The sequence below is a fragment of the Humulus lupulus genome, chromosome 6 (genome assembly GCF_963169125.1).
Source record: "Humulus lupulus chromosome 6, drHumLupu1.1, whole genome shotgun sequence".
NCBI lineage: Eukaryota > Viridiplantae > Streptophyta > Magnoliopsida > Rosales > Cannabaceae > Humulus > Humulus lupulus.
The window spans coordinates 200,110,929-200,183,017 of record NC_084798.1 but is presented as its reverse complement, the minus strand read 5'-3'; the positions used below and the strand labels follow the sequence as shown (position 1 = coordinate 200,183,017).

Here is a 72,089-nt window from a genome sequence, read left to right as displayed (position 1 = left end):
CGGTCCAGCATTAATACCCCATATGAGACATTCAATGCCGATGTTGATTAGATCTAATCTTTTATCGGCTCTGCGTTCATGACACTTATGCCGATTCTGACTCTTAGGTTAGTAACACGTGATTAGTGTCGATTTTGACTAGTTAGTTAGTGCCACACACAAGTAAGCAATGCTACCAAGCATATATCATATGTCAAATATCCTAATACAGGGCATTCAACATGCTTACCTAACAATTGCTAGCATAATTAGGATCATGCATAAACACAGAGACTCAAGCTCTGATCAATCTCATATTCAATATTCATGGCATGCCCTAATCACATGTTTCTCGTGCATCACATGCACCATATTTAAACATCCAACATGTATCAAGAATAACCATGCATGTCACATATGGGGTGCATGTTTTCTTACCTTTGGTCCACGCACAGGTTACCAATAAACGAGCCACAAGCACGACCCTGATTCCAAGCCCCTAGTGATAACCTAGTCACAACCATAAACGGTGATCCAATGAGTTCAAGTTCTAAAACCAATCCCGGAACCAAGACCTAGCCTCCGGGACATCGAATCCCACTAAATCGGGTAGTAGGAACGATCCCGAGGCCTAAGGATTGAGTTCCCCTGAACAAAACATCAATTTGGCCATAAATGGCACCAAGCGTCGCGGCCCCCTATCCAAGCGCCACGGCCCCCAGCCCTTTGAAAATTCTCCACCTGCTTCTTTGAGCCTGGGCCACAGCTCCCAAGAACAGGGCCGCGACCCAACCTCGAACCAGCCATTTTTCCCCGATTTCTCCAATTTAAAACCCTCTGAAAACCTATCCAAACATCTACAAACTCAAATATCAAAGTTCCCAAACATCCCCATGATCCAAAACCCATAAAACCCAAGTCTCAAATCTAACAAAAACTCATCAAAACACAAAGTCCAATTCAAGCTTAAATTTTTTTTAAAACTTAGAACTTAAAACTTGGATTATCTTCGATTGAGTTGTTTCCCAACTAAATCTGCTGGCTAATAAGCTTCTAATCTTTCCTAGGATCGCTATGCCTCGATCCTCGCTTGAATCTGAGTCTTAGAACTCAAGTTTCCTTCGAAAATGCGACCGAGAGACGAAAATGGAACTTAGAGGGAGAGAGAACTTCCTGAATGTTCTTTTTATTCCTTTAAAAGTTACTTCAATCTTAAGTAGCCTCAAACAAATCCTAACGCTTGGGGTCCCATAAACGTTCCCGGAGACAAAATAGTCAAAACCTCCAAAATTTCCCCCTGATCTTACTAACTCCCAATTTATCATCAAATTCTTATTCATATTACTCGATAACCTGATAATGCACTAAATACCCCTTGACTCACTCCGAGTCAAGAAAAAATCCCGTTGTGACTTTCCCACTAGCTTACCTCCTAGGATCGTCTCGTGCTGAGTAACCCTGGCATAACCAAATAATAATAAAGCAACACACACATATCACATATATGCCAAATATGCCCGAAATGACCAAAATATGAAAATCCTCCAATTAATCAGAAATGGGTTCACATGCATATTTAATACATCTAAACATGCATATAATCATTTAATAACATAATAAATCAATTATGGCCCTCTTAGCCTCCTAATCAAGGTCCTAAACCTTATTAGGAAATTTGGGGCATTATAGGATCTTCGCATACCTTTGGCATTGTTTGCACTTGTGATAACTCTACAAAATAGAGTTATTTTACCATTTTTTATGTGCTAATTGTTGCTTAATTCTTGAGTTTTTAATTGATTTATTAAGTTTTAAAGTAATTTTGAATTTAGTAGGTTTATTTTAATTTTATAGATTTTTTTTGTATTTTTATAGTTATATTATTGTAAAATTTTATAGTTTAATTATTTAAATTTAATATTATTAAGTTAGAAGTAAAAATATGCAATTTTGAACTTAAATGTTAAATATAAATTAAGTTATAATTAATATTTTCAAAGAATTAACTTGATTTATTTTATAGTGAAAATATTTTATTATGATTTATTTTATGTTTATTTTGTTAGGATATTTATTGTATTTTTGTGCTTGAAAGACAAGGATAGAAGGCTAAAAAATAGAAGGAAAATGACATTTTTGAAGAGGAAATAACAAAAATATTGGCTCTAGGCCCATGATCTATTCAGCCCATGCACTTCGGCCCAGCTCCTTGCAGCCACCTCCTGGGCCAGCCACCCACGGTTTCCTCCGTAGAGGCCTTTTCCAGCACCAAAGTCCACCCAACGCCCCAGCTTCCCATCCAACACTTCCCAGCCAGCTCCAACAGCAGCCCACGCCTCTTGGCTTCTCTCCACCTGCCTTAGCTCCCAAGCCCGTGCCTCCCAAAGTCACCCCAACATCCAGCTGCCTTCAGCCATTGCACCCCACGGTTCCTCCTAGCCCAGCCACCCAACAGCTTCCTTTTCCCCATTTTTCGAGCCCAACAAATACATTTTGTCTACTTGTCCCCTTTGCAAAAAATACAAACTTTTTACCCAACTTTTCTACACATTTTACCCAAAAACATCATCATTACACCCTATAATTTACCCCTGTTTTCCATATTATTATTAATTTAATTAATTTAAATTGATTATTTTAATACACTTTTTTTGGCTATAAATAAAGGAGTTTAGTGTTAATTTTGGGAGAGGTTACCATACCACAAGTTCTACACTTTCAAGACCTCTCAATTCTCTTCATCTTGTTCTTCTTTTTGGTCATTTTTCCTATGAGTTTTTAAGGAAAAATTTGGGGGTTTCTCCTCTAAATTTTCTTATTTATGTTTGTAATTTTTAGTTTGTATTTTCTATTCTAGTTATAAGTTTCTAATCTTTTTAAGATCATTAAGGTGATGATGAAACAATATGTAACTAGATAGTGTTTATTTTGTATGTTGATTTCCCATTTTGTGCAATAAAGTTTATGGATTTTCCTCTTCAAATATTTTCTTTCATCTTAAATATCTTGTATTTTAGATTGTTAGAACATATTTACACTTTGTTCTTCATTAGTGCAAAAACATAATATTCTTTGTGTAAGATGTGTCATTAAATTGTACACATCCAATGCTTAGAACAAAAATATTATGTTTTGCCTTATAAATAATGTTCATTGATTTATTTGTTATTTCATTAGATTGATTTACACTAAATGCTTTGAAATTATAAATTTTAAAAGTGAAGATAGATCCTATATTTTTATAAAAACTTGTGCTTAAATAGAATATCTAATTTGAATAAGTGATGGTTTGATTAATTTCTACTATTACTAAAACTTAGGAATCAATGTACTTTTAAATATTATTGAACTTATATTTTGCGGATTGTATTATCTTAATAATCTTTCTTTTACTATCTTGTTTAAAATTATTAATTTAGTTATATATATATTGTCTTTAATATTTTTATTATTATCTTTTATTTTATTTTTATTGTTACAAATTCTCATCAATCTTTGGAGCTAGGTTAGAATTTATCAATTTTGGTTTAAAATAGTTTTCTTTTTTATTTTAGACAACTCCTATGGGTTCAATCTCGTGCTTACACAAACACTATATTCCATATACGATTTGTGCGCTTGCGATATAAATATTTAAAACATACCCGTTTTGGGTCCATCAACTTGCAGACGTAATCAACACAGTCTTTCTTCATGGTTGGCCACAAATATCCTTGCCTTTGGATTTTCTTGGACGAGCTGAGTCCAGCTGTATGATCTCTGCAAAAACCTTTGTGCACCTCATGCATGATTGCACTCATTTCGGTCCCGGATACGCATCAGAGGTATGGCATGGATAGCCCTCTGCGATAGAGTTTTCCTTCCATCATGACGTATTTGGGGTCCTGGTACTGAAGCTTCCTAGCTGTTGCCCTATCCGTGGGCAACCCCCCGGTTGTTAGGTATTGGATGATGGGTCCCATCCAGGACGTGGAGTAGTCTATAGCGTTGATCGTGGGGGCTTGAATACTTGGTGCAGGGAGATGATTGATCGGGACAAGCCCGAAGAGTTTTGCCTCAGCATCCATGGCCATTTTTGCCAACGTGTCTGCAAACACGTTTTATTCCCTGGGGATCTGGAGGATGGAGTGTTTCTCAAAAGATTGAAGCAGCTCTTGCAATCGTGTCACATAAGCTGCGATCTTTTCCCCTTTTGTTTGGTATTTTCCCCTGAGATTTTTCTGACAACCAATTGGGAGTCGCTATAGACCTCTAGACTTGCAGCCCCTACTTCCTGGGCCAAGCGCAATCCGGCCAACATGGCCTCGTGCTCGGCCTCATTGTTCGATGCCTTGAATTGGAATTGCAAGGCACTTTGTAACTAGTATCCTTGTGGTGACACTAGGATGATCTCGGCTCCTGTTCCGTTTTTGTTCGAGGCTCTGTCTACAAAAACTTTCCACAAGGGTACCATGGGATCGATTTGATCGTCATCTTCAGTGATCCTGGTGCATTCCACGATGAATTCGGTCAGGGCCTACCCCTTGATTGATATTCTGGGGACATACGTAATGTCCAACTAACTGAATTCCATGGCCCACTTCAGGAGCCTCCCCGATGATTCGGGTTTTTGTAACACTTGTCGTAAGGGATGGTTGGTCAACACTCTTATGGCACGGGCTTGAAAGTAAGGCCTAAGCTTCCGAGATGCAATTAGTAAGCAAAACGTCAATTTTTTTATTAGTGGATATCGCGACTCTGCACCTAATAACCTCTTGCTTACGTAATAGACTAGGAGCTAGGCCTTCTCCTCTTCCCGTAATAGCACGACATTGATGGCGTGTTCGATCACAAACAAATAGAGGTACAACGACTCTCCATCCACCGGCTTTGCTAAGATTGGTGCTCGGGCCAGATGCTCTTTAAGTCTTTGGAAAGCCTCTTCGCATTTGGCCGACCATTTAAACCTTTGGCTTTCTCGAAGGACATTGAAGAACGGGATGTATTTGTCCATGGCTTTCAAGACAAAATGGCACAGGGCGGCTATTCGCCCTGTTAAGCTCTGAACGTCTTTGTGCTTCCGTGGCGAGGGCATATTGATCAATGCTTTGATCTTGTCCGGGTTGGCCTCTATTCCTTGGTAGCTTACTATGAAGCCCAGGAACTTCCTGGATGCCACACTAAAGGTACACTTCTTGGGGTTCAAATTTATCCCATACTTTTGAATGATTGCGAATGCTTCTGCCAGATCATCGGCGTGTCCTCCGGAGGTCTTGGACTTGACCAGCATGTTGTCAATATAGACCTCCATATTCCTTCCCAGCTAGGCTTGGAACATTCTGTTGATGAGCCTTTGATACATGGCTGCGGCATTTTTAGGTGATGGACCCAAAACGGGATGTTTTAAAAATTTATACTCGCAAGCGCATGAATCGTATATGGAATATAGTGTTCGTGTAAGCACGAGATCGAACCCAAGGGAGTTTTATAAAATCAAAAAGAAAACTATTTTAAACCAAAATTAATAAATTCTAACCTAGCTCCAAAGATTGATGAGTTTTAATGTTATGAACATAAAACAAAAGATTGAAAATAAAGCTATTTAAGAAAATGAAAATAACTCAATAAGGATTTTAAAATAAGTGGTAAAAGGAAAGATTATTAAGATACTAGAATCCACAAAATGTAAGTTTAATAATATTTATTAGTATATTGATTCCCAAGTTTTAGTGATAGCTAAAATAAATCAAACTATCATTTTCCAAATAGATTTATAATTTTAAGCACAAATTACTTCTAAAAAGATATGATTTTTCTTCACTTTACAAAAATTATAATTTCAAAGTATTTAATGTGAATCAACCTAATGAAAAAAAAAATCAAATAACATTATTTATAAGGAAAAACATAATATTTTTGTTCTAAGCATGGATGTGTACAATTTAATGACACATCTTACACAAAGAATATTATGTTTTTGCAAAATGAAGAACAAAGTGCATATTATCTAACAATAAAAAATATGAGATATTAAAGATGAAAGACATATATGAAGAAGAAAAATCCATATAATTTGTTGCATTACAAGGGAAATCAACATACAACATAAATATTACCTAGTTACAAGTTGCTTCATCATGATCTTAATAATCTTAAAAAGATTAGAAACGCATAACTAGAATAGAAAATACAAACATAAATAGGAAAATTTGGAGGATGAACCCCCAAATTTTCCCTCTAAAATCTCATAGAAAAATGACCAAAAAGAAGAAAAAGATGAAGAGAATTGAGAGGTCTTGAAATGTGGTAAGTGTGTAGTGTAACCTCCTCTAAAATATGCATCCCTAAATGGTCTTCAAAACTCTCTATTTATAGCCAAAATGAGTATATTAAAATAATCAATTTAAATTAATTAAATCGATTAAATTAATTGACTTAATAATAATATGACAAATAAGGGTAAATTATAGGGTGTAATGATGATGTTTTGGGGTAAAATATGTCGAAAAGTTTGGGTAAAAAATTGGTATTTTTGGACAAAGGGGACAAGGGAAAATGTGCTTTTGTTGGGCTCAAAAAGGGGAAAAGTCTGGCTTTGTGGTGGTTGTTGGCAGTGGCCTGGTCTGGAGGAGATGTGCTTGGGCCGAGAGGAAGAGTCAGGCCTGAAGGAGGCTGCTTGTGCTTGGCTGGCTGGCCCGTGGACGTGAGCTGGGCTTCTGTGCTGGGCCGAGCTTCTGGCAAGGAGCTGGATGGGTCTCGTGTGGTGGAGAAAAGGAGGCAGCTGCGTGGGAGATTGGAGGCGTGGCTGGAAGGTGGTGGGCTTACAGGGTCCGGTTGGGAGGCAGGGAAGGTGCAGGTGGCAGCTGGAGGAAATGAAGCCACGGGCCTGGTGGGGGGGTCACGGGTGCTTGGGTGAAGGAGCAGGCGGGCCTCTTGCTGCTGGGAAGTGGGACGGCTGGCTGCTGGCGTGTGAAGTTTGGAGCAGCTGGGGTCAAGCCAGGCGGGCTGGGCTTTGGTGGTGCAGTTTGGGCCTTGACACTTTTAGCTCTTCTCTTTCAATTTTGCCATTTTTTATTTCTTTATTTTCCTTACTTTTCAACCACAAAAATGCAATAAATTCCCTACAAAATAAATTATAAACTAAATTAAAATTAAATATTTTCATTAATAAAATATACCATATAACTTCCATGAAAATTTTAATTAAAACTTAATTTACTTAAACATTTAAACTCAAAATTGCATCTTTTTACTCCTAACTTAACAATATTAATTTTAAATAATTAAACTATAACATTTTACAATAATATAACAATAAAAATACACAAAAATCTATAAAATTAAAATAAACCTAATAAATTCAAAATTACTTAAAAACTTAATAAATCGATTAAAAACCCAAGAATTAAGCAATAATTAGCACATAAAAAGTGGTAAAATAACTCTATTTTGTAGAGTTATCATTAGGCATGACGATGTAGCAGTAAACCCCCTTGTCGGTCTGAAAGCTGGTGTGTTCCTGGTCCGCTACATGCATTGAGATCTGGTTGTAGCCTGAATATGCATCCATGAAGCTCAAGATCTCGTAGCCGGATGTCGCATCTACCATTTGGTCGATCCGGGGTAGAGGGAAACAATATTTGGGGCAAGCCTTGTTGAGGTCTGTGAAGTCGATGCAAGTTCTCCACGTCCCGTTTGGCTTGGGCACCAACACCGGATTGGCTAGCCATACGGGATACAAAGCTTCCCTGATGAAGTTGATCGAGTATAACTTCTCTACTTCTAGTTTGAGGGCCTCTGCCCTCTCCGCCCCCAGAGGTCTCTGTTTCTGCCAGACCGGAGTCGCGCCCTCGTCGATGTTTAAGGCGTGGCAGATGATGTTGCGGTCGACCCCGGTCATATCCGAATGAGACCAGGCCAGGTCGTCCTGGTTCTCTTTCACTCGGGTGATGATGGCGGCCCAGACCTCTGCATTCAGGTTATTCCCGACTTGGATTACCTTGGTCGAGTTGGTGTCGCTGATGCACACCTCTTCAATTTCTTCCATGGGGTCTAGTGCACGGTTCGCCCCTATCCGTGGATCTAGTTCATCCTCTTCCCGGACCATCCTTCATGCCAGGGGAGGAGGCAGGACTGGATCAGTGTTTTCCTCCTCAAAAGGTTCTTCGCGGACCATATAAATAGGTCGGGCATATACGTGGTAACACTTCCGGGCACTCTTCTGGTCTCCCCGGAACGTTCCTACCCCTCCGTTGTCGTAGGGGAACTTTATGCAGAGGTGGCAGATGGAAGTGATAGCACCAAAATTGACTAGTGCGGGCCGACCGAAGATGATGGTGTACGAGTGGGGCAGTCCACCACTATGAACGTACAAAATTTGAACGAGCCATGGATCTCGTTCCCCAGCGTTACGGGTAACTGGATCTTCCCCATTGGGAGTATTGAATCTCCGTTGAACCCGTAGATCTAAGTTGGGCATGAGGCCAGATGTGCCTCAGTCAAGCCAATCGTGATAAAGGCTGGCTTGAGAAAAATGTTGATGAAGCTTTCGTCATCCACCAATATTCAGGACATCATCTTGTTAGCTATTTGGGCACCAAAGGATCATGATGTGGGAAGTGGATGTTCTGGGCATCTTCTTCCGTGAAGGTGATGGGGAGGTTCATCAACTTCGGTTATTGGGCCGACACTTGGACCAAGGCGCATACCTCTTGGTCGCGGTCAAGTTCGCTGAGGTAGCACTTCTGATCATTCTGGGATGGTCCCCCAAGTGCGGCCCACCCGAGATGGTGGCTACATGACCACCTACCTGCGGGGGCGCGGTTCCGGAGGGGTAGGGCATCCCCGGGCTGGGTGCCAGCACAATTGGGGCCCCCTGAGGGCCCTGTGCTCCCGGGCCTGTCGCGTATCCTCCCTGGGGAGGTTGGTACGCTCCAGGTGCACCCGGGATCGCGGGTTGTCCGGGAATTGTTGGCACTCCTGGAACACCCACGGGCATCCTGACCCACTGGTGGAGATTTCCTAGCTTTGATCAAATTCTCGATTTCGTCCTTCAGTTGATGACACTCTTCGGTCGAGTGACCCATATCTTTGTGGTACGCACTACGGACACCTCTTGCTGGTGTCCCTCGAGTTCTTTCACCTTTTGAACATGGGGGTGGGTTTCCGGTAGTGAACTGTCCTTTCCGTGGCTAGGTATATGTTTTCCCTGGTATCCACTAAATTGGTGTACTTTGAATACTAGGGCTCGTAGCCCCTCTTGCCCTTCTTAGAGGGCTTAGATTAGTTTTGTCCTTTCCCTGATCTCTTCCCCCGAGAGGGGTTTACGCTTGCCTTTATCCCCCCCATCTGGGATGGCTGGACCCCACCGGGAGTAGCATTGTACCCGACCAGTGCCATCCCGTACCCAGACAATGGGGTGGACTGGGCCGATACGTACCCAGAATACGTAGGACCATAGACTGTTGGGGCCGCAAAAGTCATTCCGGGAGTACCCGTTGATCCTGGCGCTATCGGGGGTGCTAGATACTGAGGAGCCAGATATTGTATCTTGTACCCCGGAAAGGTTTGGGCACTTGGCTGGGGAGTCGGCTGCCATTCGAAGGCCTAGATTCGGGCCTCCTCCCAGTTGATAAAGCCTTGTGCCTTCCTTATGAATTCTTCGAGGGTAGTCGCCTTATTGCGCTGCATGGCATCCCAGAGGGGGGACCCGGCTCGGATCCCGGACTGTAGGGCCACCAAACGTTGTCCATCATCCACCTTGGTTTTCGTGGCTTCCTCCGTGAAGCGTTGGATGTAGGCCCTCAAAGTCTCCGTGGGGAGTTGCTTAATGTTAGCGAGGGCGCTGATCTGCATATCCATCCTCGTGGCGGCCACAAACTATTTGCGGAACACCGACTGTAGTTCGGACCAGGACTAGATGGATCCTGGCTTGAGCCTCTTCCACCTGCGGGTCCATCTAAAGTAATTGAAAAGCAGAGGCATTTGCCGTTGTCGTATATGTGGGCTACGGTCATTAACCGATTGTAGCGCGGTAGATGGTCTTTGGGATCTGTGTTCCTAGTATAAGCAGGAAAATTCAACATTTTGAACCCTTTGGGGAGCACCACATCTAGGATGTGTTTGGCGCAGGGTTCCTTTTCCTCTTCCTCAGAATCGGAACCTCCTCCCTCCTGCTTACGGACTAGGCAATTTGTGACCTTATTTAATGCGGCTAGTTGTTCCATGAGCTGTCTGGCCATACCATCGTCCAGGGGGACCCTCTCGTTCCTCCTGTCGTTGAGGTTGTTTCTCAAATCTCCCCCTCGGGGGCAGATCTTTTCTTTGTGGGTCCGCTCCTTTCGAGCATTCAGCCCGTCGTGCAAGGCTACTCGGGACGTGTCTTCCCTTGAACTAAGGGCATCTGGCTCGTCAGCATGATGGCGTCCTCAGTGATTTTTATTCATAGAGGCGCTGGGGTGGAAATGTTGTTCCCGTCCAGTCTATCTAGGGACAGCTCGAGGCTTGGTACCCTACGGGCGCATCCCTTGCGGATTGATTTGGTGATCCCATCCTAAGACGGGACGCACCTTCTCTCTTCTAGGGAGCGGCCCTGGGTTGGCCCCTGTTTTCTAAACAAGAGGAGTTTTCCTCCAAGGGTTTGCTTTTCCCTTGAGTTCGGTCGCTTTGGCCTTCCCTTTTTCTTGAGCCGGGTTAGGTGGGCTGTGTTCGGGATGTTGTCCCGGAGGAGGGATCAGCCTCGCGTTTTCAGGCGCGTTGGCCCTAACCTGCGGGGCAGACGGTTGTGTCCCTAGAGGTGGAACAACTGGAGGGTTAGCCGCCAACCCTTGGGCAGCAATGAAAGGTTGCAGGGCCAAGAGGGATTCTTGCATCTGGCGAGTGGCTTCTTTCTGTTCAGCTATCCTGGCCTCTTGTTCCAGGACTTGTTGCCTTAGTTTTGTCACCTTTGGGTCCTCCTGGTCGAGGTCTACTTCTTCTGGGATCGCCGGATCCTCAGCTTCATGATTGTGGTATTCCCCTTCATTTCCCTCCTTTTCCTCGTTGTAATCTTCCTCATAATCTGCCCCGTCTTCATAGTTCTGAGATTCGTCAGGCTGGGGAATTTGATAAGGTGTATCCTCAGGTTGATTTTGAGGGAGAGGATGATTGGGCAGTGGCTCTCCATTGCCTTGTTCTTGGTGAGCAGGGTCGAACGTGGTATGTCTTGTGTTCACCTTTGTTATAGATATCCGATATCTTTTTTCAAAAAGCTTTCCTCAGCTCTCAATGAAAACACCATAATGTTTACCGAGTTTTTCGGAAACTAGAATTATAAGAGATAAGAGAGCTTCAAAAATGAAGAACGTAGATTATCACACAAGAAATTTTACATGGTTGGGGCGTTAAAGAGTCTTGGTTCACGAGTCGATTATATTAGAGCTTTTAGGAGCTTAAGTAATAAGATCTCTCTGAACTTGAGCAGAATGTATGCTTACAAGAGAAGAATCGGATCCCCTTCCCAGTGCACAACTGTTCATATTTATAGGCAGTTGAGTGCGCTGGGTTTGGACCAGACTAATCCGAGCCCAATAAGGGTATAAGCACTATTTTCTCACTGATGGAGGCTTAATACAAAGGATTTTAACAAATAAAATGCACTAATCAGGGCCCACTGGGTCGGCTTGAGCGTAATCATGCTATAAGACTGACAACAATACGCAGCTTCAGTCTAGTTCACGTGGGCTTAAAGGAGATCCGGGGGACAGGATCTGTCAGAGTAGTGGCAGTACAATTTTGAACTGACGGCATACATTCCGTATGTAACCTCTTCTGCAGGTTAGTTATGGGGACAAAACTCCGTGTTTCTCGGGGTGATGTTAGTATCGGGGACAACTTATCACCCCCAACCTGGTCACCTGGTCCAGGTCCATTTACTAACATTCCTCTTCATTTACCAGGATCCTGGTTCGTTTACCAGGATCCGGGTTCATCCATTGTCGTCCCGGTCTATTTTTAGACTTGGAGGAAACGATATCTTCACCACATCTCGGGCGACACCGGACAAAGGGTTCGAGAACATGCAACATGCCAACTTCATGGTCCCGACTTTTATTCTGGGACACCGTTTGGGCTTTACTGATATTTGGGCCGCCAAAGCTCACTCCTTCCTCGTCTATGGGGCATGATTTGGGCCTTAAGTCCCTTCAGGGTGGCCCATGGACTCAATATGCGAAGCCGTGACTGTTGGGATGAAAACGGGGATAACAAAATTAAATAAAAAAAACTTAAATCTAAATTATCAATCTTTTTTTCTTTTTCATCTTTCTTTCTCTTCCCTACCACGATACCCCTTCTTCTCCTCTTCTCTATCTTTTTTCTTTCTTTCTTCAATGGCACAGATTTCCTCCTTCTTCTCGGGTTCACTAGATTTTTGGAAGCATCACTGGAGTTCAAGCATCATCTCTCTTCTCCCTCCTTTTTTTTTCTCTGGTCTTTTTCGGATTGACGAGGTTCATGGCATCTAGAAGCTTCTCATTTTGGGCTTGATCGGGGTTGGAGAAAATGAGCAGGGAAGACGTTCTTGGGAGCTTGTGGATCGATGTCTAGGGTCTGGAATCTGATCTGATTCATCTGATATTGTGGGTGCTTTGCGAGCATGAGATCTTCAATGACAATGGACGACATTCTTGGGAGTTCAGATCTGCTCCATTTGGTATTTATGCTTCAAATCTGACAAGTGCTTTGGGTCAAGCTTTAGATCAATTATTTTTTTATTGTTCAAAATCTGATGAACACTATATTGGACCTTTGGGTCAAAAGAAAACTTTGAAAAAATGCCACTTGGGCCTCAATCAAGAATAAAAAACTAATATGAACAAAAGTGAAGTAAAAGTGTGTTCACCTAAACCTAAAGGAGAAATATATATATATATAGGCCAAAACAAAAGCCTAAACAGTAACAACCCAACAAATAACTAAAATATACAGCTAGAAAGCTAAACTAAAACTCAGCCAAATAAAATGTATTTATGTTACTCCCCCTCAAGATGGGGCAAAGATATTGTGAAGACCCATCTTGGAGACAATAGTATGAAATTGAGTTGTAGGTAGAGCTTTGATGAGAATGTCAGCTAGGTGGTTGTTGGTGGAAACATGTTAAGTCTTGATGATGCCTTGATTTATTTTGTCTCGAACTAAGTGATATTCTATCTCTATGTGCTTTGTGCGTTCATGGAAGACAGGATTGGAAGAGATATGAAGGACTGCTTGTGTAACGACCCAAAATTACTAATAAGGCTTAAGGGCCTTGATTAGTGTGTCGGGAGGGCATAATTGGAGGTTAAGAGAATTAATGGTAAGAAAGCATGAATATGGGTATTGAATAAGCAATGCGGGCCCTATTTGGCTGGTAAGGGCATAATTGTAATTTTGGCCTGTTTGGGCATAAACGTGATTGTGTGTGATAAAATTGTTGAGACCACATTATTATGTTGATAGGTGGATATATATATATTCATATATGTGTGTTTGTAGCTTTCGGCACGAGGCGATCCTAGGGCTTGATAGCGGGAAAAGTCACAACGGGGTTTAACAGTTGACTTTGGATAAGTCAGGGGTGTTTTAGGTATCGGGTAGTTATTTAGACTATCGGGTTATGAAAATAAATATATGGAGATATATTTGAGGTTAGGAAGTCTAGGCGGGAATATTAGGGAATTTTACCGTTTTGCCCTCGAGGACGGTTCCGGCACCCCAACCATCGGGTTTGAATTAAATGATAAGGTTAGACTTAAGAAAACAGTAGAACACAAATAAACCGACCCTCTTTCCTTCTTCTCAGCTCTTTTCTCTCACTCTCTCAAGGAAACTAGGCAAAACCACAAGGAAAGAAAAAAAAAAAGAGAAAATCAAGTGGATTGAGCTGGGAATTGCTGAGAATTCAGTGGGGATTTAGAAGCTCAGTTCAAGGATTATCCAAGAAATCTTTAATCAAAGCCAAGGTGAGAATTAAACTGTGTTTTGAAGTTAGAAACTTTGAGTTTTTGACAGAGTAGTAAGATGATTGTGTTGTTGATGTTTAAGGTTAAGTTGGAGCTGATAAACTTGAGAATTTACTGGGATTCTACTTAGAGAAGGGGTTCAGCTGAAGAGGTAAACTTTAATTCATGATTAGAAGCATAAATTTGAGTTTTGTTTAGTTGGTTTTAGTGTTTTAAGTTCTTGAGTTTCAGAGATTGAAACATGGATTTTATTAAGTTTTAGGTTGGGTTTTTCTGTTAAAGTTATCTTAAAAGTGTTGGGAATGATTGATATTGAAATAGGGAGCTTTGGGATGAATTTGGGTAAGGTTTAGAGGTTGGAAATGGTGGAAATTCTGGGCTCGAAGGGAAAGGCCGCGGCTCTGTTCTAGAGCGCTGCGGCCCTAGGATGAAGATGAGCCAGGAGGGCTCGGCCAGGGGTGAGCGTCGCGGTGCCCAAAGCAAGGGCCGCGGCGCGTGTCTTCTTCCAGGAAGGGCTTAGGTTCTGTTTTGGAGCAGGGCCGCGGCTAGGCTTCAAGGGCCGCAACCCTTAGATGTATACTTGAACATTTGGGGTTTTAAAGCATGGGAATCTAACCTCAAGTGCTCAGGATTGATTTCACCACCGTGTTTGGTGGAACTCGATTTCTGGAAACTAGTTTTGTACCCAAAAACCTATATTTGAATATTAATGGAATCCATTATCTTGGTTGTGACTAGGTGATAAGCTAGGGTTCGGGAAACGGATCGTGCTCGGGGGTTGTCCTTTCTAATTAAAGCACTTGGAATTAAGGTAAGAAAACTGCACCTATGTAGGTGGATAGGATGGGACTATGTGTTCCCTATATTTGAATGTATTGTTATGTGATTGTAATAAACCATGTGAACATGTTGGGACTAAGAGTTCCCTATAATTGTATAAATGTCATGAGGTGGTATTATGCCACGGGGACATGTGATAAACGGCCTAAGGGTGCCGAAATCAATACTTGCGCACATGGCGCGGCTCGGACACTGGTATCTGAGGATAGCTTATTAATCTGAGCTCGGTTAAGTTGGTCGGAGTCAGTGGGTATGTCACTGGGCTGTAAAAAATAAGGAGGTTTATAAGATCTCCATGTTCGAATTATCACTTCATTGGAGTTGTTGTCAATGCCGAAATGGCATTGCTGCCTTGGTGAAGTTTCCGTTGCTTATGGACAAGGATTATGGGCATCAACTCCATCATTTGGTACATGCCTAGACAACGGAGAATTAATGTTAGAAAATAAAGAATTGATGTTATTAATAGATCTATCATTGAGAAAAGGGAAAACTTTCTCATAATATACAAAATCTTTAGATATGAAGATTTTATTAGTGGTTAAGTCCATAACTTTTGTAGGCTTCCATACCTTGAGGATACCCTAGAAAGAGGCAAGTAATTGCTCTTGGAGAGAACTTGTTTCGTGATCTTGGCAAGGTGGAAGCAAAACACAAGCATCAAAAGCATTTTAAATGATCATAAGTAGGAGGTTTAGAATGTAATACCTCATATGGCGTGATATTGTTGAGAGGCTTGGATGGAAGCCGATTGATCAAGTGGGTGGCTGTAAGAACAACATCACCCCATTATACTAAAGAAATACCTGATTGAAACATTAAAGCTCTTGCAACATTGAGTAAATGTTGGTGTTTTCGTTCAACCACTGCATTTTGCTCTGGACAATCAACACAAGATAAGTAGTGAATAGTGCCTTGGGATTTAAAAAATTATCAAAGGCTAATACCTTGGCATTATCAGATCTAACCCCTTTTTATTTTAGTGCCAAATTGTGTGTGAATCATTGATAAAAAATGTGGTATAATTGTTGAAACATCAGATTTCATTTTCAATAGAAAAAGCCAAGTATAACAAGAGTGGTCATCTACAATAGTGAAGAAATATCGATATCCTTTTGTCGTCTCATGCATAAAAGGTCCCCATATATCAATATGTATAAGATCAAAAATAGAATTATAAATATGGCTATTTGAAGGAAAAAATAATTTCTTTGTTTTGCTAAATGACAAATATTACAAGGAATGTCTTGTTTATTCAAAGTTGAAAATGAAAGTAAAAAATCTGCATTAGTAGCAACATGTAAAGAAGGGTGTCCAAGTCTTGAATGCCATATGTCAGTAGAGATAGATGCAATCCTAGGCACGTCCATGACATGTAAATTTCCAATACATTTAGCCCTCCCAATAAGAGTATGGCAATGCTGGTCCTGGATAATGAAATCATTTAATGTAAAAATGACATTATAGGTAGATTTTTGACATAAAGCACTAACAGAGATGAGATTTATGGTGAATGTAGGGATAAATAACACATTGTACAAAATAAGTGTTTTAGATAGCTTGACAGTGCCAATTTTGAGAACAGTTTTAGGCATGGACACAAAATTAGGGAAAATAGTGTTATCAAAATCAGTAAACAAAAGTTTATCTTTGCAAATGTGATGACTAGCACTTGTATCAGTCAACCAAGAGGAGTTATAAGTTGTTATGATTGGTTAAATACAAATGATAAAGTGTTAAAATACAAGCAAGGTATAAATACTTAGTAGAATTCACATAGTGAAGATGTGAATTTGAGTTTCAAATTGTAGGCATTTAGAAAATGCAAATTTGAGTCCAAAGTGACACATAAAAGTATCTAAGGTTCCCAAAAAGTTTGGTGGCATTTGGAGCAATTTTTGGATCTTTGGAAGTGTCCAAAGTCAGAAGGGGTGGCGATACGTCACCACCCAGGAGGCGACATATCGCCTGGAAGCTAGGGTTTCCAGAAACCCTAGCAGGCGATGCATCGCTTGCTGTATAACGTGGATTTACGTAAATGTTCAAAATAATGTGTTTTGCAAGACTAGTTAGACCTAATGACGGTGCCTACTGTATATATGGGTAAAAAAAACAGTGATTTGGAAGACTTGATCACTCTCTATACCCTCATTATCTCTCTAGCTCCAAGAATCTCTAGTTTTCTCTAAGAAAGTGCTTGACTTAGAGAGTTGAAGACTTGTTCAATATCAATCCTCATTTCCTCAAGACAAGGCCTCAAGCATCAATAGTTGCTGGGAAATAGAGTATTAGGACAATATTTCTCAACGTGTATAAGCCTTGGTTTGTGTTTGGTTTGATCAAGGGTTTGCTCTAAGGATTGTTCAAAGTGGTGATTTGCCTAGGGTTTGAAGCTTCATCAAAACTTGAAGAACACCATTGTTTTACTGGGGTTTGCAAGTTCTTTCTCAATCTTTTTTAAGTCTCTGTCAATCCAAATTTTGTGTATATATTTTTTGTGGTGGTGTTTGTTGGTATTAAATGATCAAATCATAGGTACGCAATGAAATATATTGACCCATTTTAATAAATATTAATACCAGCTAGTATCATATACATATATAAATATTAAATCACATACAAATATATAAGTGATTACCTCTTGTAGCCTATCAAGTGTCCTTGAGTCTTTTTGTATAAATCAACGATCTTCTTATCCAGTATTCTGAGATCTCACACCTTGATCTTCCAGACCAATCCTCAAACACACAAGGACATGTGTGGGCATGTAAGATTCAAAATGTTGATTTATGTGACTCCCTAGATGTACTCAACACATGATATCTAGAGAGTTTTGACAAAGAGAAGATTTAGAATAGTTTTTAAGTTTAGAGAAAACTATCGCTTTTTGAGAGAGTCTGATTCTTATTTTGAATATCACGTATATCATATTTATAAATATATTCAATCTAATTTAATAATCTTTATTTAATTCAAATTAAAACTGATTAGATGTTTTCATTTAATTATTTATTTAAATCATATTTAAAAAGAATAATTAAATAACTGATTAAACAAATTTATTTGAAATTCAAAATTCAAATCCCAGGGATAAAAAACCATCATGCTAGGCGCCACATACTATACTTTACAGGGTATGTCGCCAGCCCTATTAGGGTTGCCCTAATTTTCTCATTTGTTTATTTAATCAACTTTTAAGACATGATATTTATTCCAACATAAATATCAGTTAATTCAATATTAACTTTATCTTAAAATATCAGTTTGATAAGATCATTTTCGTATTAATATTTGATAAGTTTTTCCATGCTTAGATGGTGTTATGATAACATTTTTAGTAGTTTTAACTTACTTTCGTGATTCTACAACATATTTTATACATTGCATTTTATGATGATAAATCTGACATTTTGATGGCAAGTGTAGTTTATAAATCATAGGTTGAAAATAGACTCACTGAGATGAGGTTAACATGAAGTTTTAGGAGCATTCCAGACTTTCGGGATTGAAATGTTGAAGTGGCGGCAGCGTACAAGCTATCTAAGGTCAAGAATTGAAGAAATTGAAGATAGGCCGCGACCCATAAAATTCAGGCCACGTCACTTTAATTGGAACTGAAGTTTCAGATTTTTTGTTCCAGATGGGTCGCTGCCTGCTGTGTATAAAAGTGAAGTTGGACCATTGCCCAGTTTTTTCAAGCCGCGGCTTGCGTAGCTAGTTTTGCCTATATTCTGTTTTAGGCCGCGACACGCAGAATTTCAGGCCGCAGCCTGCGATGCTATTTTCAAATTTTTAATTACATTTTAAATATAACTTAAAGGAGACATAAAAGATTATTAGAGTTAATTTGAGATTAAGTTTTTATTATGGTTTTTTAGAGAAAAAAGACTCAGAAAGGACTGGAGAGAATACTACAATACTACAACACTCTTGTTCATCAATCTAGTTTCTTTTCTTCACTTAATCTCTTTAATTTTAATTATAATTATGTTTGTGATTATGATTACTATTATGGAGTAGGTTCTTTTTAGGTTAAGGGTTAATTCAAAACCCAATACATGAATTCTTGATTGTTGATAATGAGTATTATTTTTTAATTTCTCTCAATATTAAATTGTTTCTATTTTTCCAATTGAATGTTATAAATTTTGTGATTTCTTGTTAGGTGGCCAACTAATTAAGGTTTTACATTGGTCAATTGTCATCTTAGAATTACTACTCACCTAATAGTTTAGGATTCTAAGTGCAAGTGATAAATTGCAATTGATAGTGATATCAAAAAATTGTTGATTGTGATGAAAAATAGAACCTAGGTTAAATGAATTATATGCTTCATTAATTTATTGCCTAGATTAATTTGTCTCCATAGGACTTAATGATTTATCTAAGTTAAATATATTGTATGCTTCATCGATTTATTGCTTAGCTAAAATAGTTAATTATTGAGTGCTTCGCCTTGATTACTTGTAATAGGGAGACTGGGATAATTGACTGCGTCAGCGTTATCTGCGGGGTTAATATTTTAATTGAGAAATTTGAATAATACTTATTATTAGTGATTGGGAATGATTGTTGAGGGTGGAGATTAACCTTTAACTGTTTCTTAATATCGTAATATAAATCTTTATTTACTTTCTAGTTTATGTTATTTAATTTTGAGTTCAAAATATAAATCCCCTTTTAAGTCTTAGTGCTAATTATTGAATAATAAAGTGAACAATAGTCCTCGTGGGTTTGATCTGTGCTTGCTATTATACTAAAATAATTGAAAGTATTGAAAGAAAAGTAATTGTTAAATTTGTTGTGGTATACGACACGCATCACATTTATAAATTAAATAAATAAATATCATATTATAAATAAGATATTTATTATTTCTCTCTTTATATTAATCCAAAAAAGATTACTATTAATTTTAACCTATAGTTTTTCAAAATAAAAACTATATAGTTAAATAATTAATTAATTTATAATTAATCAATTACCCATAATTATTTCCTTGCCCTAGAAAATTAATTCCTTTGCAATTTAGTATTTTCTCTTAACAAATATTTCTTTTGACATCTTTACCTTTGACAGTGTAGGATAGAGGTGATCTGGGGACCATGAACCTATAATACGAAGCTCCAATAAACCAAATTATTACTTAAACTCTTTAATCTAATAATTTTATTTATTAATTTCATGATTACTCCATTGTAAATATGGAATTGCACTATAAATATTTATAGAATTATATTCACAGAGTTTTCTCTAATAGTCCATTGATATAATCAATATATGTAGTTATGTCCTCCATTATTGGTTCGTTAATTAGAGCTGGTCAAAATTACCGTTTTACCTTTCTAATTACCTCTTGATCCTTAAGTACCATTAATTCACTAGCGAATAATTAATCTATAATCTAGTTATAGATTTAAGCTCAATAACTATTCAGTTCCAGAATCAACCCTTAAGGGAACCAATATTCGATCCGTTTAGGAAAACATGGATTCCATTATTGTAATTCATATTCCCAGCCATCCATGATATTGAATCTCCAAAACAAAAGTCATTAGTCTCATTATTCTAAGAGACCTTAAAGAGTGAATCAAAAGATCCAATAAACGTGAATTCATGAATACTCAGGATTTAGACTGATGTACAAATGATCATCTATTATGATAAGAATTAAATATTAACGTCAAACGATAAGTTTATAAAGTAATTAATTCTCATCGGTCCTGTCATATATAATCTATTTATATACAACACATTTACTAAGATGTCTATCCACATCAGTAATCTGAATCTAGATTACTTGCATCTCGTATTCTTAGCAAACTGTGCTAGTAACCATTCATTAAAGATTCCTTACTTTAATATGTTACTGACTATTTTATTCATTATGTATGATCTTAATTCTCTCGTACTAATACAAGTTCATATTCTCATGAATGAATTTGGAATTTTCTTAATATTATTATATAATTAATTCAAACAATAATTATAACATTCAAATATAATAAAATTGTAATTTTATTTAAAACCAATAAAATGTCTTTACATGCTTTTAGGGCATTATTCCTAATAGTGTTATCTCACTCTCCCCCAACAGAAGTTATACCAGAAACTTGTGAAGTGGATGCCTCAGAATGTTGAGATTGCATTTTATTTGCAAGATACGTGAGGAGTTGCTGGCACTGTTCAGGGGTGAAGCTTGAAGGGGACAACTCATGGGAGACAACAACAACTACTCCTTATTTCGGTTGAGACTTGGATGGAAAATCTTGTTTGTTGGTAGTCCAAGAAGCATTCGAATCACGAGGCTCTGGCTTTCAACCAGGGGAAACCATGGAGCTCATGGGTATGGTTTTGGAGACCACAATGAGCACATAGTAAGGGCTTTTTCCCAAAAGGTTTATTTGTGTGAACATGGGAAACAATGGGCAACTGAAGAATGGATAGTAGTCTTTGTTTTTCCTCTTGGATAATGAGAGAAAAAACTTTGTTAATGGGAGGAAGGGACTCCATCATCAGAATGTTGGAGTGGATTTGGGCATATAATTCATTTAAACCCATGAGAAAATACAGGACATAATCTTGTTCTTGGTAAGAGGATGATGATTCATTAGTAAGTGGCCTAAACATACTTAGTTCATCACAGAGAGTTTGCAAATCGGTAAAATATGTGGTAATATCAAGATCACCTTACTTGTTGTTAGATATGGATTGCTTTAGTTGATAAATCTAAGGGCCATTGCTCTGGTAGTATTGATCATGAAGGTCCTGCCACATTGCAGAAGCTCGGTCACAGTATAGAATGCTTACAGCTATTGGAGGTGAGACAGAATTAATGATCCAACCCATAACCATTGAGTTGTAGTGAGTCCAAGAGTTTTAATTGGGGTCATTGATGGGTAGAATGGGAATCGTACCAAGGACAAAGCCCATCTTGTTCTTGGCCACAAGAGAAATGATGATGGATCTAACCCAATAACTGTAGTTGCAACTACCTTTGAAAATGCTAGAGACCAAAACCGCACCTGGTTGGTCGACATGGGAAAAAGAATATGGATTCTCATAAATGGGTGGAATCGTCATAGATGGAGCCGTTGGTGGTGGAGCTGTGGGTGGTGGAACCATGGGTGGGCGGAATGGTCTGAGTGGTGCAACCATTATTGAAAGGAGGAGCATCCAACTGAGCATTTGGAATGCCATTTGCAACTGATGTGCCTTCGATTTCAGAGGTTTGCCTTTGAGATCTTGTTCTTGCCATGATAAAAGAGTAACAATCAAGAAAGATAGAGGAAAAAGAACAGCAGGAGAGAAGTCGAGTATCAAGGTTACGTGAGGAAGACAATCAATTTCTGGGTAGGCGAGGCGGGCGATCGGTTTCTGGGTTGCATGGGTGTCGACTGGTTGCAGAAGGATGTGACAATGGAGGCTAGGGTTTTAATGGGGGAATCGGTAAAGAAAGAAAATGAAAAAAAAAAAAACTTAGGGTTTACTTGATTTCTCAGATACCATATTGGACCTTTGGATCAAAAGAAAACTTTGGAAAAAAAAATCACTCGAGCCTCAATCAAGAATCAAAAACTAATCTGAACAAAAGTGAAGTAAAAGTGTGTTCACCTAAACCTATATGAGAAATATATATAGGCCAAAACAAAAGCCCAAACAATAACAACCCAACAACTAACAAACCCAACAAATAACTAAAATATACACATGTAAAACTAAACTAAATCTCTAGTCAAATAAAATGTATTTATGTTACTCCCCTCAAGACGGGGCAAAGATATTTCTGCTGATTTTAATATGTCATATATTCATGGTTTAAAATCGAATTTGTGTTTTGTTATTTGTGGATTTTAGTTTACATATATAATATGTTTATTGAATCAATTTCTTAGAGTTTTTTTTTTCGGTTATAAAATATATCTCTTCTATATAAAAAGTGTGTAGATAACGAAAGTTTTTTGTTTTAACGATTTGTATTGTTAACTTTAACAGAATATTCTAAATATTTATAGGAATATACCAATAAAACTAACTTAAAAATAGATATTTATCAATTATGTGAATATAATTCAAATATTATAATAATATTTAATATAAGACTGTTTATATAATAATTATATTAATATAAATTCAAATTCAAATGTTATAAAATATAATTATTATAATAATATATAACAATACTAGATATTTGATAACTATATTAATATTAATATAAATTTAAATGTTATAAAATATTATTATGATAATAATATATAATTCTATTTTTTACTAATTATATTAATATGAATTCAAATATTATAAAATATTATTATAATAATAATATTTAATACTTATATCAATATAAATTTAAATATTATAAAATATCATTATAATAATATATAATACATAATCTTAATTTTTATTAAAAAAATTATCGTTCATGTTTAAAAAGGTTATCATATTATATATATATTAAAAAAAAATTATAACAGTGTTTTTGTTTAATTTTTCATTTAATATATTTATGTCATTTTTTTATATATAATATTGTTTATTTATGTAAAATTTATATGACAATGATACAAATTTAATAAATAAAATTGATAAATTATATAAATAAAACTAAACAAACATGCATTCTATGTTATTTGTATCTAGTATATATATATATATGATAAGATTAATGAGAAGATCAGCTAGATGAGGAAAAAATAATAGAAGTTATGGTTGAATTTTTTATGTGGTCAATTTTTTTTAAACAAATGGAAAAAAAAGATTGATTATTTTTTTAATATTCTAATAATTTTTTTAAAAGTAATATAATGTGAATCAATCATGTATTGCCACGTAGTTGCTCATTTGACAGTTAACATAAAATTTAACGTTAGGTACTTAAATTGTTAAGAAATGTATTTATGCCGTTATAAAAAGACATAAGTATTAAACTGTTAACTTTAAAAAATTTAGATATTTTCACTGCTAATTATTCTTTTAAAAATAAATTTTTAATTTTAAAAGTTGTACCAAAGAAACCCTAAACAAAAATTTTAAAGTGAAAAAACTTAAAATGATATGCAAATTTTAATTAACAAAGAGTATGCATACAAAAATCGAACTTAGTTCAAATAAATTTTTTGCATAACAATGAAACTAAAACTTGCACCTCATTTCCTTAAAATAAAAAAAAAATAAAAAATTGGCACCTCATGTATTTCAAAATTATTGAAATTTATTTTATATAGACATTTGAACAAATAACAATCATTTTCAATTAAAAACAATATGCACATGATTACAACTTTAAATAATAGGAACTTTATAATTAAAATTAAAAATATTAAGAATATAAGAAAATTTTGTTGTAAATATTTATTTTTCTTCTTATTTTTATGTTTTTAGTCACGTGATCATTAAAGAGTAATAAGGGGTGAAGGACCCGCCAATTTAATTAATAAACTTGTATGTTAAAATAAATAGATATTTAAGTACAATTTTAGAAAAAACAAAAAAATCAAATGCTCTTCGTCCCACTGGTCCATAAATAATAGTTCAATTTTTTTTCAAGTATCTTCTACAAAAATACAAATGAAATAAGAGATCTGAGCTCTTTTTCATAAAGATTTTTTTTACAAAATAGCTGATGTTAATATATATTTTTTCTTGCAAAATAATATTTCTAATAACATTCAACACTTTCTTTATACGGTGTAAAATGCATCGAGAATAGTAATTTATAAAGAATTTTTTAATAACAAATCTATATTCACTAGTTATTTTAGTTGTAAATTATATATTAGATTTTTTTGTCAGAGTAAATTATATATTAGATTAAACTCAAATTAAAAAAAAGTATGAAAAGAGCCTCACTGATGGAGTTCTTTTTTTTTTTATTTCAGACCCCGTAAATAATTTTTAGTGTGATTTTTTTTAATAATTGTTTATATTGTAATTATTTAGAATATCTTGCAAATTTTTAAAAATTTTTAAATAATTTACGATACTAAAAACTAAGTTCAAACATACTATTTTCCACGCGCATAAAAAAATTAGTCATGCGTGCAACAACATATTTTTAAACTAGTTTTCAACACTATAAATTATTTGGAATTTTTTGAAAATTTGCAGGATACTCTAAATAACTACAATATATACAGTCATAAAAAAAATCACGCAAAAAACTCTTCACGGTTAAGAACACAACAGAACCACTTTTTGAAGTCCCTACCATAAAAGTTTCCAAAAATTTATATCAAATTATAAATTTTATTTCAAAACTAATTCACGATTGATAGTGAATAAAATAATTTAAATTTTATAAATGCATGTTTTTATATATATATCCACTTTTTTTTTTCTCGACACACATTTCTAAATTTCTTTTTACATACCTTTTAATTTTCTTTTTTGTAAAGAACTACCCATTAGTGAATAATTTAATTTTTTAATTTATTTCACTTTTTATAATTTTTTATGTAAATGAAATTAAAGCATATTTTGTAATCTCTCAATTAAAATATTGATTTATTAAAAATAAAAAATTAATCATAATTTTTAATTCAAAATAAAAATAAGTATAAATATAAATAATTTGAATTATAATTTATTTAAAATTCCTCATTATAATTGAATTCATTAGTATAATCATAATATTCAATAATTTTTATACTTGTAATTTCTTTTTTATAAAGTTATATTATTTTTTGATATTAAAGGAAGGTATTTATGTCAATTTATTAAAATTATATATGTAGTAACAAGGGGTAATACATTTTATAAATATTATCAATGCATTAATTGATTTAGAGGGATAATATAATCGTTTGAAAACAATTTTAAACAAAACCAATGGTTTATAATGAAAGAGAGAGAAATGAAAATATGCTTGTGGATGTGGTTGAGTTAAACGACAATAACTATAGACAAAAACCAGTGTCGTTTTAAGACAATTATACAATATTATATCCGATACGTACAAATAATCTTTTTGTACTTTTCGGACCATTTTCCAAACCAAATGTTTGACGATTGATATTGACATTGACGAGTAACATGTGACCTTAAAAATATAAATTATTTAAGGAAAAATAAATCCATCTTTTTTTTTTTACTGAACTTAAAAGGATAACTTTCTTTTTTAGAAAAAAAAAATCTCTTATTATTAGAAATAGATGGAATGTGTGTTAAAATGATAACAAAGAAAAACAAAAGGTGACAGTGATAGTTTTACTGTGTCAGTGTGAACAGAAATACCTATAAAAACAATAATAATTTTTTTTTAAATAAAAATATAACTAATATATTTTCATTTATTTACATTCTATTTCCACTAATTAATTAGAAAAAAAAAACAAAGTTGATACACAGCTTAATAGCTTAACAGTGAAAGTCATTACCATTTTAAGAGGAAAGACTATATTTTTCTTATACACAATACATATATAGCTTGTTCTAGCTATAAAAATGTAAATTTATTAACTTTAGTGGTAAGAAAAGTTAAAGCTTAAATTTTTACAAGGTGGGCAAAATAGACAAGACAGTAGTGTCACCCACTAGGCTGAAGTCTGAAACAGAATGGTAAAGCATTGTTTTTGGTTTTAGTGGGTGAAATAGTTTGACTCGTCTTCTTCCATTTTCATTTTCATTTGGGCTTTGTTTTTTATTATATTTTATTGTATTTATTTATTATTATTTTTTATGGTAAAGGAAACGATATAATTCATATAGCTTCCGTTTTTTCTCCTTCTTCTCTCTCCCCCTGTCTGTGTCAAACCCCTCTTCCATAGTTGTGCTCTCTCGTAAATATTGGTGTTAGCTGTGCATCTTTCTCTCTCCTTCTCTCACATCTAGAAGGGATGATTTGACCTGGGTTTCCTCTGTAAGTTGCTCTTTTTCTCTCTCTTAATTCAATTTCACCAAGAAAATTTGGTATAAAAGATACATGGATCAGTTTGTTTATGGCTTTTGAGAAAAGGGTATTTATTTGTTCCAAGTATTGGCTTCAGATTTTGAAAGTGGGTTACTTGATGATTTTTCTGTAGACTTAATGGGCTCTGTGGTTTTCTATTCTTTCCATTTGATTATGTGGTCAACGGTTGGTAATGATATTGGCGCTTGTTGTTTTAGTCTTGGTTTTTGGGTATTTAGAGTATATAGTTTAAACCGAAAGAATCGGTTTTTTTTTTTTTTGGGGGGGGGTATTGAAGATCCAATTTTTGAGGAGGAACTAATAGCAAAATGTTATGGTTTATGAGAATAAGGAGAAACTTGGAAGTTTTGAAGATCCAATGTTTGAAAATGAGTAAATAGATTTTTTTTTTGGCAACCCATTATTAAGCTAATGAACATAATGGGATCAACCCATGTTGCTAATTGGGAAGGCTGCCCATGTTGCTGATTGGGAAGGCTGCCCATGTTGCTAGAGTTGGTTGAGAACTTTAAAGAAATCCTTTTTTTTAACTATCATGCCTTTTTGGGTAACGATGAAATTTGTAATAGATGCTTGTTTGATATTAGTTTAACACAAAAAGTTCATAACAATATGTATAACAGTGTAGACTTTCAATAAGTGGTATGGATTTGACAAGAATTAAACTATTATAATCGTATCAAATTAGATTATATGATTTTGTTTCTGTTAAACTCGAGAGTAATGAAGGCCTATGATCTACAAGGTTTGGTTAGGTGTGCTTCTGAGTTGTTGAGAGCTTCAAAATGGTTTATAGTACTTCGTAGTTGCGAGTGACAACAAGTCTTTTTTAGATGGCATAATTGTACCAAAGCCTAAGTGCCTTATTTAGCTGTTGATATCCGATAATTTTGTGTTGCTTTGGCTTGTTGAAAGTTGAAACTTAAATGTTAAGCGGGGTTTTATCATCAAGATTCATTTTTGAAATTTAGGGAGCAATATTGTACGCAGATTTACTGCTTTAGAACATAGGTTTCACATAAAGGATACAACACAAACCTAGTATTAACATATTAAGTAGAAGGAGAGGGTCATCTTTACGAAGGAAGTTGTGTTTGTGATTAGTCGTATATTTTATCCATCCTCAAAATGAACTCTGTTTTGCAATCCCTGTTTGCATTAGTGTCTCCTAAAACCTGATGGAAATTGTCTTTTGGGTCTATGCCACTTCATGGTTATCTTTGAGTTGTCAGCCTTCTCTGATAAGAAGTTTTTATATGTGAAATCATTGACTTTGACTCAAATAAGCTTTAATTTTGATTACGCATTTCGTGTGATTTTTATAGGTGCTATTTATGTGCTTGAGAGACGGAGATGTTTGATTGTGGTCTGAAGTCGCAATACTTGAGTGGTCAACGTGAGAAGTTTGTAAGGTATTGAATCTAATATTTGATTTTTCCAATGGCTGCACATTTCTGAATGTTTAGTAATTTAAAATGTATTCACACACATGTTTAGGTGCGTTAGACTTGTTTCTTTTAATGTATGAATTTAGTGAAGCATATATAATTTGGCTTTTTTTTGGCAATAGATATAATCATGAGCAGCAGCTGGCTAAAAATTAACATTTGTGTGCATGTGGATGATCATAAAGAATTGTATGGTCAGAATTTTTTCAAAATTTAAGTACTGAAATGAAGAAAAGAAAATGGTGACTTTTGTAACTGTATACAGTTGAGGCATGAGGAGGGCTTTTGGCACAAAGAAGTTTCTTATTTTTAAAACAAAATAATAGATATTTTGAGAATGGAGGGTGCATAACTGCATATATCTCTTTTTTGTTCCAGAATGACTGCTGGTGAGTTTTTTCCTTGCATTTTTGCTCTTTTAAAATTAGTCCCACTGTTAGCAAAAGCTCAAGTTGATCAATATGATAAATTTTCTGTTGGCTAATTGACAATGCATAATTCCAGCAGTTCTCAAGTTTAGGAGATGGTTGGAATATTTTCATGGTTTGGTTTTATAGTACAACTTGTCTATTAAAGTTATAAGAAAGGATTTATGTTTATAATATGGCTTTTAGTACTCGTATCTTTTCCAAATTTACCATAGTAATACATGTTATGTACATAGATACATAGATCATTTACAACTTACAACTTTTCTTACCTACACATCTCTTAATCAGTACCTGGAGAGGCAAAACTTCCTATACTTTGAAAATATGTTGTTATATATGGTATTAACAGTGCAGATTACTTAGCTAGCGGCGAGTTTTTGAAGCTGAGCTAGTACATAAAAGCTATAAAAAGCTTTTATCTTTTGTCGACAGGACATTTTAGTTTTGATGTCATGTCTACTCCTTCCTTTCTTTGAGAAATGGGGTTGAAGTTGGTGTTTTTTTTTAGTGTTTTTTGAGTATTATATGAAAGGGGTCTGATATTCTGTTTCCCTGGACTGTTTGTTTATTTTACAGGTTAGACGACTTGGACTCTAGATTATCATCACCATCTGATACAGGAGGGAGAAAGTGTGGATTTAATATTGACGGAATAGGTGGTTCTCGGCATGCTAGGGATACAACGCCTAGATCATTTAAAGAAGGGATGATAAAGGGTTCTGAAGGACTAAAGTCAATTGGTCGATCACTTCGATTTGGAGTTGCTCGTGCAGTGTTCCCCGAAGATCTTAAAGTATCAGACAAAAAGATATTTGATCCTCAAGACCAATTTCTCTTACTATGGAATAGACTGTTTGTGATATCATGTATTCTGGCAATATTTGTGGATCCTTTGTTCTTTTATCTTCCAGTTATAAATAGTTCATCACATTGTCTTGGTATTGATAGAAGGTTAGCGATCACAGCGACAACATTGCGAACAATCGTTGATGCTTTCTTTCTTATCCACATAGCTCTCCAGTTCCGAACAGCTTATATTGCTCCATCATCTCGGGTATTTGGACGAGGTGAACTTGTGATAGATTCTGCACAAATAGCTAAGCGATACTTACGGGGATATTTCATTGTTGATTTTTTAGCTGTGCTACCCTTACCACAGGTTTGAAGATCACTTCTGTTTTTTTGGGCCCATTTTGCTCTTAGTTGTTGCCTTTTATTGTTCATTTTGCATCTAATTTTGTTATCTATTTTCTGTATATTGCTTCAGAGTTCCTTATGTGTTTGCTATCAGTCTTCATGTCTAAATTTTATTAAGTCATTTCTCTTGTACTCGTGTTTCTGTGTATAAAATAAAAATCTATAGTTCTTGCTAGTTCTAGAGCCAAAGTTCTGTGTAATTTTTGATTGTCAAGCTCTATTACTGGAAAAGAAAACATGAATATTCTAATATAAGAACCAATACGAGTTTTTTTCTCTGAAATAGTATAGTATATGGGCTTCTCTGTTGGCATTTTCAGGGATGAGGCTGCATTTTATTGCCTTTAGTATGGCCTTTTAACAAATTTAGCCCATAATCATTTCCTGCTTGCACTTGAAAAGAAAGAAAAAAACTATGTTTTGCCAATAATTATGAGATCAAGTAGAATCCATATCATCATCATCATCATCATAAATTTTTCCCCCTTTTTAGATATTGTCTCCATCTGTAGATTGTTGTAAAGTTTTAAATTGATCAATTATTTGGAAAAGGGGCATCAAATTTAATTCCGGAGATTTTTTATGAAAGAACCACTGGAGCAGTTAATTTTTTTTTTAGCTAAATGTCATTGTTAATAGTACATGCATCTGAAATATGTAATCAATTACATGCACACATATCGAATTTTATTTGTCTAGTAAAGAAGTTTCTGTCATTTCTGCAGGTATGCTTAGTTCTTATTACTTGAGTTACATTACTTAGCTGTCATCATCTTTGCAAGTACCTATATTTTTCTGTAAAATTATATTTCTTTTAGTACTCATTATTTTCCTAGCTAAATAGTAATCTGGGTATGGAGAAGTTTCTGCATTCAATTGATGTTAAATTTTCTTTCCACCTCTGTCAACCTGACTTCATGGATCCTTCAACTATTATTTTATTGAAACTTTGCATTGTTGATAGTTCTTTAATTGTTAAGATTTTTCTATTATAAAATGACTACGAAGGTGGAGGTCTTGATTTCTGACTCCTTATCTATTTTTAATCTCTGCAGATAGTGGTCTTGAGATATCTTCAGCAGTCTGACGGGTCAGATGTTCTTCCTACAAAACAAGCATTGTTTTTCATTGTCTTACTCCAATATGTTCCCAGATTGCTTCGAGTGTTACCGTTAACTTCAGAATTGAAGCGAACAGCCGGTGTATTTGCTGAAACTGCTTGGGCAGGTGCTGCATACTATCTGCTATTGTACATGCTAGCTAGTCATGTGAGTACCCATTTAGTTTTGTAGCCTCTGCTTTTCTCTCTGAATTTATTTTGATTCTTCAATTCCTTGTTTACTTTTAATCTGATACTTGTGTTTCTTATGTTTTGGGCATGAAAACTATGGTGTTTCCCTTTTTTGGCTCCTATGCTCATGTTACAAGAAATTCAATATTATATGTCAAGTTGTCATGGGATCAGTACATTTCTCACTTAGTATAGATCTCTCACTTTTCATCGTATTCTTTTATTTTTATTGTAAAATATATATATATATTTATATACGATACCACACAAGCCTGTATAGCTATGATACTTGTAAAAGCTATATCGCTGTTGTTGCATCCATGTCAACTGCAGTGTAAATGCTAAAGTCTAAGGATGAAAGCTTTACCTTTCCATACTTTGATTTTTGTCCTTCTAGAGAACTCTCAGTGGCTTCTTTATCCCTTCATTGAAAATACATCACCAAAACCTACACTTTCTATTTTACATACTCATTTTTACATTATATAATACATCAGCTTATTTATTTTTCCTCATCATTTAAATATTTTTTTTATTCATTTCCAATAAAAAGAAATGAGGAAAGGAGGAAGAAGAAATTAATTTAAAAAATTACAATGATGAACAGTGTTCTGTAAATGTAGAGGAAACACTGTCTTGAAGAGAAATCTATTGTACAATAGCTATTTGGAGTGCTCTTAATTTATTCATGTCAGTTTTATCCAATATAATTTTTAACAAGTGTATAGGCCCCCCATTTGATGGAGTGTTTTGAACAAATCTTGCAGATAGTTGGGGCGTTTTGGTATTTTCTTGCCTTAGAACGCAATGATACATGCTGGCAGAGGAGCTGCAAGAAACAGACTAATTGTAATACACATTTCTTATATTGCGGCAATCAAAACTTGCCAGGTTATAACGATTGGCATGGCAATAATCAAAGTGACGTCCTGAGTAATTGCTCAACGAAAGGAGACAATTTTGATTTTGGAATCTATGAAAATGCCTTATCATCTGGTATTGTTTCATCCAAGAAGTTTATTTCTAAATACTGTTACTGTTTATGGTGGGGACTACAAAATTTAAGGTAATCCCTTCTTAATGGTGGTTTGTTTGACTTGAAAGTTATACACCTTACAACATAAAGATTTAGCATGTTTATGTGGTCAAACTTGTGTGTCCATAGTTATAATTATACAAAAAAAATGTTGTACAGCATTAAACTCTTGCTCAGAAGAAATTAATTACATTGAACATATTAGACCTAGTAAATAGAGAGAGAGCCAGTGACAGAAATACTCCCTGTAATGCTGCAAGGAATACTTTCAATGAACATTTTGTAAGATACTACTTCTGTAGGGGACTCTTGCATTTATTTCTTCGGTTTAAGAATTCCATTAAATTTAGAGGAAATGAGTGTAAAATGCTCAACTTCATGGTGTAAGTTGAACAAGTGCATAGCATACATACAATATACATACTGTTTTACACTATCATTATGGATTCAATCCTTCAGTAAATTCTCAATAACTTCGGTTCCCATGGTTACAGTACTCTTGGCCAGGGGCTTCAGACCAGTACCTACCCTGGAGAGGTGATATTTTCCATTGCACTAGCTATATTTGGGCTCATCCTCTTTGCGCTTCTTATTGGCAACATGCAGGTATTTTAGAGCTAATTAGTTATTTTGTTGTCTGGGGAACCGTACAAGTAAAGGTGGAGCCTTTATTATAGTTGGTACTTTTAACAGTTCATTTAGATGGAAACTCCTGCAGCTCAGCTTGAGCTTTGTATCTATTTCTAAGGTTGTGGCCCCGTGATTTAGCCATGGTCATCCTCGTTGATTCTTTTTATGGACATCAAAAGGAATGATGTGAAACTTGTAAATTCTTCCACAAACCGAACCTGGATGTTTAGTCTGACCAATACCAACGTGATAGTGGAATTGGATATACTGACCAAAGTTGAAATTATAACCTGAACCTTGCCTTTTATTTATTTTTTTTCTCATGAAAATTTTGGCTTTCAAGTTTAGCAGTATAACCAATAATAACATTGTTCTTTTACCTTTGATAAATTTAGTAAAGCCAAAGCAAACTTCATCAAAGGGTGCTGACATTCTGGGTATTTTTTATCATGACAGACCTATCTGCAGTCCCTTACCATAAGGCTAGAGGAAATGAGGGTGAAAAGGCGCGATTCAGAACAGTGGATGCATCATCGCTTGCTTCCCCAAGATCTCAGGGAGCGAGTTAGGCGTTACGATCAATACAAGTGGTTGGAAACGCGAGGGGTTGATGAGGAAAGCCTGGTTCAAAGTCTACCTAAGGATCTTAGGCGAGATATCAAGCGACACCTCTGTCTCGCCTTAGTGAGAAGGGTATGATTTTTCAAAATATTTTGTATTTCGCCTAGTACGTTATATCATCTATCCTCTCATTATAGTAATGTGTCGTTCTTATTATTTATAGGTTCCTCTCTTTGAGAACATGGATGAGAGACTTCTTGATGCCATTTGTGAGCGACTGCAACCAACTTTATTTACAGAGAGTACTTACATTGTTCGGGAAGGAGATCCAGTTGATGAAATGCTTTTCATTATTCGCGGACGGCTTGAGAGTGTAACTACAGATGGTGGGAGGAGTGGTTTTTTCAACCGCAGTTTACTTAAAGAAGGCGCTTTCTGTGGTGAGGAGCTTCTAACCTGGGCTCTGGACCCAAAATCCGGCGTTAATCTCCCATCTTCAACTCGGACAGTGAGAGCGTTGACAGAAGTTGAGGCTTTTGCTCTCATGGCCGAGGAGCTGAAATTTGTGGCTAGTCAGTTCCGGCGCCTCCACAGTAGGCAGGTTCAACACACATTCCGTTTCTACTCACAGCAATGGAGGACATGGGCTGCTTGCTTCATCCAAGCAGCTTGGCGCCGGTATTCCAAGAGAAAAGCAATGGAGCTGCTTCGTCGGAAAGAGGAGGAAGAAGAAGCAGGGGCCAGAGCCATTGCCAGTGCAGGCACGTATAGCCTTGGCGCCACCATTTTAGCTTCGAGATTCGCTGCAAATGCTCTTCGAGGAGTTCATCGGAATCGGAATGCAAAGACTGCTAGGGAGCTGGTCAAACTACAGAAGCCTCCAGAGCCGGATTTTACTGCTGATACAGACTGATTTATATAGTGTATAATGACGGCTCATTTATGTATCATTGTTAACTATTTTGCTTAAACAAACAAACGCACAAGAAAGAATGTAATGATAAAGTAATATGGTCTTTTTTTTTTTTGGTTCTTAGATTTTGCTGCAAAACTATATATTATACGTGCACACGTTCCATCACACTCAAGGAATTGATTTGTGAGGTTTGCTAGAAGAAGCAATTTCAAAGATGTATGATTTAGCATTAATGACTAAATACATTTTGAAATAGTTTATTTAGCCCTTCCAACAAATTTTGATGTAGTAAATGTTCTTATTTATCAACATAGTTATCATCATTCCAACACCCTAGTTTATAACGAGTTTCATGTTTACTTTTTATTGGGAAATTAATTACAAGTTTAATATTAAAAATACTAAAATTTCAAAAATAAACTGAAGTTAGCTACTACGTCATTTTAAAGTCATAAAGGATCTGAGGGGCTAAAGTGGTAAATTTCTTCTTTTTTTTTCCTCCCTTGTTAGTGTACGTTAGTGGTTTGTGTATATTGATTATGTTTTTTTAGGTGGTAGAGTGGGCATATATTTGTAGTGAGGCAAAATAGAGAAGAAAACAAAATATGGGTGACAAATGATATTTATAGAGGGATGTTATAGGTAGGAGAAAATCTTAATGAATGGAATAAAGAAAAATTCATGACCGACAACCACAACCACATGCCGCATTTTGAATATTTCATTCACTCAAGTACTGTCCATTCCTAATTTGTTATTATTAATTGTTTTGTATTGAAATTATAGTACCATCCATTACGCCAATTGGTTAACACCATATATCAGGAAATTATGTATTTTTGTCGTATTCAAATTTCCATGCCTAATTTTAGTGTCCACATTAACCAATTAAATTAAAATATACTTTTATTTTATTTTTTACTTTTTACGGGAAGATGCAAAATGATACTTTATATTAATCTACAAGTTACCTTGAAATGATACGAGTTCAAAATCGGCCAAAAAGATATTATTAAACTTTAAATGTAGTATGAGTATATTTACTGTACAAGAAATTAATTGTTTCTTTAAATATATATGTCCACGTATAAATAAACACAAGAAAGTTCATACGCGGATTCAAGCAATACTAACTTACCAGAGGAACAAATGTTCCAACTCGAGTGGGAGCCACACGCTGGGAATGACTTCAATTCAAGCTTATTCATTGAAACAACTATCAAAAAAACAGATTTGGCAGCCAAAGAAACAAAAAAGAATTCCAATTTAATTTTGATTTAGGCATTGTAGATAGTAAGATTGCATACAATTTCTCACAAATGTTTGGTACATAACAGTAATAAGGGGCATAATAAGAACAAATAAACAAGGAAAAATAACGAGCTAGAAACTGACAAAGAGAGCCTGTATTGAGAAAGCTAACAAGAATAACAATATCTATGACCTCAAAAGATTCAAAATTGAACCTAATTCTGGTTGTAGCTCCGGGAGGACATGCCAAATGTACCGTCCCCGACCAACGAATTATCCGCTTACCGTGTAGAAACAAAGTCAAATAATTTGTTGATGATGATGATGATCAGTCGATCTTCACTGATGAATAGATAAGTCTTGTGAACCAGAAACATGCGTAGAAACCGATTGTGCCGGTCAGGACGAAGAAAGCGTATGAGCCAATCAGCATGTACCCGAAATACAAGGCGCCAGACACTGGCTTTGTGATGTCAAGCTTGGTGAAGAAATAGAATGCAGCATAGAGGAAGAGGTAGAGTGCTGAGGAGCCTGAAGTCAAGTAAGACCTCCACCACCAAAGATAGTCTTCACTGCATAGCTGGAAGTAGCAGAGCACGATGGTGATCTCGGCGCAGGTGATGATGAGGATGATGAAGACGATGAATAGAAACCCGAAAATGTAGTAAAACTGGTGAAGCCAAATTGAGGTAAGAATGAAGAAGAGCTCGATGAAGACCGCACCAAATGGGAGTATGCCTCCAATTAGGATAGAGAAGGCCGAGTTCATGTACCAAGCTTGTTCTGGGATCTGTCTTGGGATCTTGTTTGTTTTCACGGGATCCTCAATTGCTGGCTTCCTGAAACCAACGTAAGAACCGACAAAGACGAGAGGAACTGAGATGCCGAACCATAAAAATACCAGAGCAAACATGGTTCCAAAAGGCACTGCCCCGGATGATTTCTCACCCCAAATTAGAGCGTTCAAAACGAAGAAAATGGCAAAGAGAGTTGCCGGAAACAGGAAAGCTGTTTTCAGAGTAATCTTCTTCCATTCTGTTCCCTTGAACATTTTATAAAGCCGTGCAGAAGAATATCCTGCAAAAATGCCCATAAAGACCCAAAGGAGGAGCATGGCTGTCATCAGCCCACCTCGGTTGGAGGGGGAGAGGAATCCAAGAGCAGCAAAGATCATGGTGACTAGAATCATCCCAAAGAACTGAACCCCTGTCCCAACATATACACACAGTAGATCTGAGTTAACTGGAGGTCGGAAAACATCACCATGGACAAGTTTCCATCCTGTCTCTTCTTGGGCTTCTTCTTGGGTCTCAAGCTGGTTGTACTTGGAGATATCTCGGTATAGTGTTCGCAACATGATCATAGCTACCATGCCGGACAAGAAAAGAACAATCATCAAAGAGTTAACTATCGAGAACCAGTGAATTTGATCATCAGCCATCAGAAGATAAGTATCCCAACGAGATGCCCACTTCACATCACTCTCCTAAGAGATTCAGCAAAACAAAAGGCATTCAGAAAGGAAGTACAGCAGAATTTGATTCCAGAAGAAAGTCAAGAATTTTTTAAAAATATAAAATTTTACTACAAATTGACCTCCCATTGCCATTATAATAAAAATTTATGTACAGTATTAATAAAAGCATAGTTACTCACCACGAAGTCAATATCATAAGTAAATATGATTTCCTTCTTATCCTCAACCTCCTGAGGAGTTTCAGAGTTTGTAACTGTTTTTCTTGAGTGAGGATCACATGTTGATAGGCGCGTAGTCTTCTCAGTCCACTTACCATCATAGGCATGCTTGACACTAAATTAGAAAAAAAAAAAATCATTCTCGTCAAACAAACAATAAACTACCACAAAGAAGAATCAGAATAAGGAAGAAAAGACATAAATTTATAACCTGTATGGTTTGACCTCAAATCCTACAATCCTTGCTAATTCTGTTACAGGATCTCTGTGATATTTGACTGTAAATGCTAAGTGATTGTGAATAAAATGTTTTTCCTCTTTGCTCTGAATGCAAACACGTTTGAATTTGTTAGATAAGCACATCAGAAAAGATTGCATGACTCATAAAACATATGGTTGGTCTGGAACGTACCCCAGCATACTGTCCCCTAAGACCAATATGATAGCCATGTTGATACACGATGGAAGATTCTATATCAATTCTTCGAATGGGAACAACCAGGGGTAGATTATCCAGAATCCTGTCATATGTAGCAATTATCATTAGAAAAACACACCAACACCCAATTATAATGACCGCAAACAAAGAAGAGTAATTTCAGATCCTCACATGTTCACCCTGTACTCATCATCTATCTTTTCCTTGAATGCCTTGGCAGTTTTCGCATTAAGAGTAATACGGCACAGAATATTGCACATCTGTGGTTCTCTCATTTTAAACTACAACAAAAAAATCAAACTATGTCAGTTGCTAAACCACTAAATGAAAAAGCCTAGGGAAATTCAACCAAGAGACTAAAATGACCTCATAAGGAGAGTTTTCAATTCGGTCACCACGGAGAACTTCCCCAAGATTCTCTGCACTGTCAACTATTTGTTTTGGAGTACAGTACGGGAGGGAATAGTACGAGTAAGGCAGCTGAGTTTTTGTAGATGTCAATTTGTTAACTTTCACCTTCAACGAATCCCCCTGCAATAAAATAACATAAAATGTTAAACTCCATGATTAGCTTAGCAAAGCATATTAATATGATATACATATTACAGAAACAAAACAATAACCGAAGATCCTAAATCTCTCAAAATGTGTAAAACAGAAAATTTTCAAAAAAAAAAAAAGAAAAGACCAGGAGTAGTATCCAAGTGCTTTCTTCCCCAGCTAACACGAAGGCATTAGCGTCAGCTCATTGTATACCCCATACAAAACATCTGATCCGATAAATTTTCAGAATTTGAAACGCTTTGTAACATATACAAACAACAAGTACAAGTTTATGTGCAGTGAGCATTATGATATATCTATATAGAATAGATATAAACGATCGGCACAGTTACAAATCCTAGGGCATTTTACAAAATCCAAACCATAAATTCTCCACGAAAAAACCGCATCAAAGAATAACATCTCCATCGAATCCTTATATTCATAAAAAGACAACATAGATCTCAACAACCGACGGCAATCATACAAAATTATAAGTGAAAAGACAAAATTTATTAACACCGCCGACACATCGGACCTAGCTCGGATCTGAATGCCACTCACTGACGCACCACGAAATAACCAAGATCTAGCCCTAAATTCAACCATATCCGTATACACGCACGCGTATAGACATATAAACTAATCTAAATATATCCAAGCATGAAACATAGATATACATATGTAAACACATTCATCCAGATATGTAGAAATGAGAAGAGCTAACCTTCTGAAAATCCTGAGGAGCGACACCAGGGAGGTAAAAGCAATGAACATGGCATAAGAGCAGAGCACATAAACAGATCCATAGCTGAAAAGCGAGAGTTCCTCTCGCCATGGCTTCACAGGTGGAGAGCGATCTAGATCTCAATCACACTTCTTCCTCTCCTTCTCCGCTCTCTCTCTCTCTAAAATGCGATTTTGTATCAGTCTCTGTGAATATCGCGAAAGTTTATTTTTTCCCTTAAAAGCACGAGAAGAAGGAGACAGCTCTCTCGCTCTGAACCAGATTAGTTTAAGACAATTATAAAAATTAATGAAATAAAATAAAAAAAATTCACATTTATGGCCGTCCGATCATAGCTATAGAAGATCTGACCGTACACTACTTGACGGTGGTCAGTTTTTTTCTCTCTCCTGGTTAATATGGTAATTTCACTATCTGTGGTCAAATTTTATGGTTTGTGACTTGTAGTTTGGTAGTGCTTGATGAAATACTTATCCACTAGTTGAATAATAAATTTTCATTAATATTGATTTGTAATAAAAATAAATGATTTAAGGTAAGATATCACTTACATTAAATTATTAATCAAAACAAAAAATCAACTTCTTTTTTGGGTTATAATATAGTTATTAATTATGGATCTAACTGTGATATTTTTGTTAATATTTATATTTTTTTCTACAAAAGTAATTCTTTTTTTGTTTTGTTAATAAGAATCTGTTTGACCATTTCTTAATTGGTTTAACCTCCTTCTTTAAAAATGACGTATGTAAAACAATAAAAATCATTGTCTTAAATTGTGATTTTTTATTTATTTTTTAATCAATAAAAAAAGTTACATATGGATATAAACTAGTAAAACACAATAGTGAAGAATAAATACCCATTTTTTTTAATAAAGAGTAACACTAAATGGGGGAATAACTTCTTTATGTCCTTTTGCCTTTCTTAAAAGAACTCATAAATACATATATACAATGAAGAAGAAGAAAAAGGACTACATTTAATAATGACTTTTCTTTTTTTCACAAAAGAAAGAGAGATTAAAAAAAAAGACATTAACAACCCAACAACATATAAGTATTGCCTACTTATAATTTTAAAAAATGTAATATTAATAGTATCCATATTTTTATTCTTAAGAAAATTTCATTACTAAAACATACATAACATTATTAGTTAGCCTCACATTCTTCCAATGTGGAAATCTCTAATTACTTCATCTCAAAATCTTTGTAATTTTATAATAATAATAATAAATATGTATTACCCACACAATTTAAGTAAATTATGTAGATACACCTTATGTAACTAATGAGTACAATTTTTATTTTTGCAACAAAACAAAATTAGTAAAATGTTACTTTTATCAAAAACAAAAAATTGAGAGTGACATTATAACTGAAACTGAAAATTTCATGGCAAAGTGAGACCCACAAACTTCAAGGCAAGATGTCATTGTAAGAGCCACCCACTAGAGTTGTTAGAGATACAAATACAAATACACTGGATTTATCTTTCTATTTAAAAAAAAAAAAAAAACAAAATATGGGGTTGATGATCAATTGCATAAATGTAATTATATATATATTAAAAAATCTCTTTTTACTAACTTTTTTAAAAATAAATTCTAAAAGTACCCTAAATGTGTGTATCAAGTACCAAGTCCAAAATTTATATACAAGATTGAGTGTGGCCATTAAAAGTAAGAGCATGTTTAGTATCACCCTAATTGAAGTTGCTTTTCCCAAGATTGAATCTGTAGTGGTACGCAATGAGCAACACTGACCTGAGCTTGCTTTAAACGTACAATATGGTAGTCAAACCATGCCAATCATAATTAACAAAAGCCTAACTAATCAAAGCCCACCTTTTTTTAGCTTAAGGAAACTAATAATCTTATGTTATTATCACTTTGTGATTTATGAGGTAAATATTATATATTACCATGTAATCAAAGCCATAAACTAAACAAAATTTGATTTTTCACTTATATTTGTATAGATTGCATGCTATCATGTCGGAGCCATACTTAAATGAACATTTGATTGATAAGACCTATTCAATTGTATTTGTAACTAAAGATTATTTATATTTTGTAAATCTCTACTTATATTTGTTTAGGTTGTAACTACATTCACTTTATACTTATTAGAATAAAGAAAATGAATTGTAAGGTGATATTATAATATGAAAATGTGACCAAAATGATCTATACCCTTCTTTCCTTTTGTACTCATGAATGAATAACTAGAAAAACAAAAGGGTTAACAAACATGAAATCAATTTCTGATCTGAAGGGGGTTCTTTAACTCGCATCTATTTTCTAAGGAATGAACTGTATGGAAATCTAGATATAAAAAAAGTCAATTGCACATTGAATTCCCAAGGCAAGTAAACATTCATGGAAATCTCTGAAGTTGTTTGGACCACTACTGGTACCCTTCCAATTCCAATCAAGACAGGTGGCACAATCTCATGGTGGGAGAAGGGTACCTGTACCGGTGCTGGGGGCCCGGGAAAATGGTTATCCATTTCTTGTCTTTTGGTCATCTTGTTACAGTACTTGATACCCCTAGTTAGTTCTCTTTTACTTTTCTCTTCAATTTTCTACTCTCTCTAACGCATGAAATGAGTGACAAAATCAAAGGGAGGAAGAAGATAATATTAATAACATTCTTGAACTCTAGGCCATTGAAATGTAAAAGTGCAACTTCATAAATGTGTGAAAATTTCTTTCAAATATGATTCACAACACATGGATACACAACCATTCAAAATGCAACTTCAACCACAATCTTTACTGAGGAGCATCAACATGACTTGAAGAATAAAGATCATATTATCATATAACCTCAAAAAATGACTTTGCTTTTAAACTAACAACCTAAACAAATAATAATCATAATAAGGATGATGATAAAGAGATGGAAGGATGACCAATTGGCCATAGGAAGAGCTCAGCTCCAAAACAATTGGATTTTCAGGTTTCCTCTTGTGTGGGTGGTTCGAGCATTCTCACGGTACGAGGAAGCATAAACTCAGCAAACAAAGGAAAATGGGAGGAGGGATAAGAACCTTCGGAGTTGTCATTGACTACTTCGCATGAAACGGGAATCAGAGATCTACCTCTGAAAAGAATCCAATCTATGTGCAGATCTTGCGTTTGACGATCCCAGCAAAGGCAGAGAGCTCTAAAAATCAACTTGAGAAATTCAACAGCTCCTTGCTTGTCACCTGAAATCTCCGGACAGTATTCAACATTTAGGCTATAGACATTATCGTGAAAAGTGAGCTGTATCAAATGTAGCACAGCGGTACCTTTAAACCCATGATAAGTGCGAATAAGAGAAATATTTTTCCTCACCCGTGCATTCGGCCATGCATCTCTCAAATCTCCAACTACACCATGTTCTCTGTGGCCAAGCAGGAAAACAAATGTTTACCAGAAAAACAGCTACATGTGTTACTCTCAGCTAACCGTTACAAGCAGTCCATTATAATGGAGGGTGTCATGAATATCTGAATGAATGTATTATTGTGATGTCATCAGAGTGGCGCAACACATTAAGCAGATAAAGTTGACTTCCACAAAAAATTTCAATAATTATCATTTTATTAGCTCCAAGGAATGCCTACCAAAATCCTCAGTATGTTAATGCTAAATAATCATCACCATTCTCAGCAATCTACTTTCCCTAGTTCCAAAACTCTAGCTGACAACTAGTAGTCAGGAGGAGAAGATTCAATTCACAAACACAACATATGAACACAACAAAATTGGAAATAACAAATTTGGCACATAAAAAACAAGCAATATTTCTAAGTTCCAAATATACCTTGACCTCCCAAGAAGAAACCGTCCAGTAGTTGACTCCTTTTGTGTGTTAAACCCTCCACAATACACAACTGGCAAGCTAGGAGGCAAGGATGCAATGTGCTGCCAGGTAAGTAAAGCACTACGTCTGCGAGCACGTGGACTAAATTCATCCATGTTTGTATTTACTATCTCGAATGAAAACCCAGGTGGCTCAACTCCTTTTAGTTGGAATGTGTGGACATCATGTCAAAGAAACAAAAGATACAGATTCTCTGTAATAATAGAGCAACAAAGAAGGAAAAACATGCAACCCAAAGCAAGTAAAATGATAAGGATATCGCCCACGTTGCAATGCAGGGAACTGTTGACCCCCATGACATGCTTCCAGGGACAGAGGGTGATTCAGATAACCAAAACGTTCCACCTTCTAAAAGCTCCACCTTTATTTGATAAATGAACGATGGAGAAAGAGCCAATAAATGTCAATTTAATTGAAATAACAAAAATAGGAAGTATGTTAAATTTCTTTTATTTTATTTTCAAAAGAAACAGAATAAATTGAAACTATGCTAGATGGACTAGAGAGCTCAATCTGCTACCTTTTCTTTGTCATAGAAGATTGTGCAGTATTCATCTGAAGTGTCCTCTGGTCCTTTTCTAGATACTCCAAACTGATCATAACCTAATATACATAAGACAAGCAGAAGGCTATCTTTATATCTAGGATAAGGCTTAGACTTAGAGTGAGTTTAGAAAGCACATGAACATAATTAGGGGTGCTCCGGATCCATAACAATCCAATTACCCTGAACTAAATTGGATATCCAATTACAATTGGATTGGATTGGATTTGAAAACCTGGATGTTAATTGGATTTGATTGGTTAGTGGATGAGACTGTGAAAATTCAATTAGGAACCGATCCAATTCAATTACAATTAAAATATATATTTTTAATATTATATATAAATATATTTAATTAGATTGTTATTGTTTTTGGATGCAATGTTAGTTAGCACTTTGGAGATGTTGTTGTTGTGTTTATGTTATATTACTATTTAAGTACTTTATTTATTGGTTTTGAGACGTTAGTTTTAAATTTGAATGGTAGTGTTGTAAACTTAATAGTTCAACGACTTTATGTGGTAATTATAAGGACTTAATTTAGTATTATTATTAAATAATGTTTAGTTTTTTGTATGATTTCTTGTGTATGTTTTATTTATTTGAAATTCTTTAATATTAAAATTTAGGTTCAAAGATAAAATAACCAATCCAATCTAATTGATCAGATTTTGATGCCAAATTGTATTGGATTGGATGATGATTTCCAACATCCAACATTTAATTGAATTAGATTGGTTAAGGGTAAAAGGTTGGATCGGATAAGATCAGCACCCCTAAACATAATCACTAAATTCAGTTTGTTAAACCATATGATTAGCAAGATTAAGTGTAAAGTTTTGTGCTAATGTAATTAGTTCCTTTCCATACATTTACATATTTAAGCATTAGCAAGAATACCAATATGACAAAATTAGCAACTTCCTAGAAGCAATAAGACTTGATATGCATAGCATGGTATCAAAGGCCAGGTGAAACAGCTATAAGCTGATCGTGAGACTTTGGTAATATGAACAATGCACTAGAGCATCGCAGTACCCATCAGTCACAAGAAAAAATATTTTCAGAATGGGTCCTTGGCAAAATGGCTGTTTTTTTGCACTCTAGCTTAGTTTTAATAATTTTGTAAGATGACATTTAACAATTCAAACAGTCAAAAATTTCAGATGCCTAATAAAAAAATTCAAACAAATTTTTAGACAAAAGATCATTTTACAAAAAATCATTAAAACTAGCCAGAGAGTAAGGAAGGTATCTAACTAAGTTTCACAAGTTATAATAGTAATAACTCAATACCTGGCAAGCCTTGTTGTAGATAATCCAACTGAGACTTCACTCCTGAACACAAATTAAGCTCGTTATTGAAAGAAAGAAAGAAAAAAAAAGAATCAAAATAGGAAAGAACACAAATATGAAATACCACAAAACTGTAAACATCAAAATACGAAACTAGTAACCCAATAACTACACCAACTAAACCAATCTTCCAAAACCAAGAGTAATCATTAACCAAAGTAAATTACTTTAAGTAATGTAAACACTATTCCAACCCAAAAAAACCCAATGACCAAAATCCTAGTCCATAAAGCAGACATTATAAGAGTAAAACTCAACTACACCCAAAAAGAACAAAAACCCACCTCCAAAAAACAGATATCAAAGAAACCCAGATCAATCAAATCGATAAATTCACAAACCATAAACAAGATCCCTATACATATAAACAAAGTCATGAATAGAAAGTAGGTGGAAAAATACCTTGTTGGGTGCAAAGAATCATTGGGTAATAACTAGTGATCACTCTTAAACACAAATCCCTTCTCTTATCCCATGAATTGGGACTTTCAGGTGGCTGATCCTCAAGAAGATTGAAGGTCATTACAGTCAATGAAACGCTCATTTTTCTTCTCCAAGATTTCCTTTTCACCCTATTTTTTCTTTCTAGTACATGATCACTTAATCACACCATACGGGGTTTCTGGGCAAGAACCAAAAGGAACAACCTTTGGTTTATTCCATGCTTGTAAGGTTTTTACTTCAGGAGAATTATATCAATAGATTCAGCTGAGTTTGAGTTGAGTTGGGTTTTTCATTGAGAATGAGAATTATTGTATAATAAAAGCGCAAAAACAAAGAAAAAAGTTTGTCGTGTCTGAATAGAGGAAGCATTTGCCTATATTTTAGCTGTGTTTTGACTACACACGTGCGAAGTCACATGATGCCATTTCTCTAAATAAATAAGAGAAAAATATAATTATCTTGTTGGTTCTTAAATTATTAAAGTCTTATTTTTCCCCAATGTTATTAAAAGTCATTTTTACACTTTTGGGGTTAATTTAATGAGTAAAAATTATATTTTAAAAAAAATTGGTTTGTAGGTGATGGATATATGTGTTTCAAAATTATAAAACATGCATGAATTTATGTAAGTTAATTTGTATTAAACAAAGTAGTATGTTGTGTAGATTCAATTTTACTCCTTTTGTCGAATTAATTGAACCTGAATATATATTGTTTATTTTTTTGTTAAATAGAATTTTTGAAAAGAAAAATAAGATAAATCCTCTACAAAATTCATAAATTTATTCACTTATTCCAAATTCATTATCCAAGAGTACAACTTTAAAAAAAAAAAAAACATTCAAGAGTACAACTTTTTTTTTTAAAACATTCAAGAGTACAACTTTTAAAATGAGAATAGGGAAACTAAATTTTAACAAAAAGAGAAAGGAGAAAGAGGGATCATTTTTGGATGGAAATTTTAAAGGTATTAAGGCATTGTTGTGTGAGGAAATGAAAAATATGGTGTTGATCTTCTTGTCTTTATATTTTTATGCTTTCCAAATAATTTTGAGTAACAAATTACACCGATTAAGAGAGTTTTTGGATTCTTAATTAAAAAAAAAATATTTTTAAAAGCTAAAAATTGTTTAAAATCTGTTTTTTTTTTAAACAAATAAGGATGTTTGACACTGTTTTCATAAAATAATTTTTAAAAATAAAATTACAAAAAATAGAAAATTTTAAGAACAATAAAATGTTATTTTCAGTTGTTCTCAATTTTTTTTTTCCAAATTTTTATCTCATATTTCTCTTTAATTATTATTATCTCACATTACTTTCTCTCTCCTCACTTTCTCTCACGTCACTTTCTCTCTTGTCATTTTCTGTCTTCTGATTTTCTCCTCTCATTACTTACTATATCATCATTTTCTCTCTCCTAACTTTTTCTCTCCTCACTTCTACATCACTTTATCTCTCATTTTTTCTTGCATTAGTTTATCTATTATCAATTTCTCTTTCCTCAAATTTTCTCCTTACTTTTTCATTCCTTATTTTTCATCACTTTTTATTTCACATTACTTTATCTCATTATTTATTACATACTTTTAAAATATTTTTCTTTTTGTAAATATATTTATTAATATTTTGTTTAAGGATTTTAAAAAAAAAATTAAAATTAAAAAATTGTTTCTATAAAACATTAACCATCCTTTTGTTTTTTTAAAACAACAAAAATTGTTTTATGTTCTCTATTATGAAAACACAACTTTGAAAACAATGCCAAATGATAATTCTATAAAATAGAGTTATTTTACCACATTTTTTATGTTAATTGTTGCTTAGTTCTTAAGATTTTTAAGTAATTGTTACACCCAGATTTCGAGCATGAGATTGTGATCCCGAAATCTAGGCTCGTTATGTGTAAGCTCGAAATAGACACGGTCATCGTGCGTGCTTTCAGTTAAACCATTTCTGTAAACGGCGACCTCGAAGGGCGAGGGGGTATGTAGACTCGAAAATGCTCCGAGCTCGCAAAATAGCATGGTGTGACACTTGGATATATCCCAGAACCATCCCTTGCCTTCCGGACTGGTTCAAGCTCGGAATGTGTGAGTTCGAATGTGGTGACATCGTCCATGTCTACTTGTTCCGAGCATAGGCGAAGTTAGGCAACGAGCTCGTGATCGACTGATGGTCTCGGCGAGTTCATGATCGACTACTAGTCTTGGAGATTTGATGAATCTCGTACCTGAGTTAATCAGTTATATGTGAACATATTTATTGTTGTACAATCTCATTGTTTAAGGGATATTATTTAAGATGTTATCCGACCCCACATTTTATGGGACGTTTCCGTGTATGTAGGAAATAATGCATTAAATAACATTATATTAATTGATTTATAGAATATCTTCCTAAGATATGTGGGAATGAATTCTGCAACATTCTCTATAAATAGAGAAGGAAGATCCATTTGTAAGGGACCAATATACTGATTTCTGGAGAGAAAACTCTGGGTAACTATTCTCTGAAAAGTTTCCAGAAAACTCCCAAGTTCTAATAATATAGATTTGTGGACTAGGCAGATTTAACTGCTGAACTACGTAAAAAATCTCTTGTGTTCATCTTTGTTCATTTCCTCTAATATCTTCTTGTTTAATTGCTCTCAAATTTAAGTTGACGAAAAACGACGTCAACAGTAATTTATTAAGTTTTTAAGTTATTTTGAATTTATTAGGTTTATTTTAATTTTATAGATTTTGGTATGTTTTTATAGTTATTTTATTATGATATGTTGTAGTTTAATTATTTGAATTAGTGTTGTGTGATTGGTGACCAAAAATGCACATTTATTAATCTTAAATAACAAATTAAATTAAGTATTAATTAATATTTTCAAGAAATTAATGGAATAAATTTGACAATTGAAAATATTTAGTTTATATTTAATTTGATTTATTTTTGCAGGAATTATGTTGCATTTTGGTACTTTGAAAAGAAGAGAAAATAAAAGAATTAAAAGTTGAAAAGAGAAGTGGGAAAATGACATTATTGAAATGCCTAAAGGAAAAGACTTCCAAGCCCAAGCTTCCAGCCCAGGCCCGACTCCCCCTACTACTCCACCAGGCCCGCGCCTCCCAGCAGGCCCACCAGCGCAGGCCCGCGCCAGCCCCCCTGCACCCCATGGCCTAGCAGCCTCCTGCACTCCCACCCTAGCCCGCCTACCCATCAATCTCACCAGCCCAGCCTGCCTGCCCCCTACACCCCACGGCCCAGCCGCCTGCCTCACTAACCCAGCTGCCTGTGCACCCAACCCAGCCACCTACAACTTTTTCTTGAGCCCACAATTGTCCCGTTGTCCCAATGTCCAAAAATGCCATCTTTTTTACCCAACTTTTCTACATATTTCACTACAAAATCATCATTACACCCTATAATTTACCTCTACATGTCATATTTACTTTATTTAATCAATTTAATTAATTTAACTTGATTATTTTAATACTCTCATTTTGGCTATAAATATGTAATTTCAATACCATTTTTTGGTGCTTAATCTTTTGTTACTATCATGTTTTCTACAAGTTCTCTCTTCCTTTTGGAAGACCATTTTGCACCAAGTATGTATTTCTTTTGTAATATATTTTGGATCCTAGTTATGTGCTCTAATCTTTTTCATAAGATTATTAAGATCACGATGAAACAACTTGTAACTAGATAGTATTTATTATTGTATGTTGATTTCCCTTGTAATGCAACAAAGTTTATGGATTTTTCTTCTTCATATATGTCTTTCATCTTTAATATTTGTATTTTGGATTGTTAGATAATATTACACTTTGTTTTCATTTTGCAAAACATAATATTCTTTGTATAAGATGTGTCATTAAATTGTACGCATTCAATGCTTAGAACATAAATATTATGTTTTGCCTTATAAATAATGTTATTTGATTTTTTTTTGTTTCATTAGGTTGATTCACATTAAATACTTTGAAATTATATTTTTTTGAAAAGTGAAGAAAAATCCTATCATTTTAGAAATAATTTGTGCTTAAATTATAAATCTATTTGGAAAATGATAGTTTGAATCATTTTAACTATAACTAAAACTTGGGAATCAATATACTAATATATATTATTAAACTTATATTTTTTGGATTCTAGTATCTTAATAATCTTTCTATTACAACTTGTTTACAATTCTATCTTGTTTATTTTTCTTCTCTTAAATATCTTTAGTTTCAATCTTTTACTTTATTTTCTTAACATTAAATCTTATCAATCTTTGGAGCTAGGTTAGAATTTATTTAATTTTGGTTTAAAATAGTTTCTTTTTTATTTTAGACAACTCATTTGGGTTTGAACTCTTGCTTACACGAACACTATACTTCATATACGATTCGTGCGCTTACAAGTTATAAATATTTAAAACATACCTGTTCACTGATGATTTAGCCAACGACACGAAGTCACTAAAACGATAAGAATTTATAAGCTGAATGCAAGAAATAAACGACACAAATGTTTTATAGTGGTTCGACCCCAGAGATTGGTTGCATCAATAAAATCAGAGTTTGCAGATCACATGTTTGATGTAAACCTTGAAATCTGCGATCAGCAAACTAGGGTTCACTAAGTTTGACAAGCTCCAAAGTGGAATACAAAAATCGTGTACAAAAACACTCGTTTTCTCTGAATACCAAATTCCTCCCCTTTAAATGAATCCCATGAGTTCTATTTATAGGCTCAAGGATGTACATATGGGCCAATGGGTCGTGTTTAAACTTTGTTACAAGCATCTTTGAATAATAACAGAATTCATAATAGTTCCATATAAAGAAATTCAAATATCTTAGAAATATTTTGTAACGCCCTGGATAGCCAAGACCGTTACACTGTGTGTTAATTAAGTGCCAGACTTGCTAATCAAGTCATTTAGATAAAATCGTGTAATTGAAACTATTGAGGAACTAGGGTTAAAAGAATTTTGGTCTCAAAAGCCACATTTCCATTAAGAAACATTGTTCACTAACACGGGATCCCAAAAATATTAGTTTAAAGGCCATTTACAAAAGTTACAAGGTTCAAATACATAAACCAGCCATACTAAGGAAAAACGAGCAGTTAGGTAATCCCTGTCCTGACTCACTCCTCGACCATGGCGATCGAACAGCTGGCTATGTACATTTCACCTCGGAGCTCTCCATCTCAGGCTTGGTCCAGCTTGCCCTTGCCTTTACCTGCACCACGTAGCACCCGTGAGCCAAGGCTCAGCAAGAAAACACAATAACAATAAAGCATAAGCAATTAGCAACAAGTCAATATCTCACACTGCATTACATAATCTCAACCATGTCATCAATTGGTATAATCAGGTATTTCAAATAATAAGCATATCAATTCACGTCATTTACAGTTTACAAATGATAACTAGGGCTGGCGCCCTCAGGCTGCCCCCTCTGTTATCCCGTTGTCTTTGGCTACCTGTGGCCAATCTGCGCCCTGTGCGCTAATATCATGTACGACACTCTTAGGCCGCTTTTACATGTCCCATGGCGTAATACCATCATTGACACGATACAATTCTCGGGAGCACTTAGTCCCATCACAAACATACAACCAGGTGCAGTTTTCTTACCTTTAGCTTTCAGATGAATTAGCTACGGGCGACACTCCTTGAGCGCGATCCGATCCTCGAGTCCTAGCTAGACACCTAGTCACAACCATACAGAAAGACACAATTACAACCTTAAATGAGTTTCTAAGCTAAGTTCTAGTACTCAGAACATTGAACTTCACCAAATATAGTAAAAGACTCAACCCCGAGCACCTTAGGTTAAATTTCCAAGCCTAAAATCTTAAAATCCCAAAATCCCTTAAGCGCCGCGGCATAGGCCACCCATGCCGCGGCATGGCCCCCAAACAGAACCCCCAAAGGCTCAAAAATAGGTAAGGGCCGCGGCATTGCTTGGGCCATGCCGCGGCCCGCCCTTCTTCCTCAGCATGCAACACCCTTGAAGGGCCGCGGCTCACCAAGAACCATGCCGCGGCCCGACCCTTCGAACCCAGAAAAAACCACCATTTTCAATCTTCAAACCTCACCTAAATCTATCCCAAAGCTCCCAAACCAAAAACCAATTAATATTAACAACATTAGAATGATTAAAACAACGTAATCCAACCAGAAATCCAGCCTAAGACTCACTAAAATCCCAATTCTAATCTCTGAAATTTCAAACCCATAGAACCCAAAACCAGCCATGAAAACTCTCAAATTCAACCATCAAACTTTGAATTAAACCTTACCTCAGCTGTAGAATCGATTCTCCATGAGTCCCCTGACCTATCTTCAAAGTTTCAAGCCTCAATCCCACCTTAAATTCCAAAAACCACAGATATTTAAGATTCAGCCATTTTCTTTGAATTCCTAACCTTAGAAACGAAAATTCAATACTTACCTTAGCACTAGCTCAGACCTTGATTAGTTCCTGAGTTAATCCTCCTATTTACTCCCTTCAATTCCCTAAAACACAGCTCAATTCCAGCTATTTCCTCTCAAATTCAGAAGTTCTTCCTTAGCCAAGAGAAAAGAGAGAGAAAAAGAGAGTTAGGGTCGGTTTATTATTTCCTGTCTAATATTTTCCTAAGTCTTCCAAGTATGCCCTTATTTTATTAAACTAATCCCAAAGCTCGGGGTGCCAGAAGCGTCCCCGAGGCCAAAACGGTAAAATCCCCCAATAATCCCGCCTAGACATCCTATCCTCAAATATATCTCCAATTATTTATTTTCATCACCCGATACCTAAAATACCCCTGACTTGTCCAAAGTCAATTATAATGCCCCGTTGTGACTTCTCCTGCTATCTAGCCCTAGGATCGCCTCGAGTCGCCGGCTGCAGATTTATCCACATCATAATGTGGTTCTCGCATATATCACATATCTTATTACCACATAATATAATCAATTATCATATAAGCATCATTAAACATATAATAACTCATTAAATCACAGTTATTCCAGTAATGCCCTCCTGGCACACTAATCAAGGCTCTTAAACCTTATTAGTGAATTTGGGTCGTTACATATTTGACTTATAACTGTATTTGAACTCTGGCTTCGTTACTTCGATCAGACCTGGTCGCATATGTCAACATATTTTCTGTCGTACTGTTCAACATCTTTCTTGAATCCATTGATCAGCTTGCTATCTTGGTCGTCGGTCGACTAGACTATCATCACTAAACAGTCACGTGTTATCCACGTGCACCCCGATCATGCCATGTCAGCAAGCAAATATTTGTTGGTTAAACAATACCAATTTTGGGTCCATCAAGTTTTTGGCGCCATTGCTGGGAAGTTGCAAGAAAAGAAACGAACTTTTTCTCAAGGTTAGTGAATTCTTCTACTAGTTATTTTAATTTTTACACTTAAAGACAAAAAAAAACTAAAAAAAATATAATATATATAAATAAAAAGAAAAAAAATATAAGAAGAAAATTTGGGACGGTTCTACCACCCATAAAAATCATATATTTATATATATTTATTACATTTTTTAGTTGACGGCCTTTGTGCCTCCTAGTTTTTTTTATTTTACTTTTGTTGTAATATTTTTATTTTTGCTACATTTTTGTTAGTTGACTGCACTTGTGCCTCTTAACATTTATTGTAACTTGCTTTATTTATTTTTGTTGATATATTTTTGTGCATATTTACTAGTTGATGGAAATTTTTGACTCCTAGTTTTTGCTTTATTTTCTTTATGGTTGATGGCATACTATGCCTCTCAACTCTGTTATTTAGTTGATGGTATTTGTGCCTCCTAGTTTTTTTTTTTTTACCTTATTTACTAGTTGATGACAATTTTGCCTCCTAGATTTTACTTTATTTTTGTTATGGTTAATGGTATGCCATGCCTCAGACTCTTGTTCAATTTTAGTTAACATTATCTATTTTGTCTTATTTTATTTCTCTTATCATATTATCGTGTAATTGTACAAAAATACTTGAAAAAAAAACTTAAATCTTGTCCTTTCACCATAAGCAATCTTTGCTTAAAGGAAATTTGAACAAAATTCCCAATCTGCCTCTACTAATTAACCTTGGGGAGTTGTTAGTAGTGTGCGAGTAAGTGACATCAAATAGGTCTGGGGACAAGTAAACCATAAAAATTATATTGTCGTGAAATCTCTAAAAATTCTAAGTATGCTTTGTGGTTGCGGTTTGAACTGATCTTCCACATCAGAAAGTTGTTTACTTGAGATTATCTTTGTTGCCTTGTTTGTGAAAATTGTATGCATCATTGGGAATGTAACTCTGAAAATCGCTTGGTAAAAAGACGTTTATCTTTGTTTGAAATTGAAAGTGTTAGTAAAAATTCGAGCATCATGGAACCAATTGCTAATATTAATAGAAATCATGTTGATAAAAATGTTGTGCCTGAAATAACATTGCTTGAATATTTTGCACCTATTTCATCTAATGCTCTTTCATGTATTGTTTTTCCTACCACTTCTGCTACCCATTTTGAGCTCAAATCATCAATCATTCAATTTTTGTCATCTTTTTATGGGTTAGATAGAGATGATCCTTACATGCATGTCAAAATTTTCTAGAAATTTGCTCAACATTTAGATTTCAAAATTTTTCTGATGAGTCAGTCAAACTAAGATTATTCCTATTTTCATTAAAAGACAAATCAAAAGCTTGGTTAAATTCCCTTCCCACAGGGTCTATAACCACATGGGATCAACTTTATAATAAATTTTTGTTGAAATTTTTTCCTATGTCTAAAACTGATAGTCTAAGGAGAGAAATCTCCAAGTTTTCAAAAAGATAATGAAGAATTTTATGAATGTTGGGAAATATTTATTATTAAAATGTCCTTATCATGGTTTTGAAAAATGGAGACTTGTAAAATATTTTTATGATGGTTTGACTCCCTCCAATCATCAAATGATTCAATCTATGCATATTTGAAATTTTTTACAATTTCAAGGGAAAAAGGTTTGGAACACCCTTGAAGATTTATCTGTCAATCCACAACAATGGAATTATTTTGATCCTAGGTATAGGTCAAATAATTCTCCAAAAAGAGGAGGAAGGAATGAAGTAAAAGATGAATTAGACTTAAGAACATCCTTAGACAAATTAGCGAGAAAAGTATAAGCTTTAGCCATAAGCCAAACTATAAATTCGCCAATGCAACCAAGAAAAGATGTTTGTTCTATACGTTATAGTCCTTGTCATAATGCCTAATCATGTCCTTCCTACCAATAGGCCTTTTCTGAGGAGGTCAATGCTCTTCATGCTTATGGGAAACCAAATGATAGCCCATTTTCATCCACTTATAATCCAAATTGGAGAAACCATCTATTATCCCTATTTTCCAACCATGACACGTGGCATGACCCAATATGTGGGCTCTCTTAAGAGGTCTGAGTCCATCTTGAGCTCAATGAACAGGGAAGGCCTAATAGCCCAAACACTATCGAGCCCAAAAACATTCAATAGGCACGAGCATAATGAAGGAACCGGGACTAAGATGTAGGCCTGACTTATCTTCCCGGGCACAACCAACCTACATCCCTTGAGATGCTAATTAAGGTGGCAGACTAACTATGTAATGCCCCAAATTTCCTAATAAGGTTTAGGACCTTGATTAGGAGGCCGGGAGGGCCATAATTGCTTTATTATAGTATTTAATGATTATATGCATGTTTACGTGAATTATATTATTATATGATGGTGAATGCATGCATATGGGCTCATATGTTAATTATGAGGGTAATTTGGTAATTTGGCCACTGTGGGCGTAATTGTATATTTTGGGTGCATGGTTGTGATTAATTAATATAGCCACATTATAAGGTGGATTGGTTCGAGCTAGTCGACATGAGACGATCATGAGATGTAAGTGTTCGGTCTAGTCATAACGGGTTTGAGCTCGGGGCTCGGGGTGAGTCTCGGGGTGAAATTAATGATTAGAGCATTACCGGGAATTAAAGGGTAATGGGATATGATTTATTGGTATTTGGGAATATTGAGAATAGCGGGGATTGGGAAGCATTAATTATGATTAACGGGATAAGTGAAAAGTTCCAATTCTACCCTTGAAATGGTTTTAGAGGCTTTAGGTGGCTTAAGGGTATTTTGGTCATTTGAAGGGATTTATATTACCCTTTAGTTGGCTGTAGAAGGATAAAGACTAAACAGAACAAAAACAGGGGTTGTCTTCTCCCTTCTCCCTTCCCGTACATCATTCTTCTCTATATTTCTCTTGGTGTTCTTGAGCTCAAGGTGGGGTTTTAAGCTAGGAAACTCAAAGGCTGGGTTGGTGGACTTGGTTCAATCATTGAAGGAGGTTTAAATATGAATTTGAGGTGAGTTTTAGTCACTGGTTTCAGGTGTTACTCTGTTTTCCTTTTAGTTTTCAATTCATGGTTTTTGATGTGGAAAGTGGGAATCAAAGGGAGTTTTTGTGTTGGTTTGATTGGGATTTGATGAGGGTAAGCTATGGGTGTTGTCTAGAGGTTAAATTGAGTGTTTGGAGGAGGTTTGGAGTTGGTTCGAAGGGTTGGTTCCAAGGGAAAACGCAGGGGAGAGTTGGCTGGTGCGTGCTGGTTTCTTGGCTGATTTGCGAAATGAGCCGCGGCCTGTCTATGGTGTGCCGCGGCCTGTGTTGGCTCTAAAGGTGAAAATGGCTCTGTCAGGAGGGTGAGCCGCGGCATGGCTGTGGTGAGTCGTGGCCCATCAGGGCAGATTTGACCAAAATTGTGTTTTTAGCCTAGGGATGTCTACCATAGGCCTCGGGGTTGGACCTAGTACCCGGTTAAGTGGGGATTGATGTCCCCGGGGCTAGATATTGATTGGGGAACTTATGTTGATCATTTTTATTGATGATACCTTATATTTGGTTATGACTAGGTGACCGCTAAAGGACTAAAAGTTGATCGTTCTCAAGGATTGTTCTTTTAATCGTTCTAGCTCGACTTTGAGGTAAGAAAACTGCACCCTGTGTATATGTGACATGCATGGCTATTATGATGCATGTTGGTTGATTACTGGGTATGACATGCATGGTTATTATTGATGCATATCGGTTGATTATTATGTATGACATGCATGGCTATTCTCGATGCATGTTGGTTTACTATTAAACGTGACATGCATGGCTGTTATTGGTGCATGTTGGATTGTTGAATATATTGCATATGATGCATAAGAAACATGTGATTAGGACATGCTTTGTATACTGGGTGTGATATTGTTCAGAGCTTGAGCCTCTGTGTTAATGCATAGTCCTAATTGTATTAATATCTGTTAAGTAAGCATGTTGAATACCTTGTTTTATGGATATTGGACATGTGATATATGTTTGGTGGCATGGCTTACCTGTGTATGGCACTGACTTATTAGTCAGAATCGACAATGGTGTCAGATCTGTCTGTGAAGCTGTGACTTATTAGTTAAGTTCACCACAGGCTGAGCACTGGTCGTGTTTTACCGACCCAAGGGTCAGAGGTGGCAGTGCGTTGTGAACGCCGGGCCAAGTAAAGATTAGATCTAATCGAGGTCGGCATTGAATGACTCATATGGGGTATTAATGCTGGACCGATCGGAAGGTCAATGAGAACTATAAGCGCTTGCTTGGTCTAAGACCAGATGATTTCAGCCAAGGTATATGACCCCGGTGACCGTTTGTCACATGGCTAAGGGACGTTGCCCATAGTTTCGACTCTAGAGTCGTGAGGAAGGTTATGTTGGTGACTAATCACCTTGCACCTGTCCTAATCAAACTTAAGAAAGAATCACTTATCGGTTAAGCCCTAGTGACCCTATCGTCACATGGCTAGAGGGAGCGATGCTCATTATTGTGACTTTTGGCAATTGTCACCTATTGGCTTGGACTGATAGTTCCGAATGGTTGTTATGATCGTTGTTGATATTATATCATGCTCTATTGTGTTTTCTTGCTGGGCTTTGGCTCACGGGTGCTACGTGGTGCAGGTAAAGGCAAGAGGAAGCTGGACCATCCTTGAGTTGGAGAGCTTAGGTGATGATGTGTACATATGCAGCTGCTCGTCCGCCACGGCCGAGGTTTAAAGTGGAACTAGGGTTGAACCCTGTTTTGCCGCTTAGAACGGCCTGTTGTAAATATTTTCTGTAATAAACACTGAAACTTTATTTTCGGGATCCCAATGTATAAATTAAACGTTCTAGTGAAACGATACATCTTAACCAAAGTTTTTAATCCCTAAACCGCTAATCATACTTAGTTCACGATTTTGGCCAAATGACTCGGTTAGCGAGTTTAGCACTGTTTACAAGGCACACCGTAATGGTCCCTGGGGTTTGGGGCGTTACAAACTATTCACTAGAGACGAACCTTATCAAGAATCTAGGGGAGATCTCCAGCATTACGATGTCCACCTTGGCAATTGAACCCGGGTCCTGGTGAACGAATCAAGACTCCGGTAAATGAACCCAGACCAGACATCCAGATGGGGCAAGCCTAGTATTCCCTAATGTTGACCTGTCCCCACGAAATCTGGCAGTTGGTCTGTTAGGAAAATATATATTGCCTCAATGGATACGGGTAAGAATATTACAACTCTATGTAATATATTGCAAATAATAATGATTGATTTAAAAAGAGTTACAACTGCATAACTGAAAATTACAAATAAAAGGAGAAGGAGATGTACGATGATAGAAATAGAAAATACAACTCTATTACAAAAGATACAAATAAACTATAAGTGTTTGAACAAAAGGAATTAAAAAGATTACAACTCTTAAACAAAAGGTACAAGTAAATAGAACAAGAAGAAATAGTAGAAAAGCAAATGGAAGAAAATAAGAACAAGAATAAAAACAATAAACTCTCACTCACACAACCAAAGTGAAGAGTGTTGGGGATCACCAACTTGAACAAGGTTTGAAACCTTTGTCCAAAAGCTTATTTCCCCCTAACTCAATCACTAAGGGATCTCTCACAAATATTGGAAAAGCTTTATGGAATTATCAAGCCTCAAGGTGTTTCTATCCAAGTGCTCTAATCGATAGAAAAATTGTTGTGTCTTACAAGTGAGCTATAGGCTCCTAGTTATAGAGTTTAGAGACACCCTTTGAATTTCAAATTCCACCAACCCCCATGGCTGTTACCAATGTTTAATTAGATTAATATGGAATTAAAAATGAGATTTGGGAGTTATTTGGGTTTTTTGAGCCGTTCAACAAAGATTGAAAAAACTGAAAAAATGGTCAGTTTTTGGCCTGTGACCGCGGCCACCGACCATTTTCAACACTAAAAAATGTGCTGTTTTTCTAAACGGTTCCAAACCCTCCCAAATGATTTTGTAACTCCCAAAACACATTATTGGGGTTAAAATCATATCTCTAACAGCCATATCACATTTGGCTTTATGAAATTCATCTCAATATTGTGTAACAACAAATTTACACAATAAAGGGTAATATTTGGAAGTTACAAATTTGTAACACCAAATATGTTACATTATTTGGATATATCTCATATATCTAAATATTGTAACTCTCTATTATATGTTACAATATGTGACACACTTTGTCACATTTATTTAATCTAAAACATTATATTATAATATAATATAATATTACATTATATTATAAAATAATATAACATGGTCTCCTCAACTAACTTGCAGAGGAGGGTACGCACGGAACGTACAATATTCCTAGGAAACAGTACTGTCACTACTCTGACAGATCCTATCCCCAGGATTCCCTTAGTAGTCCACGCGGACCAGTCCGTGCTAACATACATTGGGTGTTATATTATTTCATATAATATAATGTTAGATTAAATAATGTGACAAACTGTGATTTGTCACACAAATGTTATTTGTCCCACCTTGTAACATATTATTGGGAGTCACAAAATTAGACACATGTGTGTGCCCAAATGTGACATATTTTGGAGTTACAAAATCAATTACAAATTTGTAACTCCCAAATATTACCCAATAATGTGTATATTATATGTTACACATTTGAGATTGGATTTCACAAAGCCATGATGAAATATGGCTGTTGGAGACATGTTTTTAACTCCTAATAGGTGTTTGGAGGTTACAAAATCATGTGGGAAATGATTTGGGGCGTTTTGGAAAAATGACTTTTTTGTGCTGAAAATGGCCTGTGGCCGCGGCCTGGGGGACAGAAGCTAGTGGCCGCGGCCACTGAAAAGTCCTGGCCGCGGCCATTGAGGCTAACAACCTATATGATTTTTCAGTTTTTTCCAAATTGAACGGTTCTAAAATCCCAAATAACTCACAAATCTCCATTTTAATTCCATAAACATCTAATTAAACATTGGTAACAGCCATGGGGGTTGGTGGAATTTGAAATTCAAAGGGGTATCTCCAACTCTATAAATAGAAGCCTAATGCTCACTTGTAAGACACACCATTTTCCATCCACAAAGCACTTGGCTGGAAAATACACCTGAGGCTTGATTATTCCAGAAAGCATTTCCAAAAATCTGTGAGAGATCCCTTAGTGCTTGAGTTAGGGGGAAATAAGCTTTTGGACAATGGTTTTAAACCTTGTTCAAGTTGGTGATCCCCAACCCTCTTCACTTAGGTTGTGTAAGTGAGAGTTTACTATTGTTTTGTTCTTGCATTTTCTCTATTTCTTTTCTTCTTATTTTCATTTTCTATTTACTTGTAACTTTTGTTTAGAGTTGTAATCTTCTTTTATTTTGTTTCAAACACCTTTCCTTTACTTGTAATCTTTTGTTTAGAGTTGTATCTTTCACCATTCTCTTCTTCTCCTTCTTCCTTTTCCTTTCTTTGTTTGTTTGTATTTTTAATTATAGAGTTGTAACACTCTTTTTAATCAATCATTATTTATTTGTAATATTTTGCATAGAGTTGTATTATCTTACCTTTTCCATTGAGGCAATAACATATATTCTCTAACAATCAAAAGCTTATCCATTTTTTGTTTCAATGGAAGGGGAGACCATCAAGATCATGAACCAAGACTTAGTGAGGTTGGATAGGTTTGATGGATCCAATTTCACTAGGTGGCAAGACAAGGTGAAATTCCTTTTGACAACACTCAAGATAGCCTACATCCTTGAGTCATCCTTGGCACCTCTAGCCGAGCCATCCGACAAAGATACTCCCGAGGAAGTGGAGAAAAGAAGGAAGAGAGAAGAGGACAACCTTCTTTGTAGGGGTCATATCCTTAATGCCCTATCTGATAGGCTATATGACCTCTATACCAATACCAAATCCATAAAGGAGATTTGGGATGCCTTAGAGAGTAAGTACAAAGCCGAGGAAGAAGGTACAAGAAAGTTCTTAATTTCTCAATATTTTGAATTTTCTTTCATTGATGGGAAAACTCTTTTACCTCAAATTCATGAGTTACAAGTGATTGTAAACAAGTTGAAAGTTCTCAAGATTGAGCTTCCCGAGGCCTTCCAAGTTGGTGCAATAGTGGCAAAATTACCACCAACTTGGATGAGCTATAGGAAAACAATCCTCCATAAGAATTAGGATTACACTTTGGAAGAGATCCAAAAACACATTAGAATTGAAAAGGAATCGAGAATAAGAGACAAGGGTGTGAATGATTCTAAAGATGAGACTTCCAAGGCTAATGTGGTTTCACACAAGCATCCAAAGGGCAACAAAAAAAAAAAAAAAGAGGGTAGTGGGAACCCTTTAGGTCCAAATAAAGATCATGGACAATTCAAAGAAGTGAGAGGTCATTGTTTTGTTTGTGGAAAACCCGAGCACTATGCTAGAGTATGTAGGTACCGAAAGGACCCACATGACAATGAGGTAAATGCTATAGAAAAGGAAGAAGAGATCCTAGCATGATTGCCATGTTTATGTGCCTTGTTGGAAAATTTTTTATTTTGTAATAAAGCTTGTACTCTTGAAAGCTATCAATAAAATTAAAGTATTATTCTATGATAATTCTTTATTTTGCTATGAGACATTTGTGAGAGACATTAACAAAGTTTCAAAATGAACGTGTTAAAATAATAGGTAAGAGTGTAGACCTATTATTTCATAATGTGATTATTTGTTTGAGAAATTCTCACATTATATTTGTGTTCACATTTTTATTTTGTGAAATACATAAAAGAAAGAGACTAAGTAAAAGTTGCTTTGAAAGAAGTGTGTCTTGCTTTAGCAAGTAAATGAATCAAGATAAACATTGCGGTTTTTTATCTTGATCTATTGAGTGTTTATCATGTAGCTTAAGGACTCATGATGAACTTTGAGAATCATAGGTCTAGATTTATCTTGGAGGATAAATGACTTATTATAAATGAAGAGATTTCTATTTTAAAATGATATTTTATTGTCACTATGTGAGAAATGTGGGGGTGATGCTCCAAAGTTAATCAATTTATTTTGTTGTTAATTAATTGATTAATTTGGTCATTCTATCAAATAGGTGATTTGGAATTCCACATCCTAAATCACATTGGCTATATATGTATAGAATGAACAAATCTAGACATGTTTGGTGTCTAAAGTCATTGTTTGTAACATTTTGATTCAAGAAGGCATCAATTTAAAACATAAAGGAGAATTTTAGAAACAAAGAGGTTTCTAGAATTAATATTCAAGGAAAATATTTATCTTGGATATAAAACTATAAAATAGTGGGGGTGTTGACTATGGTCAAAATCACTATTTTAAAGGAGTAACTATTTTAATCAAACTATGGCTAGCAACAAAGTTTGAATAAAATAATGAGAGTGTCTAAGTATGCATACATGAGAAAAGAAATGATTCAAATGGAATCATTTCTACATCTCAAGGGGTGGGACTTCGACTCCCTAAGTCACCAAACTAGTATTAGGTTCAATAGGTAATAACAAGTCAATCAAGTGAATAGTAGTAGTACTCAAATTTTTTCCCATCTGAGATATGAGTACTAGTGTGTTACCAAAATGAGGGTTAAACCGAAATGTTTTTTAATAGAACTCAGTCTTGAAAAGACAAGTATTTTAGGGTAACAAAATACTGTAAGAGTTCTACCTATATAGACCTAGGGATGGTGCCGCTCCTCAAGAGAATTGGGAGTCATTCTCAAGAAAAGTCTATGAATGGAATGTGTACATGGCCATTAACGGTGCAAAAGCAAGACATTGAGGTCTCAAGTGAACATAGCAAATGTGTGTGTGTTATCACTGGTTTGTTATCAAGGGATAGTGGTTCAATACTTCAGCAACCAAAATTTCAACAAACTTTGTGATAATTACACTAAGGTAAAATTCAAGTCAAAAGACATTTTATAGAGAGTGATTATTTAATCAAGTGGGGGAATATTATATTTTAATATAATGTTTGATTGATTAAATAAGTGTTACAAAAAGTGATTATTTAATCTAGTGGGGGAATGTTATATTATTTCATATAGTATAATGTTAGATTAAATAATGTGACAAAATGTGATTTGTCACACAAATGTGATTTGTCTCACCTTGTAACATATTATTGAGAGTCACAAAATTAGACACATGTGTGTGCCCAAATGTGACATATTTTGGAGTTACAAAATCAGTTACAAATTTGTAACTCCTAAATATTACCCAATAATGTGTATATTATATGCTACACATTTGAGATTGGATTTCACAAAGCCATGATGAAATATGGCTGTTGGAGACATGTTTTTAACTCCTAATAGGTGTCTGGAGGTTACAAAATCATGTGGGAAAGGATTTGGGACATTTTGGAACATTTTGGAAAAATGATTTTTTTGTGCTGAAAATGGCCTGTGGCCACAGCCACTGACTTTCAGTGGCCACGGCCTGGGGGACAGAAGCCAGTGGGCGTGGCTAGTGAGGCTGACAGCCTATATGATTTTTCAGTTTTTTTCCAAATTGAACGGTTCTAAAATCCCAAATAACTCACAAATCTCCATTTTAATTCCATATACAGTTGATCAGTATGCAGATCTCTATGTGAGAGAGATCGTGCGGCTCCATGGTGCACGTAGGTCGATCGTGTCAGATCGGGACCCCACTTTTACTTCCAAGTTCTGGGGGAGTTTGCAGAAAGCCATGGGGACAAAGTTGAAGTTCAATACAGCTTATCATCCTCAGACAGATGGGCAATCTGAGAGGATGATCCAGATATTGGAAGACATGCTGAGAGCATGTGTACTGGATTTCGGTGGGTCTTGGAGTAAGTATCTGCCTTTGATAGAATTCTCCTACAACAACAGGTACCAATCTACCATTGGAGTAGCACCTTATGAGATGCTGTATGGTAGGAAGTGCAGATCTCCCATTCATTGGGATGAGACAGGAGAAAGGAGATACTTAGGTCCTGATGCAGTTCAGAGGACCAGTGAGGCTATTGAGAAGATTAGAGCTAGAATGCTTGCTTCTCAGAGTAGACAGAAGAGCTATGCGGATCCCAAGCGCAGGAACGTGGAGTTCCAGGTAGGAGACTATGTTTTCCTCAGAGTCTCACCATGGAAAGGGGTGAGAAGGTTTGGGAAGAAAGGCAAACTGAGTCCTAGGTTTGTAGGTCCATTTGAGATCCTGGAGAGGATTGGTCAGGTGGCTTATAGATTGGCTTTGCCTCCGGCATTGTCTGCCGTGCATAATGTATTCCATGTATCAGCTCTTCGGAGGTATGTATCTGATGTGGGCCATATTCTGAGTTATGAAGATCTGGAGCTTGAGCCAGATCTCTCCTTTGAGGAGCAGCTAGTTCAGATACTTGACAGAAAGGACAAGGTCCTCAGGAATAAGACAATACCTTTGGTTAAGGTATTGTGGAGGAATAACAAGGTCGAGGAGGCGACCTGGGAGCTGGAGTCAGATATGCAGAGTCAGTATCCCGAGCTGTTCAGGTAATTTTGAGGACGAAATTTCAGTAAGGAGGAGATAGTTGTAATGCCCCGAATTTCCCCGATGTGTTTAATGGCATGAATAGTAGGCCGAGAGGGCCATACTTGCTTAATTGTGTTATTAATTGATAAAATGCATGTATATGTTGATTATATTATGATATGATGTGAAATGCATGCATGTGAGTCCATATTTTTAATTACAGGGGTGTGATGGTAATTTGGCCCGTTGAGGGTAAATTGTTTATTTGTTTGCATGTTGGTGATATATTTTGAGACCACATTATGATGTGGGTTTGTTCGAGCCGTTTGGCATGAGACGATCATGGTGTGTTAAATATCGGTTTGGTCATAACAGGCTTAAGCTCGGGGCTCGGGGTGAGTCTCGGGGTGTTTTAATGATTAGAGTGTTACCGGGCATTAAAGGGTAACGGGATGTGAAATATTGGTGTTTGAGAATATTGAGATTAGTGGGAATTGGGAAGTGTTAATTATGATTAACGGTGTAAGTGGAAAGTACCAATTTTACCCTTGAAATGGTTTTAGAGGCTTTTAGTGACTAAAGGGTATTTTGGTCATTTAGGGTTTGGATATATGTGAAGTTTGGATGGCTATAGAAACCGTACAGAACAGAGCAAAAACAGAGTTGTCTTCTTCCTTCCCGTACATTTCCTCCACTTTCTTCTTTGGTGTTCTTGAGCTCAAAGTGTGGAATTAAGCTAGGAGATCAAAGGGCTGAGTTAGTGGACCTAGTTTAGCTATTGAGGAAGGTTCAAAGCTTGATTGAGGTGAGTTTTAGTCTTGAGTTTCTGGTTATACCCTGTTTTCGTTTTAAGTTTTTAGCTTTTGGTTTCTTGATGGAAATGTGGATTTGAGGAGGTTTTAGTTGATGTTTAGGTTGGGTTTTGATGATGGGAAGTTATGGGTGATGTTTAGGGGTTCAATTGTGTGTTTGGAGGAGGTTTGGAGCTGGTTTGAAGGGCTGGTTTGAGAGGAAAAACACAGGGGAAAAATTGAGTTCCCGTGCTGTCATGTTGCTGGTCTGGGCTGGGCGCCGCGGCGCGGCTGTGGAGCGCCGCGACCCTTGGCGTTTGGTAGGGGAGACCCTCTCTGTTTGAGGGCGCGCCGCGGCGTAGTTGAGGAGGGTCGCGGCCCTTAGGGCATTTTAGGCCAAACTAGTGTTTCTAGCATGGGGATTCAAGCCTAAGGCCTCGGGGTTGAACCTACTACCCGGTTGAGTAGTGGTTGATGTCCTGGAGGTTAGGTTTTGGTTTGGGAACATTTTATTATTCATTTTATTGATGGAATCCCATAATTGGTTATGACCAGGTAACCGTTAAAGGACCGAAAGGTTGATCGTTCTCAGGGTTGTTCATTTATTCATTCTAGCTCGAACCAGAGGTAAGAAAACTGCACCCCAAGTGTGACATGCATGGGTATTCATGAGGCATGCTGGTTATGTAAATGTGGACTTGGATTGAATATCGAATGTTTAGCATATGCTGCTCACTTGTGCATGGTACTGACTCATTAGTCAGATTTGGCAAAGGTGCTAGTATCAACTGTGAAGCTGTGACTTATTAGTCAGGTTCGGCAGTGGTGCTGAGCACTGGTCACGTTGAGCTGACTCATTAGTCAGGACGGCCTTAGCGTGTTAACGCAAGCCAACAAAGATTAGATCTAATCGACTATCAGCATTGAATGACTCAAAGAGCATTAATGCCAGGCCGACCTCGAGGGTCGATGAATGAAATAAGCGCTTGGAGGCTAGTGGCTTACCTAGCAGCCACTCTCCCACTTGAAACAGTGACATGCTTGTCAGTCACTTAGTATGGTTTACCAGAACCTGTTGAAGGCTAGTAGCTTATCTAGCAGCCACTCTTCCATTTGAATTAGTGACTTGCTTGTCAGTCACTCAGTATGGTTTATCAGGACCTCATGTGATGTTCACTCAATTGTTTGAAAGCCTTATGCTCAGTGTGGTTATAATGATAATCATTTGATAATGTTATTGAATAGTATTATGTTTTCTTGTTGGGCTTTGGCTCATGGGTGCTATGTGGTGCAGGTAAAGGGAAAGAAAAGCTCACCTAGCCTTGAGTGGAGAGCTGATGTGGTGATGTGTACATATGCGGCCGCTTGACCACCACGGCCAAGGAGTTCTCAGAGGAACTAGGGGGTTTACCCTATTTTTGCCGCTTAGGTCGACGGGATTGTAAATTTGAAACAGTAGTGACCATTTTGTACTGAGAACAACTTGTAAACGTTTTGTTTAGCTCTGCAGAGCAGTTTGTAATGAAAATCTCCATTTCCTTTTTATTGGTTTTATACCTTAACCTGTTAATTACACTTAGAGCACGTTTTTGACCAAAGGACTCGGGTAGCGAGTCAAATTTCCGGTCCACCGTTCACCGTAATTGTTCTGGAGTAACCAAGGCGTTACAGTTTTGCAATATCAGGCATGCGTTTATTGTGGTGTAAGGATCAGACTTGGGATCCAATGAACATTGGGATTAATTGGGAGATTCTGGATGGATCTCATGTTACTCTTTTATTCTCTTCATTCAGGTATCATGGGAATGTGACAGGATATGAAAGCTTTATAATGGTGGCCTGAGATGGAGAGGGATGTAATTGAATGCGTGGTAAAGTTCTTAGCCTGTTAGCAGGCCAAATCAGAGGGTGAGAAATCAGTGAGGCCATGGTAGCCTTTGAGTGTTTTATAATGGAAACAAGATAGCATCGCGATGGGTTTTGCGGTGTGATTGCCCAGGTTAGTGGGCCAGTATGAGTTGGCATTGAGTCAATGTGGACCAGCAGTCCAAGTGAGTTTGACTTTGTCAGTAAGGATAAGTGACACAGCTGATCAGTATTCAGATCTCTTTGGGAAAGGAAGAGAGTTATCCAGTGCTGAAAAGCATACCTTATGTGATAAGGTATGGTAGAGTGTATTCGTCACCCATGCATTGGAATGAGATGGGTGAGATGTTATATCTGGATCATGAGATGGTTCAAGGGAACATTGAGACTACTAGAGGTTGGAGCTTCGATGCTCACTTCTTAGAGTAAATGGAAAAGTTTTGCTGAATTGAAAAACAGGAACATAGAGTTCCAGGTAGAAGGTTGTATCTTCTCCAAAAGTATCACACCATGGAAAGGGGTGATGAGTTAAGGGCAAGTTGAGCTCTAGAAAAGTATAATAGTTTGAGTCCTGAACAGGACTGGTCAGGTTGACTTGATTCGATCTTGTTTTGGCACTGTCAGTTGTGAACAACGTATTTTGTATTTACATGCTGAGGGCATGGGTTGAAAGAAATTCATGAGTTGGGTTATGAGAATTTGGAGATTGAGGCTAAGTTTCCTTGAAAGGAGTAGCCAGTTCAGTTATGTGACTAAATGAATAAGGTTCTGAGGAACAAAGTGATACCTTGAATTAAGGTAATGTTACAGAGACAGTGAGGTCGAGGGAACGACCTGGCAAACTGGAGTCAGTTGTGCGGAATTGATATTCCGGCAGTTTAGATAAATTTTGAGGACGAAATTTCTGTAAGGAGGGGATAGTTGTAATGCCCCGAAATCCCTAATGCGGTTTAATGGCTGGATTAGTAGGCCAGGAGGGCCATACTTGTTTAATTATGCCATTAAATGAATATATGCATGTTTATGTGAATTATATTATAATATGATGTTATATACATGCATGTGGGTCCACAATTGTTTATTAAACTGTTTTGGCAATTTGGGCCGTTTAGAGCATAATTGCGTATTTGGGTGCATTTTGTGATTCATGAATGAGATCCCATCGTTATGGAGATATATTCGAGCTATTTGGCATGAGACGGTCATATATAATGGATTAGCGGTTTTGTCATAACGGGGTCAATTATTGGGTAATAAGAATGTTTATTTGATGATAAATTGGGAGTATTTGAGATCAGGAGAAAATTCTGGAAGTTTTGACTATAATATCCTCGGGGGTGTTTTCGGGACCCCGAGCACTAGGTTTTATTTGAGGTTACTTAAGCTTGAAGTAGCTTGTCAGATAGAACCGTACGTTAGAAAACATTTCCTTTCTCCTTCGTTAGCTCATTTTACGGTTCGAAGCCTTTTTGAAGAAATCTCGAGTTGTAGGAGTCGGAATCAAGCGAGGGTTGAGGCATAGCGATCCTAGGAAAGATTAGAATCGTCTTAACAGAAGGATTTGACAAAAAACAACTCAATTGAAGGTAATCTAAGTTTAAGTTTTGAGTTTATAGAGTTTCTAAGCTTTGAATTGGATTTTGTGAATCATTGAGTTTTTAGTTCGTTTGAACCTTGGGTTTTGATGGTTTTGGACCATTGGGAAGCTTGGTAACTTTGATTTGATGATTGGGTAATGTTTAGGTATGTTTTGGAGGATTTAGGAAGTTGAAAAATTGATTTTGGGTGTGTTCTAGGTTGGGCGCCGCGACCCTGTTCTTGGGGTGCCGTGGCCCTAGCTCGAAGAAGCAGGTGGCTGGGATTGTGCTTGCTAGGCGCCATGGCCCTTACTTCAGAAGTGGCTGGGGGCCGTGGCACAAGGTGCCAGGGCCACGACTCTTAAGCAAGGTTGAGCCCGTTTGAGTGTTTTGGCCCCGGGAACATAGTTTTAGGCCTCGGGATTGTTCCTATTACTTGGATTAGTTTGGATTAATGTCCCGGAGGCTAGATATTGGTTTGGGAACCTATGTTGTTCATTTTATTGATGGTGTCCCTTGTTTGGTTATGGTTAGGTGACTGCTAAAGGACTTAAAGTCAGATCGTTCTTAAGGGTCATTCTTTTATTCATTCTAGCTCGAATCAAAGGTAAGAGAACTGCACCCCATATGTGACATGCATGGTTATTCTTGATGCATGTTGGATGTTTAAATGTAAACATTGATAGCATATTGAATGCTTGGCAATCTTGCTCACTTGCATATGGTTATTATTGAGGCATGCTGGATGATTAAGTGTGATGCATGTGATGCACGAGAAACATGTGATTAGGGCATGCCATGAGTATTGACTGTGAGATTGATTAGAGCTTGAGTCTCTGTGTTTGTGCATGATCATAATTATGATAGCAACTGTTAAGTAAGCATGCTGAATGCCCTATGTTTGAATATTCGACATATGACATATGTTTGGTAGCAATGCTTACTTGTGCATGGTACTGACTCATTAGTCAGAATTGGCAAAGGTGTTAGTATCAACTGTGAAGCTGTGACTCATTAGTCAGGTTCGGCAGTGGTACTGGGCACTGGTCACACGGTGCTGACTCATAAGTCAGGACGGCCTTAGCGTGTTAAACGCAAGCCAATAAAGATTAGATCTAATCAATATCTGCATTGAATGACTCAAAGAGCATTAATTCCGGACCGACCTCAAGTTCGATGAATACTATAAGCGCTTGTGTGACTTACCTATCAGTCACTCATCTGTAAGGCTAGTTGCTTACCTAGCAGCCACTCTTCTGTTTAAATTTAGAGACTTACCTATTAGTCTCTTGTCTGTTTAAGGCTAGTGGCTTACCTAGCAGCCACTCTTCTGTTTAAAGTAAGAGACTTACCTATCAGTCTCTTGTCTGTTTAAGGCTAGTGGCTTACCTAGCAGCCACTCTTCTGTCTAAAGTTAGAGACTTACCTATCAGTCTCTTGTCTGTTTAAGGCTAGTGGCTTATCTAGCAGCCACTCTTCTGTTTAAATTAGTGACTTGCTTGTCAGTCACCCAGTATGGTTTTCTAGAACCTCAAAGTAATATTCACTCATCTGCTTAAGAGCTATAAGCTCTGTGTGATTATAATGATAATCATTTGATAATGTTTATATGAAATGTTGAGTTTTCTTACTGGGCTTCGGCTCACGGGTGCTATGTGGTGCAGGTAAAGGCAAAAGAAAGCTGGACCATCCTTGAGTTGGAGAGCTTAGGTGACGATGTGTACATATACAGCTGCTCGACCGCCACAGCCGAGGTTTGAAGGAAAGGAACCAGGGCTAAACCCTGTTTTGCCGCTTAGATCGGCTGGTTGTAAATATTTTCTTGTAATTGCCCTTTAAATTATATTTTTTGGATCCCAATGTATACAGTAAACGTTCTAGTGAAACGTTATATCTTAACCTAAATTTTTAATCCCTAAACCGCTAATCATACTTAGTTACACGTTTATGACCAAATGACTCGATTAGCGAGTTTAGCACTGTTTGCAATGTGCACCGTAACGGTCCCTGGAGTTGGGGCGTTACAATACTCCAATCCATCCTTTCATTCCAAAAGCCCCATTACCATAAAGATTACTTCCAATTAAAAAAGGCGGCCAATATAATGACATCTTATAAGTTTTAAACAAGTTAGTATCAATATCCCTTTTTTAGATGCCATTAAACAAATTCCTACCTACTCTAAATTTTTAAAGGATCTTTGTATTGTGAAAAGAAACACTAATGTTCCAAAAAAGGCATTTTTAACTGAACAATTTAGTTCCATTATTCAATATAAGAGTCTTGTTAAATATAAAGATCTTGGGTGTCCCACAATTTCATGCATTATTGGTGATCATTTTATTAACAAGACTTTACTTGATTTGGGTGTTAGTGTGAATTTATTGCCTTATTCTGTTTATAAACAACTTTGTCTTGGTAAACTAAAACATACTTCTATAACTCTTCAATTAGTCGATCGTTCTGTGAAAATTCCTAGAGGCATTATAGAAGATGTTTTGATAAAAGTTGATAAATTTTACTTTCTTGTTGACTTCATTGTTTTTTATAATCAACCTGTGGAAAATGTGCATGCTCAAATTCCTATCATTTTATGTAGATCATTCTTAGCTACTTCTAATGCAATCATTAACTGTCGTAATGAAAATTTGAAATTATCTTTTGGAAATATGAATGTTGAATTGAATGTATTTAATGTTGCTAAATCTGTTAAGTGTGAGGAAGTGCATGAAGTTAACATGATTGAGAATATTTTTGAAGATGATGGAAATGACTTGCTTGACTTTTGTGAAAAATATTTTGGTATGAGCATGTTGATGATTCCATGAATGATGTGAATTCTTTGTTAGAGTCTATGCCCTTAAATGATACCATAATTGAACCTTTTTCACCCCTAGAGCATATTCAATCAATTTCTGAGTCTTCAAAGTTAGACATGAAACCTTTGCCAAAAAATTTAAAATATGCTTTTTTTAGGAGAGTCTGAAATCTTACCTGTTATCATAGCATCCGCCTTAGATAAAGAACAAGAAGATAAATTGTTAGATGATTTTAGATAACATAAAGAAGCCATAGGTTGGACCATTGGAGACATTAAAGGGATTAGCCCATCCATATGTATGCATAAAATCCATCTAGAAGAGAATTCTAAAACCTCTCAGGAATGTCAAAGAAGACTAAATCCAAATATGAAAGAAGTAGTTAGAGAAGAGGTCATTAAACTATTAGACGTAGGTATCATTTATCCTATTTCTGATAGTAAATGGGTTAGTCTAGTTCAGGTTGTGCCTAGTGATGCACACGGGACGGGGAATTGGCGGGGACTGTTCCCCCTGTCCCCGTCCCCACCCCATCCTCGCTTATTCCCCGACGGGGGCAGGGTGGGGAATCCCCACGGGGAACCCATTTATTTAAAAAATAAATTTTAAATTAAAATTTTAAAATAAAATTCATAAATTATAAGTAAATTAAAATATTTCACAATATTTATTATTTAAAATATTAAACATTATCCTAAATAAAATTTAAAATATTAAAAAAGTTACTACTATACTACAATAACACATAAGGAAAGATATAAAATACATATAAAATATTACAAAAATATATTAAAAAATTTAAACGGGTCCCCGTCGGGGCGGCGAGTGCTATTCCCGTCCCAGCCCCGTTCCCCATTTAGACGGGGATTCCCTGCCCCATTAAGGGCAGGTCCCCACGAGGCCCCGCCCCATGGAGAAAATGTGCATCCCTAGTTGTGCCTAAGAAGTTTGGGATCACTATTGTTGAAAACGAGAAAAATAAATTAATCTCTACTCGAGTACAAACGAGGTGGAGAGTGTGCATAGACTATAGAAATGTAATGCTGTAACATCCCAAATTTCCTAATATGGCTTAGTGCCTGGATTAGGGGGCCG

The 72,089-nt window shown here is 36.0% G+C and overlaps 3 protein-coding genes across 4 annotated transcripts; 1 reads left to right on the top strand and 2 right to left on the bottom strand.

Annotated features, from left to right (window-relative positions):
• Positions 1-26,451: 26,451 nt before the first annotated feature.
• On the top strand, positions 26,452-34,303 carry LOC133782958 (probable cyclic nucleotide-gated ion channel 5). Of its 2 annotated transcripts, none has more exons than XM_062222446.1 (8): positions 26,452-26,634; positions 28,011-28,097; positions 29,141-29,723; positions 30,817-31,029; positions 31,820-32,118; positions 32,583-32,694; positions 33,175-33,411; positions 33,503-34,303. In XM_062222446.1, the coding sequence occupies exons 2-8, from the start codon at positions 28,039-28,041 to the stop codon at positions 34,190-34,192; spliced, it is 2,193 nt and encodes a 730-aa protein (XP_062078430.1). In that variant the 5' UTR covers positions 26,452-26,634; positions 28,011-28,038; the 3' UTR covers positions 34,193-34,303. The 2 variants fall into 2 exon arrangements, with proteins under 2 accessions (XP_062078430.1, XP_062078431.1); XM_062222447.1 differs by lacking the exon at positions 26,452-26,634 and adding an exon at positions 28,399-28,522.
• A 1,139-nt stretch (positions 34,304-35,442) lies between these two features.
• Positions 35,443-39,101, bottom strand: LOC133782957 (transmembrane 9 superfamily member 9-like). Its single transcript, XM_062222445.1, has 7 exons — positions 38,851-39,101; positions 37,947-38,111; positions 37,752-37,861; positions 37,554-37,662; positions 37,353-37,465; positions 37,103-37,256; positions 35,443-36,932 (listed from the first exon to the last, which is right to left on the bottom strand). The coding sequence occupies exons 1-7, from the start codon at positions 38,959-38,961 to the stop codon at positions 35,775-35,777; spliced, it is 1,920 nt and encodes a 639-aa protein (XP_062078429.1). The 5' UTR covers positions 38,962-39,101; the 3' UTR covers positions 35,443-35,774.
• A 2,443-nt stretch (positions 39,102-41,544) lies between these two features.
• Positions 41,545-45,422, bottom strand: LOC133782956 (uncharacterized). Its single transcript, XM_062222444.1, has 7 exons — positions 45,052-45,422; positions 44,590-44,631; positions 43,270-43,352; positions 43,009-43,110; positions 42,690-42,904; positions 42,172-42,266; positions 41,545-42,087 (listed from the first exon to the last, which is right to left on the bottom strand). The coding sequence occupies exons 1-7, from the start codon at positions 45,191-45,193 to the stop codon at positions 41,834-41,836; spliced, it is 933 nt and encodes a 310-aa protein (XP_062078428.1). The 5' UTR covers positions 45,194-45,422; the 3' UTR covers positions 41,545-41,833.
• Between the last annotated feature and the right edge of the window lie 26,667 nt (positions 45,423-72,089).

What these genes read in the sequence shown, in the direction of transcription:
- LOC133782958 (XM_062222446.1), top strand. Translation starts at nt 28,039, where the DNA reads ATGTTTGATTGTGGTCTGAAGTCGCAATACTTGAGTGGTCAACGTGAG. An exon ending in TGTACATGCTAGCTAGTCAT is followed by an intron (nt 31,030 to 31,819) that starts GTGAGTACCCAT and finishes CAAATCTTGCAG; the next exon opens with ATAGTTGGGGCGTTTTGGTA. An exon ending in TGGGGACTACAAAATTTAAG is followed by an intron (nt 32,119 to 32,582) that starts GTAATCCCTTCT and finishes CCATGGTTACAG; the next exon opens with TACTCTTGGCCAGGGGCTTC.
- LOC133782957 (XM_062222445.1), bottom strand. Translation starts at nt 38,961, where the DNA reads ATGGCGAGAGGAACTCTCGCTTTTCAGCTATGGATCTGTTTATGTGCT. An exon ending in CTCCTCAGGATTTTCAGAAG is followed by an intron (nt 38,112 to 38,850) that starts GTTAGCTCTTCT and finishes ATTTTATTGCAG; the next exon opens with GGGGATTCGTTGAAGGTGAA. An exon ending in TTAGGGGACAGTATGCTGGG is followed by an intron (nt 37,466 to 37,553) that starts GTACGTTCCAGA and finishes GTTTGCATTCAG; the next exon opens with AGCAAAGAGGAAAAACATTT.
- LOC133782956 (XM_062222444.1), bottom strand. Translation starts at nt 45,193, where the DNA reads ATGAGCGTTTCATTGACTGTAATGACCTTCAATCTTCTTGAGGATCAG. An exon ending in TCTACAACAAGGCTTGCCAG is followed by an intron (nt 43,353 to 44,589) that starts GTATTGAGTTAT and finishes TATGTATATTAG; the next exon opens with GTTATGATCAGTTTGGAGTA. An exon ending in TTTCTTCTTGGGAGGTCAAG is followed by an intron (nt 42,267 to 42,689) that starts GTATATTTGGAA and finishes GCTTGGCCACAG; the next exon opens with AGAACATGGTGTAGTTGGAG.